Genomic DNA, 66,935 nt, shown 5'->3' with positions numbered 1-66,935 from the left:
TAAATTAACTGAGAACTCTGCAAAATCAATTCTATTCTCCATTCGTTCATGCCATCTGGTCTTCCCTATACACATACTCTTCACTTGTACATATTCTTCACACTTTGATTCTTTTATATATATATATAATATCTTTAATCTCTTATTTTGATAGATTCATTAATATCTTCTTAACGTGTGTTTGCTTGCAGATAACCACATCCATGAAAACCTTTAATTCGCACTCGATTAGCCGCAACAAAGGCTTTACGTTTACCACCTCACAGGTTTAATTTAAGCTTGATATTCAGTATTACTCAAATCAACTATTAGTAATTATATTTACAGGTAGAGTAATTATATATACATTATGTAAGTAATTATGTAATTTCATTTCACAGGTGATTGATGAGCTAAAGGAGCTCATGTCGATGGCGATTCCAATAACCGCAATGAACTGTCTCGTGTTTCTTCGAGCAGTTATTTCGGTTTTGTTTCTCGGTCGGCTTGGTAGCTTGGAGTTAGCCGGTGGTTCATTGTCGTTAGGGTTTACTAACATCACCGGCTACTCGGTTCTAGTGGGACTAGCGTCCGGACTAGAACCGGTGTGCAGCCAGGCGTACGGAAGCAACGGGAGTAATGGTGTTCATTTTACTGATGGCGATTATACCTATTGGTGTATTGTGGATTAATTTGGAGCCTATTATGTTAGTAATGGGACAGGATGCAGCGATCACGTCAATGGCTGCGACTTACTGTGTTTACTCGTTACCGGATTTGGTAACAAACTGTTTGTTACAGCCGTTACGGGTTTATCTACGGTCACAGGGGGTGACGAAACCGATGATGTAGCTTGATAGCGGTTGCGTTTCACGTGCCGTTGAATTACGTGATGGTGGTGGTGATGGGGTGGGGGGTGGGTGGTGTTGCGGTGGCTTCGGTGGTTACGAATTGGAATATGATGGTGTTGATGATTGGGTATGTGTGGGTGTACGGGAGGTGGAGGTGGAGGTGGAGGTGGGTGGGTGGTGGGATGTGGGGATTGGTGAAGGTGTCTGTGACGAGTTGTATGGGAATATGTTTGGAGTGGTGGTGGTATGAGATCGTGACCGTGCTTGCGGGATATCTCGAGAATCCACGGTTGGCAGTGGCGGGTACTGGGATATTGTTTCAGACTACGAGTGTGATGTACACGGTTCCCATGGCCTTGGCTGGCTGTGTCTCTGCACGAGTAAGTTTCTTTCTATTGTTTGACTTTCTTTTCTAACTTTTTTATCTTTTACCAAGACATGTAGACAACTCATATTTATAAAAGTATAAAACGAATAATAAGTTTTACGATCATGTTAAATAAGTTACTAGTCGTCGTTCAGGAAGGTGATAGAAGACCTGGAGGTCCCAGGTTCGACTCTTGATTCCGACCCGGTTTTACCGACTGTCGAGGCTGTGGGGCCATTTTGGCCGGCTAAGGAGACGGGTTTCTCCGGTTGGGGGTGTGGCTTCGTCACCATACGGAGTTCAAGATGTGGGCCCGGTTCAGACAACACATCTTGGCCGGTTGTGGGTTGTTGTAAGTCGTCGTTCAAAAAAAAAAAAATAAGTTACTAGTCGATGACATTACACTAGGGCTGGCATATCATGTATACCCGTACACGATAAGACACGAACACGAAATGTGTATACATGTACACGACACGAAAACTTATCGTGAACCTGTATCCCAAACACAAACACGGACCTGTTACTACCTGGTATACACGATAAAACACGATAAGAGCTATTTAGAAACACATATTTGACAACTTGTTTAGTGAAACAAAAGCCGGAGAGGGAATGTTCGTGAATGGTGACGGTTGAGAAACAGAGAGTGAGTGAGAATGGTTTAGGATAACTTATATATATATATATATATATGTATAAGAGTTCAAATAAAAAAAACAAGTGTTTGTGAGAAGTGTGAGAAGAGCTTTAAAATAAAACAAACCATCTAAATATAACACTATACAATGTAAATATGAAACAATACAATTATTTAGAAACTACCAATCTCAACCATTAGATCATAAATCCAACGGCTTAGATTTATTCTTATTCTTCTCACAAAAATATTGTTTTTTACATTAACCCTACCCTATATATATATATATATATATATATATATATATATATATATATTTAATTGTAAAAATCTAACCATGTACCTAACATGTACTTAACAGGTAAATTTCGTGTCTACCTGTTTAGTACACGAAACCTGTTAAGGCATTACCTGTTAAAGTCGTGTAGGTACGTGTCGTGTATTCGTGTCTCGTGTATAAATTGTCAGTCCTACATTACACGTTTACAACTCGATTATTACACATTTGCAACTCGATTATCAAAACGATAGTTTCAAAACCTTATTAAATGTTATATAATGATTAAATATGAGTTATATAATGTTTGGAAACTTTTATTTTATTTGTGTTGTGTGTGTTATGTTGGTAAGCATGTTTAGTAAATCATGTTAAACGTGACATGTGATTCATGTTATTAGACTTCTTATTATAAGGATCGCGATATATATGGACGATCGATCTCAACATGTATTATCTAGATATCATTGATATCTATACAACTAGTATATAATTTTTTAAAGTATATAATACGACCTCAACATGTATTTTAGTTATCATTTTTAAAACCTTTTTTAAGTTATTGTTTTAAATAAAACCAAACAACCAAGCGAATATCATCATCATCATCATCGTACTCAGTATATCCCACCAATAGCAATGCTATGGTAGGGTCTGAGGAGGGTAAAATGTAGAAAGCCTTACCTCTATCCCATAGGGATAGAGAGGCTGCTTCCGGTGAGACCCCCGGCTCGATAGTAGTTTTGCATCAAGCCTTGGACATAAGGCACATAGCACTCAATCATCGGGACACCGGCTGATCGGTGCATGTGCCCTTGTCTTTCGGCTATCAACGCCACCACATGATGCCTGATTAACCTTCCGCCACTTTTAACGTTATTTTCACGAGATTAGTAAAATAACGTCAAAATTAGTGCAATTTTACTTTTGCCCACCCGAGGGTTCACACATATATACATTATATGCGCGCACCGCAAGCAGGGCGTAAGTTCACACATATTCACACATATATACATTATATGGAGTGCACTATTCACACACAACCAAGCGAATATGTACGAGCATACATTTTTTTATCTTTTTGATATACGTAGTATTGGTGTAAGTTCACAACAGGAAGCTTTCTTTTGATTCAATCGATGTTGAACTCCGTTGCGTTTTTATGACGGTCAAATCTTGAAAAAGAGTTAAGAAGTTTATGAGTGGTTGGTCGGTGACTATGTTGTTGTTTTTATTATTATTATTATTATTATTATTATTATTATTATTTATTTGGTTGATGATAATATGAAATTTGATCTTGAACCTATTTAGTTGGTGAAAGATGAGACTTTTACTACTTAAGAGTTAAGACCTGTATTCGCTCATTAGTTTTGATTTAATAAAATAATAATTATACAAGATGTATCAAATTTGATAATAAGAAGTTATGAGATATACAAGTTGTATAAGCTTATGTTACCTGTATAAGTCATACTACTCATCTATACTTATGCAACTCGTATAAGTGACATGCTCTTCATGCTTACTTGGAAATGTGGAATTGATACAAGTTGTATAGGCTTATACGACTAGTATCAGTGACAACTACCTGGTGTCTAGCTTTGGAGGCGGTGTCCAAATAACAAACTCCTTGTTTTAATCGTGTTAAACATGTCGTGTTGTGTTGTTTGTGTTATTGAATTGGAAATATCCGTGTCTGTTAAACATGTCGTGTAACCCGATTATTAAACATGTTTGTCTTAGTGTTTAAGAAATGACACATTTAGTTAACTTCTTATAAATCTTAAATTTAACCATACATAAAGACAATGACTTATTGCATTAATTTTTATATATCAGAGACTTAAAAAATATATATATATACGTCATTTTTACATCTTGATGGGAAAGGAACTACGTATAATTTATTTAGTATATAAATGCTCGAATCCCTTAGTTTCTTTGTGATTGATTGAGCATCTAAATTTTATTGTCATTAAGAAATTATTAGATAAAGGATAAGACGAAAAGATTCGTATTATTGACTTAGTATATTCTGCAAATAATAAAATATATTATTTAATATAGTTTCTACCATAACTATATATTAATTCTAATCGTATAGATAGTGATAATCTAATACTAAAATACATAATGGGTTTATTAACGATTACTTGTAATATATAACAAACTCATTTACTAGTAATAAATATTTTATGCTAATACATGTACATGTTTTCGATTTTTAGGTGGGTAACGAGCTCGGAGCCAAGAGACCAGACAAGGCAAAAATCGCAGCTCTCGTGGCTTTGGGGTGTGCTTTCATAGTCGGTTTCATTAATGTGATTTGGACCATCGTCTTTAGGGACAAATGGAGTGCACTATTCACACACGACCGCATGCTCCAGTCGCTTGTTTCATCCGTCATGCCCATCATGGGTCTATGTGAGCTTGGCAACTGCCCCCAAACCACCGGTTGTGGGATCCTTCGTGGGACCGCTAGATCTGCAGTTGGTGCACGTATCAACCTCGGGTCCTTTTACTTTGTGGGCACTCCAGTGGCCATGGGCTTAGCCTTTTATTACAAAGTTGGGTTTAGTGGTTTGTGGTTCGGTCTTTTGTCGGCTCAGTTTGCGTGTGTGGTTTCAATCTTGTATTCGGTACTAGTGCAAACAGATTGGGAAGGCGAGGCTTTGAATGCGGAGAAGCTGGCGAATTCGACTAGCACGTTGGAGATGGTCAATGAATGTAATGATGCAGACGGTGACGATGAAAACGCGTTTTTGATATAAATTCATGATTTTACAAGTTATCATGTCATTGGAATTTGGAATGCAAGAAGAGATTGACAACATGAAATTGATCATGTGATTTGATTTTGATTTTGATTTTGATTTTGATTTTATTTGTTTAGTTAAAATAGGTTTATCAGACTAAATCTTGATTATTTCTTATTGAAAAGTTTGGTAAAGGAATATTGTTTAATGCTTTGAACCTAATAACTTCGAACCACTAGACAATATTTTGGACCATTAGTAGATCCCGACAAGACAATTTGTACTACTACGACTACATAGTGGATTAGAGAATCATACGCATGTAATATGTTCCAATATATTCTCTAGTATAACGAGATAGGGGCAATAGTGGCTTCACAATCACTCCACATTTTTATATAATAATATTTATTCTCCTTATTGTGACAAGAATGAGTCATGTAATCTAAGCGACATGTAAAATTTGTTAAATATTTAACTTAAAAAAAAGGCTAGATTAGATACATCAACAAAAAGGTATTGAAAAGGTTGTTTTATAAATTTGTATAGAGTTGAGGGACAACGTAGGTGTATTACGTGGAAAGGGTTAATGGGTCTAATAAATATCATGCAGCATTAAGATATAGGCCAAAGATTTTCTTTTTTGGTACTGTCTAGATTTGTTGTTGTAGATAATGTCCAAATGCTAATACTACTATAGCTTCCACTACTTTCTTTTCTTTTGTTTTTTACTTGTAGTATCACTTCCCCATTACACTTAATTTTTTGGTTTTCTTTTCTATTGAAACAAATATAACTTGTGTTAATAAAAATACACCACTACAAAGATATATCAAATTTTCGACCATGATATTAAATAAACGAACATGAACAAAGAGCAAGAGCAAAACATGATAGTAAAACAATTCTTAGCGAGGCAAAGATTACCAAATCGACATTTCATTACTTTAAAGAAAATCTCAAATGGTCGCAATTTCCGACTTGTATAAAATATAATGAGTGAAGAATCTAACTTTCAAGAAAAAAAAACTATAAGAAGAGGAAAAAAAATACAAGGCAGGGGAATGGGGAGTATAGAAAATAAAACACAAACAGAACCGAAAATGGCCTTCTTTCTATGAACATCTTCATGGATTTTGAAATTATCAACCTCATTATTCTAATGTCTGGTCCGTAGAAAATTGCCCGAAAATATCAGGACACGAATCCCACTTAGCTTGTTCTCTAGCCTCCCAATATCCCCCGGTATAAACAAAAGTATCACTTGCTTTATCCTTTGCAAACCATTGCGGCTTCCACCCTCTCTCTTGCATTTTCCTAGCCTGAATTATACCGTGCTCAGTTAAGATGCAATATTAAAGGATTTTTTTACAGTTATTGAACTATGTATAAACAAACATGTACCTGCCGTTGGCGTTGCTCTAATCTTAGCTTCTCTGCATTTGCCCTTTCATACTCGCCGTTTTCTAAACATCTTTGATCCGGCCTTAGCCTTGAATCCGTTGGTGGAAGCTTCTCCTGAAACACATATAAACCACAAATTATTAAATTAATATATAGAAAAAAAAGTTGAATTCAAGTATAGAAAATAAAGCACCTTTAGTCCGGGGGTGAGCTCGTTTAAAGTAATAGCAAAGCGAGTTAGGTTATATCTCGTGGGAAATTTTGGAGGTTTGCTTCTTCTCCAGAGCAAATGGGCATCCGAAAAGGGATCACCTTTTCCTTTGCCAGAACAGTCTCCGTTAACAAAATGCATACTTTCGTCCCATTTGCCGATTAAAGTTGCTGCGGTTTTTCCACTCCTATCTTGAACAACGCCTTGTACCTGCATCAAGATCAGGTTTTAAGTCAAAGTTGGTGATGAGACGACATGATGTGAATCATGTTTCTACGCATGGATTTTTAATTATAGAATAACATGAACATGTTAAATAACCAAACATAATTTTTAACTGACATCATGGTAGGACAATCTTAAACTACAAAACACAGATAACAAACTCATCCAATCAACCCCCACACATCTCTATTCCATCAAATAGGTGTGGTCTTTTAGAACAGTAAATACCGGATCATTAAAGAAAAGTTTTGAAGATTGCAGCTCCTATCAATCAAACTCATAATATATAGACAGGAGAGGGGGTACTAAGCTATGGGTCGATATGAACTTCTAATTTAAGGTCATGGGTTATTTTGGGCTAAAAGTAAAGTTACAGAATGGGTCACACTAAGCCAAAGAAATAGAAAGAATGGATCAGGTAGCGGACAGTTCAGGTTTACTCTCACGCGCTCTTCACACTACCCACGACTACACTCACACCTCTTGTCTCTGTGTTGGTTGGGTGTTTCACCCATTCCGACTAACCAAATTGACCAATTTTAAAACGACCCGTTTGGACTCGTACCCAATTTTATCATAACCCATTTCTGACCCGAACCGAAAGGACCAATTTTTAAAATGGCCCATTCTAAAACGCCCAACCCAGCCCACCACTTTGCCAGGCTTAATAGACAGTATTTGTAGCAGGTCCACAAACCAAAAATTAAGTAACCCTAATGCTAACTACCAAACCAATGTATCCTATTTCCGTAATTATTGAAACAGAATCTAACAGGAGACAGGGCAGATAATACCTGCATCATAACTGATACAGGCGAACTCTGAATACAAGTATGACCTTATAAATCTATCTGCTATTATTACCTATTGCAATTTTAGATAACGTTAAAAACTGATAATTGTCTTTCGAGTTGACTGCATAAAAAAGAAACAGAAACACACCATTATGATAGTGTTATTAACTTGCTGTGGCACGACATGTTTGTAACTAACAAATACATCAGAACTGAAACTTCAGAGAAAGCAGAAAGGGAGAAACCTGATGTGGGTTCCGCTCTATGATAGACTGCTCCTTGAACTTCAGCTTGCATGAATAATTTTGGTTCCCTTGGATACGCATCATGCCATAATGGTCACAATAAAGTTTCCCCAATATAAGATTGTATATGGATGTCGTAACCTGAAACAAGATCCAAGTATCCAAGATTAGATCAACCTTACAAAGTAGGGGTGTGCAAGAAACCCGAAAAACTGATCTGAAACTGAAAACACTGAAAAATCCAAACCGAAAAAACCGAACCAATATAAAAACCGACGGTTTGGTTTTATGTTTTTTGTAAAAACCACACTAACGGTTCGGTTTTGGTTTTGCATGTAAAAAACAAACCGAACGGACTTCCTAAATTTTTGTTTTTTTATATTTTATATTAAGTAACTTATAAGAATTTAATAAATATGTAACTCTAATATTTTTGATCAAATGTATAATAGTCTATTATTTTACAAATAACAAAATTATTTATACCTACATTGATTGTTTTTTGCCAACTGTTTTTTCGGTCTAAAATTTCCAAGCTCAAATGACAAAAACCGAAAAAGCCTAAACCGAACCGAAACCAAAACGAAAACCGAAAAAACTGAAACCGAAGGGGTTCAAAAACTCCAAAAACCGAAGTTTTGGTTTTTGGTTTGGTTTTAGCCAAAAACCACACCAAATCGCACCACGCACACACCTATTATAAAGAATACAAGACTGCCAATAAACAATTATTCAGTACCTTATTCCACTGAAAAGTTTCACCATCATCAAATTTCAAAGTCAAAACCCCAACAGGGTCAAGCTGAATTGATCGACCCCAAAACTTGCTTTTCAAGTTGCTATCTCCCCAAAATTTCCATCCTTTACCCTCACAGTGACATGCTACAATCATTGGGTGATGACTCACCTGTCGCAAAATTAAAACAAGGATTTAACAGAGCATTTTACTTTAAAAAGATGACGATAATTGTTCACAGTCTTAGTAAAGAATAAACCTTTTCAGAAAAGAAACGAAGGCCTTTATCTGGATAATCAGCCTCATAAGTCTCCCCGAGCAAAGGATTAAAAGGTTTGCAGCTTCTTTCTTCAGTAGATGCGTATCCAGATACTGCAAATGCAGCCACATTCAAAATCCGCATAAGGCTGTTACCCTAAAACACATTTCATAACAAATTGATGAGACACAAGTGTTACAAGATAACGTAACTTCATAATAATCGAACAAACTCACCCTTTTGCCCCATTCATACGCGCGATCAAGAAGATAAGAGTACTCCAAATCTTCAAAGCATTTTTGCAAAGAAGAAATAGGTTCGTTGAAGTACACAGGAAGACACACTTTAGTTAGATCTTTCCCAATATTATCTTTGATCATCGACCAAAGACTTACACCCTTTTCTTTCTCAACAGGATCTGGCAACTTCTTCCGTCTCTTAACACGAGGGAAACTAGTGCCAACTGATCTAATCGAAGCATCAATTTCTGGTTCATTGATTAGAGAATCTTCATCATCAGACGTGAAAGAAGATGACCTCATGTCGGACCCGCTACTTCTAAAAGAGCCTGATGATAAAAAGTCCCGTGTGTCAAAGAATGCATTATCTTCATCATCTGACTCTTCTTCTGCAGCATCACCCCTATCGTTATCATCCTCCGATTCACTCGGGCTTGCATCTAACAATGAACAAAAGTTGTAAACTTACAAAAAATATTGGAGAAAAATTAGGCTCAAATAGAACAATTTCACACGCATACCACTGTATTTCTCCTGCCTTAATCTTGAAGTTGCCCCAACTTCTTTTGACAGTCTTTGACTCTCGTCTACTACTGTGTTCTCAAGGTCAACTTTTTCTGTCTACAAGACACACAAAACATATTAGAAGTGGTATAGATCAGGGCTGCAAACAAACCGAACCGAACAAGGCCTTGTTCATGTTCGCCCCTTAAGCTTTTATTGAACAAGCGAAAAGTTCACGAACATAAACAATGTCTTATTTGATTTGGCTAACCGAGAATGGTCAGTGTCAACGGTTCGGTCTGGCAACCAAATTTGTGTTGGTGTTTCCTTAAACATTTATATTCATATGTCAATTTACATATAAATTAATCACGTAATACACACATACATTTTGGTTTTGTAGTTAATAATTTTGCATTAATCTATATGATAGCATTAGAAAAGTCTTTAAAAGTACAAAAAACCTCTTATGAACAAAAATTAACTAACATAAACGGACGTACACAAACACATTATCGAACGAACATGGCCTCCGTTCATGTTCTCCATGTTCATATCCATTCATTTATCAATTTATCAAACGTTCGATTTGTTTACAGCCCTAGACTACAGATAGATTAATATAATATGTAACATTGCATGTACCTCTAACATACGCAGCGTATCCATGAGAAGCAAATGCTTCTGTTTAAGAAGCACCAACTGATCCTGCATTGCAGCAAACTCAGTAGTCATAATCGTCTCACTATCCTGAATCGCCGATTCACTCACACCTTCTTCCACCAACCGTTTCCTCAACTTCTCCGTCGAGAGCGTAATGCCGCCAATCGGCGCCATCAACTCACTGTTCGACATTCTCGGAAACATCCCCTTCACAGCCTGCAACGCCTCCACCCACGCAATCCGATCGTCCCTCGTCTCCGCCCGCAAATGCAACCGTTTCGTCCCCGTAAATATCGAAAACCTCCTGTCATCCGACCTGCTCTCTCGAACTGACGACACCTATGTTGACCAAAAAAGTCAAAATTATTCAGATTAATCAAAATTGTTAAAAATTAAACAAATTTAAGATAAATTAATAATGGGTTACCTTCAAATGGACTTCACCGACGGGTTTCCGGTGGGAATTAATAATATTAATACCGGAATGATTCCGGTGACGAGATAAGCGACGGAAAGACTCGTCGCCGATAACCCTAGCGCCTTTCTCTGTGTCTTTAGTGACGACAATTTTATCAGGGCCGTGAATCTTGTAATAGGAAAGAACACCATCTTGTAAAACAAACCATCTGGGTCTCCAGCCTTTGCCGTAATTAACCCACTTATTCAAAATCCCTGAAATCCCGTTGCCGACGATGTCATTGATCTTGACATCCCGTTGATCTCCGGTGGTGAGCCTCAAATTGTGATGATTGTTGTTGAGGTGATTGTGATTGGTTTGATCGGAGGAAGGAGTGGTCGGCATGGAAGTGTTGTTTTGATCGGCGGGGACGCAGCAGAAGGGATGCATATGATGATGATGTGGCGGTGGCGGTGGTGGTGGTGGTGAGTTAATTAAGGAGGCGTGAATAACGGGGGTGACCGGAGGGAATATACGACGGCCGGTGGTGGCGACCAACCATTTAGAGAGATTTGAGATTAAAATAGACGGAAGCAAACGCCTTTTTGGACCAACTCACATGCTTTTATTCGATTCTTTTATATTTACCCCTTAACATTACCCTTCCTTCAACAACTTTACAACTTTCTTTCTTTCTTTCTTTCTTTCGGCTCTTCCCATTTTTCATTTTTGTATTATCTTGCATTACCTCTGTAACGTAAACGAGTTAAGTTTGAGCTTAATCAAGTTTAAGTTCTGCTCGAGCTTGATTCGTAAGTCATTTTCTAATCGGTCTCGGATTATTTGTTATTTATTAATTAATTTATATGTTTGTTTTTTTATTATTTGTGTATGCATTGAGAAACACTTAAATGAGGTCGGGCTCTTATAGTATCTTCAACAAGCTAAAGCTCAGCTCGAGCTCAGTTAGTGGTGAAGCTTGGACGGAAACGTCAGAGGGCGGACTCAAATTATTTGTAAATGAGTCGAGTTTGAGCTTGATCAAGTTTGAGTTTGAGTTCGGGTCATTTTGACGTACAGAAGCTCGAGCGTCTTTTTAATAGCTTGAACTCGGCTTGTAAGTCGATTTTTCAAGCTCGAGCTCGGCTTAATTTTTATTTATTAGTTAATTATATATACGTTTTTAATTGTTTGTATATATTTTGAGAAATACTTAAACGAGTCTGAGGTTGTATAGTATCTTAAGCGAGCTAAAGCTTGGCTGGAGCTCATCTATGTAGAGTGAAATTAAAAAAATAGAAATTTAAAGGAGGTAAAAATTACAAACACACAAGGCTCGATGAGCCTACACGAGCTTCTCATAAAAGGCTTGAGTTCAGGCTCGATAACTAAAGGAGTTGTGTTTGAGGCTCAAGATCGGATCGTAAAAGTGTGACTCGCTTTAAGTTTTTTTATTGATTTAATTTCGAGTAGCGAGTAAATAGCTCGGCTCATTTTACCCGTATGGCATAGGGTGTTTGGGATTGGGATGTTAAACAATCACATGATTTATGACATACTTATTTTTTTAATAATATGTAGGTTATTATTTAACTCTTTAAACATGTGGTTTCACATCTAGTCAAAACACTTAAAGGATGTTTAAGATCGTGTGTCCAGGGAGATGTTTTTTGCAACATGAGTAGTTTTAGGAAGTGGTGGTTGGAAAATCATTTTAGGAAAAGATCTTTTTTTATGTTTTTTTTATTTTTAATATTTATTTTTTGTATTTTTGAAGTCACATTCAATAAAGTTGAGGTGTCACATGGAAATTAAATACAGACATACATACCACATAAGAGGATTACTATCAACTCACGTGTCATAGTTGAATAAAAATCTAGGTGTTAAATACAATCATTAAAGCAAATAATACAATTATGCAAACTATTTTCTTGTTTGTGATCATGGATGTTAAGAATCGTCTACTAAATAATTGAAAACTTAATCACAAGAATAAGAATGGATGTTGACCAGGTCAAAATCCTTAATCCATATGGTTCTCTACATACAATTCAATATTGTGTTGCCTTGTTAGAGACATTATGCTAGTTACATACTTATTGTGAATACGAAACCTAGCTACCTAAACTATCTTGTTTAATAAGATTTTTTGTATGAGTTGACGATCGTAATATTGACATAAATGTCGTTGCTAATTTCATTTCTTTTTCAAAATGTTTATGGTTACCACTTGTATTTTTTTTAAATTTGATGTATTTTGTAGAAAACAAAAGAGTTGTGAAGTATAAAGTATTGTAAATGTAGACCATTCTTTAATCTTTATATGTTATCTACGAAATCTTGGAATGGAAAAGTTGGTTCAAATTTTCATATAAAAAGGTTTACAAATATTAATGTTGCAAATCCTTTCAAATAAAAGTTTTTTAGTTGCCAACAACCACAATGTGTGCACAATGACATTGCAATATCAAATCTGTTTAGGAAACTAAAATTCTACTGTATTTAAATCATTAAATCTAAACCTGTTAATACTTAAATCATTTTATTAAAAAAAATATATCATTGTTATAGTTAATTCAATTAGGACATAACTATGGTTGGTTGAAAGAATCAAATGAAGTATGGAACTTTCAAATCTGGTTGCTTCAACAAATAATAAATAACTAATTTATGATGATATTTTATTTCCACACGTCAATATATATATGGTAGCAGTTTTTTTTTCTTTCTTTTCTTTTTGTTTTCTATGGACTTTTGTTGACTTGTTAGGTCGAAATGTGCTATGGTCTTAGGTTATAAGAATATAACTAGAATAGGTGAGAAGAATATCCGGTTCAACAAATTCTAAACGTTCTTGTTTTAATCAGATTTGGTTTATATTTATTGGAAAGTAAAGACATATTGTGGAACAAACATGCTTCGACACAAATGATCATGTGTTTCTCTAATTTAATCATAACTTTTACGGGTTTATTTTATCATTCATATTTCGTCACTGGAAGCTCTTAGAGCATCCACAATGGGGTTCATTGATTCACAAAGCCGATGCGGAGAATAGAAAACTCAGGTGAAAGAGATGTTGATAAACGTTGTTGGTTCCTGATGCGAAAGTTCATATTCAAGTACGTCCGTGTACGACAACTGTGAGATACGAGAGAGAAAAGGAAAGGTCTTTAGACTTGTGAGGTTTTTGACGGTAAAAGTTGACATAAAAGTATTTAATTCTCCTACGCTTTGCAAAAGCACTCACAGATATAGAGCGGAGAGGTTTTAGAATTAACTTGTATCGTTATAGACTCAGTTTTTGATTAAATATATAATTGACTAGTTTTTATCCCCCGTATTAGAGGGGTTGTTTTATATTGTTTGTACTAATATTTATTTATTTTTTGAATTTATATTTTTTTATTGTATGAAAGTTAATAATGTACTTATGGTTTGATAATAAATTGTTTCACAAATAAATGTGATATTATAACCCGGTTTAAAAGCTATATGGTTTTGATGAGACCCAAGACCCGTTTATTTTTTTTACTATAAAATTGATTTTTTAATTATAAATAATATTTATGAAAGTTAATAATATACATATGGTTTGATGAGACCCAAGACCCGTTTATTTTTTTTACTATCAAATTGGTTTTCTAATTTAAATAATATATATATATATATATATCTTTTTTAAAATAAATAAGATATTAATTTTTATTATATCCTATTTTATAGGATTTTTACATCAATAATTTGGTGAGAATACTTTTTAATTTAATGAGATGTTATAACCGATGTTTTAAAAACCGGTTCAAACCGGCCGGTTAAACCGGATTTTGCACAACAAGCCGGTATTTTGAGTCCGGTATTTTTCACCGGTTTACTTAAACATCGTACCGGCGGTTTTTGTCTAAAATAACGGTTTTTACCGGTAAACCGGTTTTAAGTCCGAGAAATTTTAGATTTTTGTGACCCATATTTTTTCAAAATTACTTTTAACCCAACAATTAACATTCAAATGTGTAAACTTTATGACTATTTTTTTTTTTAAAATTGAGTGCTTTTGCATTATTTTTTTAATATGGATTAACTTTTGGATTATTTTTTGTTATGTAATCATATAGTTTTGGGTTATTTTTGAATTTAAGTTACATTTATAGAAAATTATAAGGTAAAATATTCAACCGGTTGAACCTCTCGGCATAACCCGGTTCAACCGGTTGTACCATTTTTAGTCTAATCCGGTACAAGTAAAATACCGGTTTTTAAAACATTGGTTATAACCCGTTTAAGGAATATTTGGGTTTGGTAAGACCCATAACTATGAATTAGAGTCAAATGCATGAGAAGCCTCCATTTAAAAATCAAGCAAATCTGGTGACTCCAAAAAAAAGGGAAGCGACCACATCGCGACATGTAGGATTTTTATGTCTTCGTTTATATATATTATAGATATAGAGAAACATGACATAAATAGATAGCTTCAAATTCCATCAACTTGAAAAGGCAAAGATGAATTTTATTTACATTCATTAATGGTTTGGTATTCAGCCATTCCCACTCTAGTATGTGGTAAAGTGGTTAAGGTAATATAAATAGTTGGATTTTCAACTATACCCAAAACTATAATGTAAATCATGGCTATGATACCCCAAAACTTAGATGAAAAGTGTAACCAAGCTAAGATGGTTCAAGCTCATATCGTTTAATTTAAAATACATTGAGCTTGGTAATGACTGGGTTCGTTTTTTATTTATCAAATATTGAGTTAACTTATTTTTATATACACTAGTGGACAGAGGTGATCATTGGAGATTTATGAAGAACGATCAACCACATTAGAGAGTGCCATGTAAAATGTATGGAGTTGTTAGAGATTTATTAGGGGTGTACGGAGATTCAATGATTTATGGAGGAACTTTCTTCTTCTTCTTCATTTTTTAATATAAAACTAAATGTATATATTTTAAAACGCAAATATAAAAATTAAAGGCAATGTTGGCTAAGAATGGCTTTAATCAGCTCGTCGATTCACCTTATGGCTAAGAAGAGCCCACTTTCATATTTAATTCAGGTTTTTCATTAGCTCCTTTAGTTTTAGGATGGGATTGACTCTTTTAGCTCGTCGGGTCATATTCATTAAAAAGGCCATTAAGTCTATTAACTTACTTTCTCAAGCATGTCCCTTGCTAGATGGATTTCTAACCGGCTTAGATTATTCCTTGAGAAAGTGATTGTTGCATACTGGTCGGCATGCACAACTCCAATTTAAGCTTTTATGAAATCAAGCTACCTTATTTATTGAACCCTAAACTAGGAATGGGCTAATAGCAGTAGCAAAATAAAGTTTAAGGCGGCGAGACAAGGTAAAGTAAATCAACAATAGTGCCTTATATAATTAATGACAGAAGGGGGGGCTAGTCTGAAACTGGTATCGTACTAGATTCAATGAAATGGGCGAGAAGGTTGACAAGTGGGAGTTCTCTTTCAAGGCGGGCCACATGACTCATTCTAAGTGAGAGCCAATGACACGCGCCTTTGTGAGCTTGCTTGGCTAGAAAGAGAAAGTCTTCAGCCTAGTTCGACCGAAAGGAAAGGAAGCGCCTAGAAGAAAGCCTTTTTCGATCTTGATTATAGGTCGTAGTACCTACCTGCTTTCACATGCTTTTGATAAATTTCATTAAAAATATACATAAATAATTAAACAATGCTTATTCATTAAAAAAGAGACATAACTAATAAAACAGGTTTCGGCACAAGAAGGATCAGTTCGGATTGGATATCAGTACCACACGAGTTTCCGCGCGGGACTAGTTTTGGTACAAAATTGGTTTATGATCGGAAGAGGTTTGAATCAGATAAGTTTTTAGATGGTCAGGTATAAATCAATAAATCATGTATATTATTGTTTTATTTGTATAATACTATAATTTATAAAAAGTTTTGGTTTATTGGATTTTAATAACCCCTATTGACTTTTATGGTTCGATAATAATCCTATTCATTTCACCACTGACGGTCCCAAATTTCAAAAGTTGGCACTCAATGGTCCTCTATTAAAGATGACTTAACGGCGTTATACTTTTTTCCGAAATTCAAACTAATGTTTTAGGGCCTTTGATCGAAAGGAGGATACAAGTTGATTGATGTAAAACTTATCTCGAAAAGGTGATTTTATCGACTTAATTTTAGTTAATTGGAAGTTCAAACACCCGAATTGAAGCATTGTTTTGTTGTTTTGGATGACCGTTTCGAATTAAGTTCTACATCAGTTGACTCGTATCCTCATTCCGATCAAAAGCCCTAAAACATTAGTTTTACAAATTGAAGATTTTAAAATAAAGAAATTAAGACGTGTAATCTAAAGTTGGTCAAAGTTAAATGAGACTCTCGAAGAGGCCCCGAATATACTTGGGAGCTAGAATCCGAAATGAAGAAAAAGTACCTCCACTTATTCTAGAAAGCGAATCTCCTGAACGAGATTCATTCCAAGGTGGGGAGGATGTAACATCATGAAAATTTCGGACAAAAAATATCAAGTATTCAAAGTACAAGGACCAATTTTGAAAATCTATTTTATTGACTCATCGCGATACGCGATGGATCAGAAAACAATCCATCATGTATAGCGAAGGGTATGTCACAGAAACTCAAAATGGATGGTGTCGCGATACGCGATGCCCTAAAGCCAACTCGTCATCGCGTATCGCGATGACGAGGCCTGACAACAATGGCACGTGCCGTGCCACATGTCTCCACGTGGCACACATGGCAAAGCTAGTGGTAACGCGACATAGCTTGTAGTGATACGCGATGACCTCCGAATAGTCCATCGCGTATCGCGATTCAATAAAATATTAATTAAATCTGCCGCCGACCCATCGCGTATCGTGATGGGTCAGCTTGATCAACCCTATAAACAGGGGCTCAAGCCCTTCATTCTTGTTCACAACTCAAGTCTCTCTCTCACTACCTCGATAAGTGTGCCCCGATCGTACCTCGAAATCTGTGCCAAAAACCCGAATCTTCCTCGAAGTGTGTGCCATCAATCGACGTTACCTCGAAGTACGTGCCACCATGAGACGAGCCAACACCCAGTCTCGAAGTGCGTGCTGACGAAGATCGACGACCGACGTGCCTTGATTTGCGTGCAAGAAAGTGTTGATCAAGATTCTCGAGAAACGTGAAAGCGTTGAGATGCTGCCCGAAAGTCTAGAAAATATAAGTCAATCAAGGTAGGGGTAATGCCCGAATAAAATATTAATATAATATTAAAAAGGCTTAGACCCTAGTCGAGGGTATACTCGATACCCCGAGAATAAACAAAGAAAATATAACAAAGAAAACATAAATAAGATATATGAATGATATAATAATTCTTGTTAATAATGAAAACATTATTTAAGTTTCTTGAATAATAAGTAAAGAAATAAAGTATATTTTTATTCAAGAAGAATAAACGTAGTGTTTAAAAAAGTAAACAAGTCAAACTAAAGGTTTAAACTTGTTAAATAAAGAAAAGATATTTTGAACTAAAAGTTCAAATAGAATATATAATCGAGGTAAAGATTATACAAAATAGAACAAAGGTCTAAAGCTAGATTATTGATCTAGTAATAACGAAATGTTATACTCGTGCTATAGGTCCGAGATAGCAAAGACAACTCGATCAGTGAAGTGAAGCTGATCCTTTCAAATGTGAATACGCCCTAAACTTTTATAACTTATTAAATCGAGTCAAATTAAATTGATTACATGAGATTACGTATCTCTACAACATTATGAACAAAAGTAATCGCTGGCCCTCAGGATGTTATGTACGTTTGTTTGGATCCTTACATATGTGGTTAGACGGTGGGCACACCGCGCCACACCCGGTTATATGCCTCCACCATGACGGGCCGGACCTAAGTTATGTCCGAGGGAGGGTAATCATGTGTATACTGATGGTAGCTAAGTAATCTCGAACGCTGGGGTGTTTGCTAAGCGGTTTCGAGTTGATCTTAAGTTTGTAATTGTGTTTCAAGTTTTTTTAACTTGATTATTCTTAAGCTACGATGGGCCGAGACATAAGTTATGTCTTGAGGGATAATTAAGTAAATAAAATATTTTTACGTTAACTTATTCACCAGCATTTGTTGCTGACATATTTTCAAACTGTTTTACAGGTAACGAAGGATAGACGCTTGAAGAATCGAAGTCTTCACTAGGCGATCTGATGGCTCAGATCATTTTGTTAAATATTAAACTTGAATGGTGGTTTTATACAAATAATTAATCTTTTGTAAACATTAAACCGGTATTTTATAATCCCTTGTTTTGATATGTAAATATTAATATTTTAATTCACGCAAATATTTCCGCATTAATCCGTAACTCTGATTTATTTATAAAAACGGTACCAATTGTTGGTCACACGCCTAGACCTAAGATAGGGGTGTGACACTTTTCTAATTTGATCTGTATCGGATCTCAGTGTTATTAGTTAAGCTACTTTTGTTGTTAGCGTTGATGTTTTACAGCATATAAACACTACTTTTATTGTGCACTTGTTGGTGTTTGTAACATTATTGACGTGAAAAAAAAAAGAATTTTAGTAGTTGTTAATGAATAAATTTTGTTATTAATGTTTTTGACTTGTTATTTTTTTTTCTCTGGTATCATGAAAACAATTGTAAAAATTGTTTGTTAGTGTTTTTGTCATCCATGCTTGCTACTAGTTGTTGCTCATAGTTGACCACCTAAGAACCGTGTTTGAACTTTTGATCCACTAACTGTTTTGTTCTGTTATCCATCTTAAAAAAACCCAAGACCCTTAGGGATGAGTATTCAGGTATGAGATCGGGTAATAAAAAACAAAAATTTTCAGGTTCAGGTAAGGGATTCTGTGATACCAGGTGATTACATGAAACCTTATGCCTGTTTGCATGAACGATATACCCAAACCTAGTTTGTACGAAATGGAAAAAATGATATTTTGTTTTGTACTTTGTTAGCACCTCCAAATATGTAATGCACCTATTTGTATGAAATGGATTTCATCTATTTGGAGGCATGTTGCATAGTTTTATATCAATTTTGTATATGTATACTAGTAACTAGTTTAACATGTAGTCACATGGACTGAGATCCATGGTCTGTCAAATGACAAAACTGCCCCTGAGAGTTCACATTTATTCGCATAGGAAGAAATAACATCACATGTTGTAGCAATTCGGTTTCCATCACGTGAGAAGATTCACATGCCCCTTGCAACAATTCAGATTTCTATCAAATGTGCAACAATTCGGCTTCCGCCATTTGCATAGTTTGGACCTGTGTGGTGAATCGTTTCGTTTATGTTGTTATATTTGACCGGTCTCACTTTATATTGCTATATTTTGGTCCGTTTCATTTTATATTGTTATGTTTTGACCCGTTTCAATTTATATTGCTATGTTTTGACCTGTATAAGTTATATTGCCATTAACATATCAAAACTACCGTAAGAAAAGATCTAAAAACTACAAAAACAAGTTTAATTGTATATTTATTATGGCCAAATATGATTTTAGTCATCCAAGCTATGACACAAAATAAATCATATTCGTAATTTAAATAGTGACTATCACAATTTTCACTTACGTTATTGAGAGGAACCCCAGTCACATGATCATAGATTTCACTTTCGTTTCATCAAAAAAACAGTTCATCCTATATAACTAGCCGCTATACCCATAATAAACAAAATATGTATTAAATAAAATTTATATTTGTATGGTTAATGTAAACAACTTATGTAAACCTGTAACGTCCTAAATATTTTAGTATTATAATAAAGGAAGATTTCGTTTAGTTGTCGAGTGTTAAATAATAATAGCTAGTGTGTAATAAAGAAAAGATCACGACCTTGGATTAATTAAGATGGATTAAAGGGTAATGGGCCTTAGGTCCAGGGCTTTAAGGGATATAAATACCCCCTTAAACAATCCTAAAACCCTAATCCTCATTCCATCTTTCCATATTTGCCTACACACTAAAAAACACACACATATTCACTATATGCATGCGGCCGAGAGAGAGAGAAAGGTGAAATCCGAGCCAAGCGATCGTGATTCAAGATAGATACAAGATTCAAAGTTCATAATCTAGCTAACTGTGACCAAAATGAAAACGTAAAGGTACGATTTCGATCTTAAAAAGTTCATGTTTTTAAAGAGGGTTAGCCATGAAACTTGAAACTATAATAGATCGGGTCTAAATGGAACGTAAAGTAACGAACTTGATGTTGGAATGAACCTAATGAACCCATAAACATGTACGGTTCATTCAAAGAAAACCTTAGATCTAGTGTTGAACGTTTTTAAGCTTAAAGGTCCAAACTTTATGCGTTTTTGGGCCGAGTCTTATCCAAAAATGACAATGGGAATGTTCACGGGAATGGTAAACATCATATCGAAGGGTTATAGGTTGAACAGAGATGTTATGGGATTAAAAATCAAAACCCGTCGCTACTGTAGATAACTTCGCTGAATACGTTCGTGTGTATCTAAGTTCGTTTAATACTAACTTCGCTTAAAGCTAAGTTCGTTCAATACTAATTTCGCTTAATGCTAAGTTCGTTTAATACTAACTTCGCTTAATACTAAGTTCGCTTGATACTAAGTAAAAGTAATCTGATACAATAGTTAGCAGATCTCAACTAAAGAAATGATTAACTATTAACGGAGAGAGAAACATAATCTAGGTGAGTTTCTAGCCCCACTTCCTTGTTATGTTTTCGGGCTGTGTGCATACTCGATGTGATAGTTAATACCCTTACCTTAAGTGGTAAGTGTATGCCTTGTATGATTTATGTATGATGATTGTTTGACGATGCATGAACGATCTTCGGATATTGCATGTACCGTCAAGTGATAGTTAAAGACTTGATTGATGTGTATATATGATATATGTATGTTATGATGATAGTGCATGAACGATATTCAGATATTGCATGTGCTGCCAGGTGATAGTCAAAGATATGACTATATATTTATACATATGATATATAATGATGTATGTATGCTATGATGATGATACGTGAACGATCTTCGGATATTGCACGTAATATTAAGAAAGGTATGTAAAGACAGGTATGGTACAATGTACTAAATATAAGAAACCGACCCTAAGAATGTCGGCGAATGCAGGGAACCGACCCTAACAATATCAGCGAATGCTGGGAACCGACCCTAACAATATCGACGAATGCAGGGAACCGAACCCTAACAATATCGGCGAATGCAGGGAACCGACCCTAACAATATCGGCGAAGGGGTAGGGCGGAAGGCCCTTAATATAGTAAGGATAAATATGTATGTAACGTAAAGTATGAATAATGTATACACCTTCGGGCATGTGTGCAAGTATGTAAACTGACTGTATGTTGTATGATTAACTAGACCTCACTTAGCGTAGCTAACTTTTAGTATGCACGCAGGTGAGTAGGATGAGACAGCTGGCTTGAAGGGAGACACATGGTAGATGAATAAAGAAGCTGGCATGTGAAGATTTATTTGTTAATGCTTGAACTAAAAAACATGTTTCAAATTATGTTTTAAGACAAGTTATGAACTATTGTGTAACATTTATAAAAGTTTTATATTCCGTGTAAAGTTTTAATTAACTTTGATATTTAGAACTGTGTTTATGAGTAAATCCAACGTCCAAAGTAGGGTACCGGTAACGGGGCCTTACAAAACCATAAGACCATGTCTATTTATGTGTGATCGTGGAGAGGTATGTGGTCACGTAGGGCTCACAACCATGACACACTGCACTTGTTGTCGGTGGTGTGGGACTGTGAGTGTGTCTAGCACCTTACGAGCAATGAAAACCATTATCCTCATTGAGTGTTAGAAAAAAAGTATGATAGAGGAATAGTGATGTTAATATGGTAATAAAATCCATGTGACTAGGCCTGTAAACGAATGGAACGCTCATGAACAGTTCACGGGGAAGTTCATTTATGCTCGTTTATGTTTGAATAAATACAAAAGTAGTTTTATTTGTATAAATATAAACATAAAAGGAGTTCAATTAATTTATACAAACACATTTACTTGGTTATTTTTAATTGAAGTAAATTAATCACTGTGATCATCCACTAGAGTTTGGATGAATTTGGATATATTACACTTGTTTGTTTGTGTTCATTAATGCTAACTTATGTTCGTTTAAGTTTGCCCAATTATGTTCATTTGTGGTTGTTAAATTATGTTTCTTTTTTTTTGAATTTTGTTTGTGTTCGTTTACGTACATGAATTGTTCGTTTTGGCTTGAAACTAATGAACATGAACACACACACACACTCGTTTTCTCCTTAACTTATATTATTTTGTTTTTTTATTATCCATCACCTTGTATTATGTTGACAGCTTTACGTTTTGCAACATCATAATATCCAATATTGATTGAGCAATAGATTTGTTCTTGGAAGAAAATGCCTATCTTGATCATGCAATCATAATACTTAAATGAGCTAAGTGCCATTTTAATACCCGTGGCTTGGCTAACTACGCAACTTTAGTACCTATTCTTTGTTTTGTGCAAATGGCTACCTTAGTTTAAAAAAAACTTGTATTTTTAGTACCTTTTTTAACCCCGTTAATATTCATTCGTTAAGTCCGGGGTATTTGCGTAATATCATTATTTAAATGAGGGGTATTTGGGCAATTTCTCTATTATATTTTTCTTTTACTTTCCTCTCTCCCCATCTTTAAACCCCTCTCCCCAATTCAATATCTTATGAACCCTAAAATCTCACACAGATCCTCTCAATTTCACATAGTAACTGTGTGTTTTATGTATTGATTTGTATAAGAAATCAGAGGTCTGGGTTTGTTTCAATTTGGTTTGTTTAATTTCACCAACAAAAAACTCAATTATACAGAGGTTTGAATATGGATATTCGAAAAGAAACCGATTTTTTTATTCGTGAATCAATAGATTATTCGCTTGGGCTTCCGATATCGACACACACACTGGAGTTAAAGCTTTTTATCTTCTGAAGAAACATAGAGACAACTTCGGGAATCGTACTTGTATTTTAAATCCAAATTGCAAGAGAAAGATGAAGTCGTCGACCACGTTAGGGTTTGCATTTTCTGTTTGATAATACCGTACAGTTTTTTATTGTAATTGTTGTTTTTTACTTTTCGTACACAACTTGTATGTATCAGATATGCTATAATTATTGGTGTGGTTGTGTTTGAATATGGAGATGAGGATGAATCTGGATGAGTATGAGGATGATGATGATATGTAAATGGTGATTATTATTATTACTATTATTATTATTATAATTTTTTTCAATATAAAAAGGGGAGAGAACAAATAAAAGTAAAAAGCAAATAATAATGAAATTACGCAAATACCCCGGACTTAACGAATGAAAATTAACGGGGTTAAAACGGTACTAAAAATGCAAGTTTTTTAAACTGAGGTAGTCATTTGCACAAAATAAAGAATATGTACTAAAGTTGCGTATTTAGTCAAACCACAGGTACTAAAATGACACTTAACTCTACTTAAATTTATGTCCCATTTATACATGTTTTTTATGAATCTTATTACGTTTTATGTTATTAATTTTATGATTAAACACCACACGGTAAATAGGGGAGAGAATAAATAAAAGTAAAAAGCAAATAATAATGAAATTACGCAAATACCCCGGACTTAATGAATGAAAATTAACGGGGTTAAAAAAGGTACTAAAAATGTAAGTTTTTTTTTTTTAAACTGAGGTAGTCATTTGCAAAAAATAAAGAATATGTACTAAAGTTGCGTAGTTAGTCAAACCACAAGTACTAAAATGACACTTAACTCTACTTAAATTTACGTCCCATTTATACATGTTTTTTATGAATCTTATTACGTTTTATGTTATGCTCGTTTATGTTTGAATAAATACAAAAGTACTTTTATTTGTATAAATATAAACATAAGAGGAGTTCAATTAATTTATGCACACACATTTACTTGGTTATTTTTAATTGAAGCAAATTAATCACTGTGATCATCCACTAGAGTTTAGATGAATTTGGATATATTACACTTGTTTGTTTGTGTTCATTAATGCTAACATATGTTCGTTTAAATTTGCCCAATTATGTTCATTTATGGTAGTAAAATTACGTGTGTGTTTTTTTTGAATTTTGTTTGTGCTCGTTTACGTTCATGAATTGTTCGTTTTGGCTTGAAACTATGAACATGAACATGAACACACACACTCGTTTTCTCCTTAACTTATATTATTTTGTTTCTTTAATTATCCATCACCTTGTATTATGTTGACAGCTTTACGTTTTGAAACATCATAATATCCAATATTGATTGAGCAATAGATTTGTTCTTGGATGAAAATGACTATCTTGATCATGCAATCATAATACTTAAATGATTTAAGTGCCATTTTAATACCTGTGGCTTGGCTAACTACGCAACTTTAGTACCTATTCTTTGTTTTGTGCAAATGGCTACCTCAGTTTAAAAAAACTTGCATTTTTAGTACATTTTTAACCCCGTTAATTTTCATTCGTTAAGTCCGGGGTATTTGCGTAATATCATTATTTAAATGAGGGGTATTTGGGTAGTTTCTCTATTATAATTTTCTTTTACTTTCCTCTCTCCTCGTCTTTAAACCCCTCTCCCCCAATTAAATATCTTATGAACCCTAAAATCTCATACAAATCCTCTCAATTTCACATAGTAACTGTGTGTTTTATGTATCGATTTGTATAAGAAATCAGATATCTGGGTTTGTTTCAATTTGGTTTAATTTCAACAACAAAAAACTCAATTATACAGAGGTTTGAATATGGATATTCGAATAAGAAACCGATGATTTTATTCGTGAATCGATAGATTATTCGCTTGGGCTTCCGATATCGACACACACACTGGAGTTAAAGCTTTTTATCTTCAGAAGAAACACAAAGGCAACTTCGGGAATCGTACTTGTATTTTAAATCCAAATTGCAAGAGAAAGATGAAGTCGTCGAGCACGTTACGGTTTGTATTTTCTGTTTGATAATACCGTACAGTTTTTTATTGTAATTGTTGATTTTTTACTTTTCGTACACAACTTGTATGTATATATGCTATAATTATTGGTGTGATTGTGTTTGAATATGGAGATGAGGATGAATCTGGATGAGGATGATGATGATATGTAGATGGTGATTATTATTATTATTATTATTATTATTATTATTATTTTCTCAATATAAAAAGGGGAGAGAACAAATAAAGGTAAAAAGCAAATAATAATGAAATTACGCAAATACCCCGGACTTAACGAACGAAAATTAACGGGGTTAAAAAAGGTACTAAAATTGCAAGTTTTTTTAAATTGAGATAGTCATTTGCACAAAATAAATAATATGTACTAAAGTTGCGTAGTTAGTCAAACCACAAGTACTAAAATGACACTTAACTCTGCTTAAATTTATGTCTCATGTATACATGTTTTTTTATGAATCTTATTACGTTTTATGTTATTAATTTTATGATTAAACACCGCACGGTAAATATAAATGTGCTTAATCATGTACACAGTTCAATGAGATAAATAATTATATCAGTTCAACATATCATTATGTAGTTAAAAGATCGTAATATATACAACACATACTCATATTAAAAATCATGTCCCTACATAACCATTAAATACTTATACACAAACATTAAATAATATATTTCTACACAACCAACATATACCTTTTATAAAGTCTACCCAGTATATACATATTTTGAGAACCATATTAAAATATACCTAAACAAACTTTTAACAACCTACATAATGTATATATATTTAGAGAACCAAATTAACATATACCTACATAATCTTTTAACAACCTACACAATGTATATATATATTTGGAGAACCAAATTAACATATACCTATACAAATTTTGAACAACCTACACAATGTATATTTATATTTGGAGAACCAAATTAACATATACCTATACAAATTTTGAACAACCTACACAATGTATATTTATATTTGGAGAACCAAATTAACATACACCTACAAAAAATTTGAACAACCTACACAATGTGTATATACTTGGAGAACTAAATTAAAATATACCTACACAAATAACAATCTACGCTCTTTAATATTTTGAAGAAACAAATTAACATATACCTACAAAAAATTTGAACAACCTACACATTATTACAAAAATTGAGCATATTACCCCATTTTTACATTTTAGGAGTTTGGGCCTTACTGTTTAAGCAATCCATATTATGAATCATTAAAAATTGTGACCTAAGCAATTGGATCGACAATGGTGTATCATTTTGTTAGTGTTGATGATTTTAATAATTTTAGAATAATTAATGTTAAGAGATTAAGGTGGCTAAAAGTTTAAATATTAATTATGATAAGAGGGGTTTCAAATCTTTCTATTATACAAAAGACTAACATAGTAACATATCCTTTTATCTTAATATATATAGCGGGAGGTTAACGTACAAATGAAGTTAACGTGCTAAACATGAGAATCAAGTAGATTAATTATATATACAAGTAGAGTAATTATCATAGAGTAATTATATAATTACTCTATGATACTTACTCTACTTGTATACATAATTACTCTACTTGATTCTCACGTTTAGCACGTTAATTTCATTTGTATTTGATCCAAACCCAATATATATATATATATGATTGATTTATTTTGATAATCGCTTTGAGTTTGAAGAACTCGAAAGAACTCAACGTAACTTTAAAAAAAAAATATTTTTACACATGTGTAATACGTACGTGTAAGTAATGTACAAAAAATTACCGTAATTTTTTACACACCGAATCGACTTTTTACACATGTGTAACTAAAGTTTAAACTTGTGTAATCAACAAAAATCTTTATTCTCTCTCCTGATTCATTTTTTAAACAAATTTAATCCCAGCCACATATTCTAACTTATTTAATTAAATGTGTGATCCAAAATTGAGTTCTTAAAGTTTTTACAACTCATGAAGTTCTCAAAATATCCCCCCTATATATATATGTGTGTGTGTGTGTGTGTGTTTAGTTTGTTAGGTAAAATACTCGAAACCCGATTAACCTTTACTTATAAAACCGGACCCGAGAAACCCAAAAGTACAACCCGAAGAAATATCCCAATCCGAAATATCGAAAACCTAAGGGTGTGTTTGAAATTCCTTATTTTCATCAACTTATCGTTTATAAACTTTTCAAAAAGTTAATAATGTGTATAAGATATTTGACAGCTTGTAAATTCAATTGAAGTAATGAATCTGCATATGCGTGAAAACCTAAGTTAAGGAGAGGGATAATTTGTGTAGTAATATAGCTCTTTAAGGGTATTTGAAAAAATAAAACTCCACTCCTGGACCAAGATATATATATAAAGTATGTATGTATGTATGTATGAAAGCAGTCAGTCAGTGACTATTAAGCAAGCAGTAGCTGTAGTCAGTCAGTCATCCAAATCGGTAATCAAATCCAAAATTCAAATCAATTACTTCAATAACCATATATACATACATATCTTCATATATATCTTCACAATCGATTGTGTAATATGAATTTGTGCATTTCATTCTGTTGAGTAACAGTTGTTGAGCATGCACCTGAAACTGTTAGGATCTAATTACTGACTTTTGTGATTTGATTTAATTTGATTGTGAAGAAGTAAATAATGTGGAAACTGAAGATCGCAGAGGGAGGTAGTCCATGGCTCCGTACAACAAACGATCACGTCGGCCGGCAGTTTTGGGAGTTCGATCCCACGCGAGGCTCGCTCGAGGAACTCGCTGACATCGAGAAGGTCCGGCAGACGTTCCGCGACAATCGCTTCGAGAAGAAGCACAGTTCAGATCTACTGATGCGCAGTCAGGTACATTTTAATTAACTAATGCATCTGGTAGTTGTAATTTGTATGCTAGGAGTTTGTTTACGATGCGATTTAAATGAAATGTGAATGATCCGCAATTTTGTATGAGGAACTACTGAACTCAATCACTTGTTTCCGTTACTCAAATTGGACCGTGATCGATTTCTAGGTTTCGTTGTAAACCTAATTGGTTACTTCCAGTTATGTAAATCAATTTGCAGTAGGTCTTTCGATTTTAGATATGGCATGCCTGCAAGTTGTGTTTCACGGGAGGTGAATTGGAATTAGTTAATCGAACACGAACTAAACTCGGAGAATATTTGGCACAACTCACCAATTTTATTAATCAAGAAAATAACTCAAAACTTGATCAGTTCTCCGTTCACCCTAACATGAATTCTTTGGGGTTATGTAAAGTTAGATACGACACAAACTCCTATTTATCTCATCATAATCGTACTCAGTAAATCCTACCAACAACAAAAGATGTAGACAGCCTTACCTCTACCCCGTTGGAATAGAGAGGCTGCTTCCGGTGAGACCCCCGGCTCAAACAAACTCCTACTTATCTATTAAATAAAATTCCGTCTCTATCTAATAAATATAATAGATGAATCTCTAATTGCATTAATTAACTAATTAATGAGATCGATCCATTAGTTCGAACCGCCCCACCTTCCCGACCCCATAACTCGGGTTCGGAATTAACTCCAACAATGCTGGTACTTTTTTAAGGTTAGAGAATGTTAGGTATGATGTCCTGTTTGCATGTAATTAGGTAATTGCATTTTGGTATTTTGCCCTACCAACAAAACCAGATGTAGACCTAAGAGTCGAAAATCGACTTGTTTGTTTGTATAACGGATAGATTTACAAGCCAGCTTTCGGTTTTAATTATTGGTGGTCAAGTTTTTTTTAGTACTTTGATATGAAAAGTAAAGAAGTGGAATTGATGGTTTGTGTAATTTCCATGCTGAAGTTTCATTGTCAATGGTCCCTAAGCTATGCATTAAAGGATAGAAGTCTTATTGCTAAAATTAGGCTGAGTTGCATGATTGATATTTCCAGCACAGAACCAGATATGTTCAAATGATGAATGATACCAAGTACAAGTGCCATGGCTGAATTGGATAACCAAGTAATAAATAACATGGGCCTATCTCAATGTCATGTCCATTATCTGTCTTATCTTGGTGTGGACCTATACCTTGAATGTGCCTAGCTGGTTTTAGTTTGCTCTGCACAAGTATGTTTTTAATAACACAAAAAAGATGAATTTGTATTCCAAAGGTATAGTTATTATTAAGTTCTGGATTAGCTAACAAGATAACATGGTTTAATGATGAACCATAAAGATGAAAGACCTTTTTTCTTTTTGGTTAACTGGATTAGTAACTATACAATAGTTAGGTCTGCTGGGATCACAAACATTCCTCACATAAATTGTTATTTATATAATGTGTTACAAGTAATCATAGTTCCATCAGACCGTCTCTCTCCCTTAAGTTATATATGCATTTGAATTTGAAGGATATGAATTCCTTCATTATTTTGTGGATTTTCAAGAAAAATAGTTTCACTGTATTTTCAAATATTGTAGTTTGCAAAGGAGAGATCACTCTCTGCTTTCCCACCAAAAGTCAATATAAAAGATGCCGAGGATATCACTGAGGATAAAGTAACAAATGTATTAAGAAGAGCTATCGGTTTCCATTCAACGCTTCAAGCGGATGATGGACATTGGCCGGGAGACTACGGAGGACCTATGTTTCTATTGCCTGGTTTGGTTAGTCTTGTCTTGTCTTCTCATTTACAGTTTTTTTAGCTTTTTTTACTACAGTTTCAAGTTTAAAAGAATTATTATATCTATGTAATATTGACAGTGCAAGTTAATCTTATGAATCAGGTTATCACTCTAACTGTTACTGGCGCACTGAATGCAATCTTATCTAAAGAGCATAAACGGGAGATGTGTCGCTATTTATACAATCATCAGGCATGCATAGCTTAGTGTTTTCCTTGTTATGTATATGTCTTATGTTTTCAAGAGTCGTTAAGAGAATAATAGAATGTTATAACTACAGAATATAGATGGTGGGTGGGGCCTACACATTGAGGGTCATAGCACCATGTTTGGTAGTGCCTTAAACTATGTTACTTTGAGATTGCTTGGTGAAGGGGCTAATGATGGAGAAGGGGCAATGGAGAAAGGGCGTAAATGGATTTTGGACCATGGTGGTGCCACTTACATAACATCATGGGGAAAGTTCTGGCTTTCAGTATAGCTACTTTTCCTTAATCTTATTCATTTGATTTTACATTTTATACAGTCTTTTTTTCTAATATATGTTGTTAAAAATAGGTACTTGGTGTATTTGAGTGGTCTGGAAATAATCCAATGCCTCCTGAGATGTGGCTCCTTCCTTATTTCCTTCCTGTGCATCCAGGTGAGTGCCTCTTCTTCATCATTATTATGCAAACATATTATAACTTTTAGTAAAACCTTTTAGGTAGGATGTGGTGTCACTGTCGAATGGTCTACCTGCCTATGTCATACTTATATGGGAGGAGGTTTGTGGGACCCATCACATCCACAGTTCTAGCCTTGAGAAAGGAACTTTTTACTGTTCCCTATCATGACATAGATTGGAATCATGCACGAAACCTTTGTGCAAAGGTTTGTGTCCATTGTTTACATTTATTTATATCTTGTTCAAGACTTTAATAAGGAGGATAAGTTTCTTTCACCTGTTTTCATTTATGCTATTTTAAATAATTTATCTTATTATCGCAGGAAGATCTTTACTACCCACACCCACTCATACAAGACATACTTTGGGCAACACTTCACAAGTTTGTGGAGCCTGTGCTCATGACATGGCCCGGGAAGAAGTTAAGAGAGAAGGCTCTTAAAACTGCAATGGAACATGTTCATTATGAGGATGAAAATACTCGTTATATATGCATAGGGCCAGTTAACAAGGTAAATATGTTTTATATTTGATTTTTTTTATTACATTATCATCTATGTACTGAGTTGCGACAGAAGACCCAAACTCATATTATTATATTGAAAGATGTTTTTTTTAGAACCTAAATCTTTATTTCAGGTGTTAAATATGCTCTGCTGCTGGGCAGAAGACCCAAACTCAGAGGCTTTCAAGTTGCACCTCCCAAGAATAGCTGATTATCTGTGGATCGCTGAAGACGGCATGAAAATGCAGGTCTGCAGATGTGGCACATTGCCATGTTACGTTTTTTATTAACTTTTTTATTGTTACTATAAGGGGAACACAAATAAATGTAATTCATGTAATGCAGGGTTATAATGGTAGTCAGTTATGGGATACTGCATTCGCCACTCAAGCAATTATTGCGACAAACCTCATTGAAGACTTTGCTCCAACATTGAAAAAAGGACACATGTATATAAAGAAGTCACAGGTAATCTTTTGCTTCTTTCAAATGTAGTTATTTTTGCTTCTTTCTAATTCCTTTTTTTGGCTCTAAAGGTGTTAGAAAACTGCTATGGTGATCTTGATTATTGGTACCGTCACATTTCAAAAGGCGCTTGGCCATTTTCAACCGCAGACCACGGTTGGCCCATTTCAGATTGTACTGCAGAAGGGCTAAAGGTAAATATTTCATTATCATATTCATTATTCAAGTTGTCAATTTGTTAACTGTTAACACACTTTATTTGCTTTCTATTAGGCTGCACTTTTGCTTTCAAAATTGCCATCAGAACTTGTTGACGAGCCATTGGATGCAAACCGGTTCTATGATGCAGTCAATGTTATTCTATCTTTACAGGTAATTCTGGTGTTAGTAATTCTTCTTTCACATTTGTAATATCATTGTAACATAATACTGTTTCTGGCTTTATAAATATCATTTCAGAACTCTGATGGTAGTTTTGCAACATATGAACTCACAAGATCCTACAGCTGGTTAGAGGTATGCAAGCAATATAATTTTCCCAATCTATATTAATTATCATTAAACATGTTATCTGACACACTTTCAGTTGGTAAATCCTGCTGAAACTTTTGGTGACATTGTTATCGACTACCCGTAAGATATCAAGACCTCTTTTCTAATATTTCTTTATTTAAAATTTGTGATTGTTTACCGACTGGGTATGATGTTTCAGATACGTGGAGTGTACCTCTGCTGCAATTCAAGCTCTGGTGCTATTTAAAAAATTGTACCCTGATCATAGGAAAGAAGAAGTACAACGTTGCATTAATAAAGCTGCTGCTTTTATTGAATCAATCCAAGCACCAGATGGTTCTTGGTTCGTTTCACACTTTATTATTTAATGAAATTATTCAATATGTGTACAGAATTTGATCAGAAGTCAGAACACTTTGCAATATGTTCATTAGGTACGGATCGTGGGCAGTTTGCTTTACGTATGGCACATGGTTTGGGATCAAAGGGTTAGCGGCTGCTGGAAAGAACTTCTCTAACTGCTCTAGCATCCGCAAGGCCTGTAACTTTTTGTTGTCCAAACAACTTGCTTCGGGCGGTTGGGGAGAGAGCTACCTCTCGTGTCAGAACAAGGTCAAAATTGAGATTGCAGTCAACCTTTAACTTATTTATTTCAAATTTGCTGATTGGTATCTTCTATACAGGTGTATACCAATCTAGAGGGAAATCGGTCTCATGTGGTAAATACAGGGTGGGCTATGTTAGCTCTCATTGATGCTGAGCAGGTATGCGTCCAAAGTCAAAGTCAAAGTCCGTTATTAGCTTTCATATCCTAACATTTTTTTTAAATACTTTTCAGGCCAAAAGAGATCCAAAGCCATTGCACTCTGCGGCCCGAGTATTGATAAATTCTCAGATGGAAAATGGAGATTTCCCACAAGAGGTGTTTTCGCGTCTTTATAGTTTTCGGTTTTGACATAATATTAAGATATTAATTATGTAATTTGCATTCAAAATATGCAGGAGATTATGGGGGTGTTTAACAGGAACTGCATGATCACGTATGCTGCGTACAGAAACATTTTCCCTATTTGGGCGTTGGGAGAGTTTCGGTGCCGAGTACTTCAGGCACAATCTTGAATTTACCTTAGATTACATTGCAATGTTAGTCATCCATCCATTCATTTTAATCTTTCAGGATGAGGTTTTAAATGCTACCATTTAGTGAAGTTTTTGAACACCACTGTTTTGAGCAACTGAACTGGTAGGTCCATAAAGATGTGATATATTTTATGCATCAGACATATGTTTTTGTATCATTGCCATCTTGTTTTTGGTGGTGTATTTTTTAATGGAAATATTCATGAGTTTAATGTGTGCGGAAAGAGGGTTGTTTATTTCAGAACCTTAAATATGTTGATACGACGATAACTGCATGAGTTTTTGTTATGTTGATGGTGATGTAATGAAGAAACATGTGAACGTGAGCAATCTCTAAAGAATTAACCCTTTATTATTAAATGAAAAGGTAGCTTTAAAAATTTCAAGGTTGCTCACGAAACCAGTTCTAAATAAGCACTAGATGTGCATAAACAGGTTTCAAAGTGAAAAATCGGTTTGGATTGGTCAACAAAAGGTCAAAAACGGGTTGAGTATATAAATCGTACGATTAGAAACCAGTTTCTTGACTGGGTAGTGATCGATCTCTTGACTGGTTTTGACTGGGTAGTGACTGGTCTCTTGACTGGTTTTGATCTAATTTTGGCCAGTTACTTGGCTGGTTGGGTTTAACCAATTTGGAACCGGTTTCAATGGTGATCATAGTTATTAAAGGCGTTTGGCGCACTCAAAGCCTATAGTTCTTATCTGGGTAGGCGCAAAGAAAAAAAACCCACCAGGGCTTGAAAGAAAGAAAATTAATTATATTATGTATTCCAATATTTGAGTAAGGGGCTGTTTGGTTCATTCAGTTCTGAATTAAACTCTGTCCTATTCAACAACAATAACAAGTCTGAATGATTCAGACCTAATTTTAACCATTAAGATGTTTTATTCTGTTTGGAACCAAACAGTCTGAAGTCTGAATGAATCAGATTTTCATATCATATCTGAATGGTTCCATTCAGATGTAAATAAACAGACCCTAGCATAATTCAAATACTAATCCATATCAAAATGTTCAAAACTTAAAACTAAAAGTTTAAAAATAATGAATATAAAAAACTAACTTTTAAACTCCTTTATCCATCGGCTTGGTGGGGAAACCAAGACTTCTTTTAATACTCTCACTTCTCTATTCTGCTCTCTCTCTGAAGCTCACCGAAATCTCGTCAGGATCCTGCCAGAAGCTCGCCTAAACGCCTTGATGGGGGCTAGGCGGTTTAGTTGCGCTGGTCTAGCTTGCCGAAAGCTCACCTGAACACCTAGATGGTGGCTTGGCGGTTTAGCTGTGTTGGCCTCGCCTGAACGCCTAGGCTAGCGTCTTTTGTGCTTTTAGATAACTATGATGGCGATAATTATAAACCAGGCCCAAACCAATGGTTTCCTGTTTTTGTGTACACCTCTAATAAGCACCTAAAGGTCAGGTAGGTACATAAAGCAGTTAGAGAACAGCATTATCCGCTTGCTTGCTTTCTCTAATGTTTCCGAAAAACATCAAAAGGTTTGTTATGAAACTATTTTTTTTCTGGCATGTAAAATTGTAAGTAATGATCAACATGACAAATAATAATGCCAAGTAACTAAAAACCAGATAGCTTTCTTAATAAGAGGCATGCATATGGTAATATAATTTTCTTGTATATCTTGTACCGTATAAATTCTAGGCTTAATCTATATATTGTGTTGACTTACCAGCATAATATGTACACTAAAATAAATTTACAAAAAAATGGTAAAAAGATTCTAATTAAAATCAGAGTGCCTTCTGATCTAGTCTTTCATTCCAATTCAGGCATCGAATCAAGCTGCGAAACCAATCACCCTTTTGGTCAAACTTGTTGACTGTTGGGAGTGGATGCTGACACATGCATATACGCACCGAATCTCCTCTCGATAGCTGTTGCCTTCTCTTCCCATCAAATGACACCCAAGCGTTACTCCGTGCATCTTCTGGTATCTGCCATTAAAGCAAACACGTTTCAGTTATCTTCCAACTTTTACAAGAATGATCTGACCAACAGCCAAAAAGTCCCACTGAATCTGTATTTATGTATAATGCTTGCCTTCAATTCAAGACGCGCAGAATCAGGAAGTATAACAGGTCTAAACGAGAGGGAATGTGGAGAGATTGGAGTAAAAAGCATGCATGGAACATTTGGATGTACCTGCATTCATAATATACTCTTAAAAATATAACCCTACCAGAATATTATATTATCTTTATTTTATTTTATATTATTTTATTTTAACATACCATAGAACCGCCTGCGGCTGTAGAGTAAGCTGTACTTCCTGTAGGTGTTGCCACTATAACACCATCACCTTGCACCTATTAGATATAATAAATGTCAGTGTCATTATTACATTTGCCTTCAAAGAACTATGAGTCTACTAACTCAATAACTAACCTTGGTAATAAGACGGTCATGTTCATAGCACTCAACTTTGGAAAGATAAGGGTTAGAACCCCGGTCAACTACAACCTCATTCAAAACATCAAAAACCTTTCCCGGCATGGCTTTCCCATTTCTGAATATCTCACAACGAAGACGCATTCTAAGAGTTATATAAACACCTTCCAGTGTGTTGTTTCCATGAATGACCCGTTTCAAATCCTGCCTGTAGTCTTCAAACTGTACCACAGAAATTTACCACCGAATCATTTTTATTAATAAAAATGCCATGATTTAAATTTTAATCACACTAAGAGTAAGATGCTTACAACATGTGAAGTGAGAAAACCGAGAGACCCAAGATTGAATGATACAACAGGGGGGGCCGCACCTCTAAACAGGTTTGATGCATGCAGAATAACCCCATCTCCCCCCAAACACGCAATCAGATCTACCCTCTCATGAAGATCACTATATGAGCGTGAAAAAAGCGTGGGTCAGATTAAGAATGTAAAAGAGCCGAGCCAGGTTAGGTTCGGCTTGTTTATTTTAAGAAGCTGAAAAGTCGACCTTGATCCAGCTCGTGGCTCGTTCATTTTTTTAGTATCTTTTAACATATATTGATATATAGAAGGCAATTTTCTTATAACATATAATACAAAATTTATAAACTACAGAATTTATAACATTGTATGTATTATATTATAAACTACAAAGATTGCCTTTTTTACAGATCAATAAGCATCCTATATGTAATTTAGTTCAATATTTTTATATTTTAGTTATTATTATCATATTTATTAAAAAAAAATGGGGTTTATTTAAACGAGCCAACCCTAGCTCTGGCTTAGCTCGTTTACGAACTGAACAGGCTTGGCTTGGCTCATTTAGAAACAGGTTCTTTCGAGCGAGCCACGAGCTTTTTGAACAACCCTACGTCAGAATGTCAGATACCAGGTTTTATTAAAAACGGGTTAATTTATATGCGGATCAAGTCGGGTTTGGTTGAACCAGGATCCTTTTGTCCAAAATTTCGCGTTTTCTAATAAATACTTGAATATGATTACAAAATTGTACTGGTTTTAATAATAATCTAATACCTTGTATCTCAATCGAAGTTTTATATAATTTACTATAAAACGATTACAATAAAGTGGCAGGCAAACAGGCAACAAGCTGCGCCGCAACCCCCTTTTGAACAGCAAAGCCAATCCTGCTAAAAACGAAGCTTTGGGACCTAGAAGCTGAAGAGGTTCCGTGTACGACGCGCTGAACCCTACTCAAAAATTTCACAGCCTCTGGAGCCAGAAAACCAAATGTATCAAAGGCAAATGGTAGAAAGACATGTTGATTATCTAAACAAGCTTTCTCGTGTTTAACAACTTTGCCCGATTCAGCCTTCAACGCAGCCTGACCCACAACAAACCCACGGTCCCTGAGCCCAACAAGAGGAGACACTCATCCACACAGGCGTGTTTCCCCCCTTGTATCTTGACTGTAGAAAGTCTGTATAAACCCAAACCCAGGTATTCTTGCAAAAACATCGTGAACCTCAGGTTCTACAAGAACATTCATATATTCTTGGTGAAACAAGAAAGACGCAACCTGTGTTTCAAGCAGAAAAAACACCAATTTTAAACAAAATAATAAGTGACAAGAATATTATTGTGATGGAAGTACCTCTTTAGCTTGTTCCATTAATTCTTGGCCGAGTTTCTTCAAAAGTAACACAGTTTTGGGTGATGATTTCCACATCAGCATCTGCTGTTGGGTGCTGGGATGAGTAAAAGCTAATGAAGATTCTGTTACTTTTTCCCGAGTGCAAGAAACGCCATCTGTTCTAACTAGAAACATCACTGCTTTCTTTCTTGATTAGATTCTCACAACACCAGTTGTTGAAGCACACATATTCGCCTCAATCATTTCCACATCTTCATTGCTTAATTCCTCATTATCTATTCGTGTGACGCGTGTCACTTTCCTATCCGCATCATTAAATTCTTTTAAACTGGAACGCGAATTATCTTGATTCTGAAGAACATTGTTCCCATTTGTTGAATCAAGATTGCTGATGCTTAAAACCGACCCGTTATTATTAGGTTTCTTACTTGGTTTTGTTTGTTTCTCCAATCTTTTGTGTTCAAAAGTGAAATAAGTCGAAGGGGAAAAAGTTTTATTTTTTAAAAACTTGGACATCTCTTTTCTGGAGAAAACATTGGTAGGAGGTAACTGGGATTCAATAGGATTTACACACAAATGAACAACACCCTCATTTCGATCATCATCAATTTAGACACAATCTTCAGCATGTTCATAATCTTCATCATCGTCAATGGTAAATTCTTTTGGTGTTTTGTTTCTGGTCATAACATCTTAAAAAAACACGTAGAAAACATAGGTTCGATTCGGTTTTTTTAAATGGATAACCGAACCTAAACCCAAAAATAAGTTTTTCTAAAAACTAAAAAAATTAACCGTCGGTTAATGCTTCGGTTCAGTTTTTTCGGTTTGATTTTTTCGGTTATTCAGTTTGATTTTTTCGGTTAATTCGGTTTTCTGCTCACCCCTAATGTTGATACGAGTTAAGTATGTTTGATACCATTCGTCAGCGCAGGAGACAGTAGCGGCACATGTATAGTTTATAATAAAATATTTAGCATATTAATAAAAACATATATACGACTAATGATCAAAGCGACACAAATTCGGTTGGTATCAGTGAGCTTCATTACGGACTTACAATACTAGCGCTATACCCAAAAGTTATATTAGTTAACGCCCAAAGTATTTGTACAACTTATAACACGCAAAAAAATAGTAACATTTAAAACAACATTTATTCGGTTTGTAAAACATGGGCTTTGTGACGGCAAATTGACATGAATTGAATCAGGGTACATTTGTTGTGGTGTTGAAAGTTGAAACTAAAACATAAATTACAATTAAAAAAAAGCCGCCACGTGGATCAATGACAGTCTTGTGACACCAACCTATTGATTTTTATCTTATATATAATTACACTATCATGTCTTTATATTTAAAATATGTGACATATTTTGTCCTTTTGATAGTCGAACGTTATTTTAAATATAGGCCATATATGTTTGTTAGATACTTTTTAACAACGAAAACTACTCAAAATGTCAAACATCCTTTCGTCTAAGCACACTTAACTCTTGAGTCATTCAATTCGCCGTATTCAATGTCACACTCAACAAGAATATAAAACGATATAGAATTTGTATAGGAAATCACAATGAAAGGAGCTTCACTAGTCTACCTTGGTTGATGTGTCACAACCAACTATGATGTATTTTTCAGTATGATATCTTGAACAACTTTGTAAATCGTGTAGTCGTTTTCAGATTAAAATATATCGCTTATACACGATAATCATAGTCAGATAAAATAAAAAAATCTTCAAAGAACGAGAATTTCCGATATGTGAAAATTTGAGTGTTAATTTGATGTGTTTTGTTCAAACCAAATGATTCCTTTATATACAGGTTGAAGCATCATAATGAACCGTTGCAATTCTTCACGAAAAGGCATGACATGTTATAGTTATAAGCGCTACAAATACACCAACCACCGAATGTCCCTTCAGGACGTAAAGAACCATCTGATCGTCTGGTTACAACTGATCAGATGTGGCCGCTATTTATCAGCTGTTACTACCAATGGTCAGTTGTTAATTAGACTAATCAGTGGTCCAGTAAATTAAATTTGTCCAATATTCGAAAATAGTAACATGGTGACACCAAAAATTACTAGAACCCACTTTTTAATCAAGAGTTGTGATAATATTATTTATTACCCACAAGGTTTTTGTTATTAATGGAAACATTTTGTTACTCTAGGTAGTGGCTGCCTTTACAGAATAATATTATTCCAGAATAGATATAACAAAAAAAGCATTTGGCAAACATATCCTGCAGAAGATATATGCAATGGCTTCCTCCAAATTTTATATGCTTCTTGTTCTTGTGTTCATATCTTCAGCGGCTAAATCAGACATCGATATTCCATACTTCGGTAAACCCTTCCTCGAAATATTGATGAAACTGATAGCATCTTATGTTTGTGTCTGTTTTTGTTCATGAACAGATAATCTTTGCGATGAAGTCATATGTGGAAGAGGAAACTGCTCAATTGATCTTGCTAAACCATTTAACTTCGTTTGCAAGTGCGAGCCTGGACGGCGAAGAACTCTAGTTTCGGACTTGGAAGATGATCTTCCGTTCCTTCCTTGCGTCATGCCCGACATCACATTTAACCTTGTAAACAAACTAGCTATATAAGTATATATGCATTTGTTACATCTACTTTACACTGTTGTTTTCTTAGGTACCATCGACTACTCGTGCATGCCACCACCTCCTAAGATTCCTGCCATCCCTGAAATATATCTGTCTTCGATCGTAAATATCATATACTAGTTTTATTGAACTTTAGCATAATATTTTATTGTTAGTTTATTAAGGTGTTGTAATTATTATTCAGCTTGTTACTGGACATACTGTGGAGAAGGTACATGCAATAACAAGGATGCAACGTATATGCATACGTGCGACTGCAAGCCTGGATATACGAATCTCCTAAACATCTCCCATTTTCCATGCTTTAGCGACTGTACGGTTAATCATCGATTCTTGACTCGATATAAATCATAGCTGGATCTTTGCATAAAAAGTTTGGATTTTGAAACAGGTGCTATTGGAACTGATTGCAGCAGACTTGGCATATGGTCACCAGACACGACAAAGACGACTCCTCCGGGTGATGGCAGTCAAAATGATAGCAGTCAAGGTGAGACAGCACCTTCAGCAACCAGTCAAGGTTTGACTGATTAAATTTATTCAACCAGAAAAGGATTTCATGTGAACTGTAAAGTGTAAACTATAGATTATAAAAGGTCAACCTGTTTTTGTTGACTTTGATTTTTGATTTTTGATTTTTGTAGGTATCAGGTTTGTTTCTGGAGGCTTACATTGTATTGGGGTCATAGTGATTTTTTTAGCCATGGCTGTATGGAAATAGGAAACATGAAACATGTTTGGGTTGTTCATTATTTTGTTTTGAGAGCTATTCATGATGTTTTGGTTGATATACATACACAGACACCATGTTAGTTATTGATGATTGTTTTGTGTATAAAAATAAGATATATTGCATGTTAAAATAAGGTCTTATATCAAAAGTGTACACCAGCTTGCATGTCACATCATATGACCGTATATTTTTTGTCATATTATACGAGTCATTCGATGTCATATGGCTCGTATGACTGGTGAAAAACGTCATAGGGCCAATAAGACTTTTCCGTGAATGGTCATATTTCTTTGTTGGCCAAAATATACAACCCGTATAGGTTGGCCCTTGTATGATTGGTATGACATTTTTCGTGATATCATGAGCCATATGACCTTTATGTTTTCTCTTATGGTAGCGGCCACGAGACAGATGGAACATATTGATTGGATGAATAATTGGAATTAAAATATATTTATTTAAAATGTGATGACTTTAGAAGTTGTAGCAGGTTTACTTCTAAGGGTCCAAACAAATGCCTACATAGCCTTCATTCTTTTTCTTTAGCATTGATTGCAATATAATAAGAACCACACGAGTCACATTATCAAGAAATACAATTAATAAACATGGTATAAACTAACTAGACTACTTTCCATAAAGTACAATATTATATAAAAAAACATGATATTATAGTTTATTTAAAAACAAATGTGTGACTTTTTAAAGGAGAGAGCATCATGCTTAAAAGGTAAAACAGGTGATGCTAAGAAATACTCCCTTATATAAATCCTCAATAATTTACTTATCACCTGTACAATGGTACACACATATAATCTTTCCTAATTGTTTGATCATCCTGCATATACTTCTTGGGACTCCTCGGGAGTTGACCAGTGGCTCAAAAGTGATTCCACAGTCAACCTTCGTGTTGCACTAAGCATCGATATGAAAAACCGACAACCATCAATTTTGTATTCTTCCAATGGGTCCCTATGCCCAAAACTCCTCACATTCACCTACATCAAATTAACCATTTATCTGTTAAAAACTTCCTAGTCAATCGCAAAACTGAAATAATACAGAAGTACAATGTTCAAAGTCTATTTAAGCATGTGCATAGCTTATTTTTAAGCTAAGTGACAGGCATGATGTTTCAAGATCACATTTTTTCTCAAATGATTATAATGAGGAAAAATAAGTAATCAAACATGAAACTTTTTGGAATCTAATTTATGATAATGTGCATACCGCTGAATTTAGTCTGTTCATGTTGACAAGATGATCCCTCCAGAAACTATCTAGGGATTGCACAAGAACCGTTCTCTGTATTCAATACTGAAAATTTAATATATTATTAAAAGAATAAAGAAATAAAAATCAAATATTGTTAGCATTAGATTTATATTACCTCGACTTCTTTCACGTATTCTTCAGTATAACCAGACTCTTGAACAGCATTCATATACGAAGTAATTAACAAATCACCAAGGTACTTGCGCAGAAGATTAACAGTAACTCGATATCTTCCATCTCTACAGTTAACAACCCAAGTAAATAGGTCAAATTTGCCTGCTAATTCATATTATTATAATAAAAAATTGAAACCAAATTCATAAAAAACATTTATTGTACACACTTGAGTGAATCATCAGAGCATATGGCCAGCCAGCGTTTCAGTGAAGAAGCCTTCTTACGGATACCTCTAAAAGCGTTTGGAGGTTGAGGTAAATTGGAAAACTTGAAGTCGTTAATATGTACATCACTCGTTTCATGAGCATTAACAAGTGAACGCAATAAAGATTCCACTGTAATTCCTGTACATGATTCTGAAGAAACCACATATATGATTTAGTCCAAAACTTTAATAAAGAGTAAATCCTAATCAAAACTGAAAATATAACTCACCATCTAAAATCTTCCAAGAAATTGCAAAAAAGTCCTTTAAGAGTATGTTTAAGTTCCAATTGTTTGGATGCTAATGAATGTCACATTATGGAGATCAGAAATATCCAGGTGACTAGAACTTGAATATAGGGTAAAGATAATTTAGTTAATAATACCTTTAATGGATTAACATTTGCCAAAACAATTTCATCTACAACTGCTTGCATGTACCTAATATCCATGCATAAAATATTTAAATTGCAAAAGTAACACAACAAAAATCACAGGATTTTATGGAATATGATATACTAGTTGTTTTAACGTCTACTTTTTTGCATTAACAATTTTCAGGGAAATAAGGTGAATAAGGTGAAGAAAACACTCACTGGAATATGTGATGTGAACAACTCTCGGGATCACCAGTTATAATTAATTGACGAAGATCATAAACATGCTTCCTTTGAACCTGGAACCAGAATATTATATATTCAGTAATGCAACTCCAATGGCCATTCAAACATAACTAGAGTCTAGACATATTATTTTAACTGGGAAAACATAAAATATAATAATTAAAAATCATCACCAAATCCCTGGTTTAATAGATGACTAAAAATAAGAACAAACTACATGTACGCGATGGCATATACTATAGAATATGTGTGTACCTCTAACACTTCATCAAACTCTACAAGGCTCTTTCTTATATTGAAGAAATACTTTTCTGCAGAAACTTGGAGAGACAGAAGCTGAAATTTGAAATAAATTGAATTAACAGTTAATGTTAAAACGAATAAACATCAAGCAAGTTAACAATTAGAGGAATATAATACACAAATTAACATAATAAAATTATCATATAATGAATTAAATCACACCTGTCTAACAATTGCATCACCTTCAATTGGCACATCCTCATCATTTGTGATCCTTGATATCAGATTCACAGCCCACTCAGTGTCGAAGTTGAACTTTTGAAACATTTCATCCTGCAAACTGTAACATTGATAAATGAAAATCAAAAAGCAAAAGAAAGATGAAAAACACATTGTACAGAAATTAACAATGAAGAATCAAGTCAACTATTTGACTTGAAGCTTACCTAACCATGAACCGTGTTGATCCAGGATCTCCCTGTCTTCCTGCTCTGCCACGAAGCTTTATAAAGCACAAAAATACATATAAAGTGGTTATTGATTTTCTAATCAATATGTAAGGATAAAAATCACAAGTCCTGAAAAGGTCAAAGTTTAGTTAACTTACCTGATTGTCAATTCTCCGAGACTCGTGTAAAGATGTGCCAACCACGTGGAGCCCACCAAGTCTTTTGACTTCCAATCCTTCATTGTAACAGTGAACTTCACAGTCTTTTAAAACTGACACATAAGCAAGTGCAATGCAAGGACCAAGAGGGTACATCTCTGACTGTTCCTCTACAAGTCTTTTCAGCTCATCTAAACCCACTGATTGGCTCATCTCAATCGATTCTGAAATTACAGATTTAGCCTTCTCATATGTCCAACTCTTGTTCTCACTTTTGGACACATATTTAGCTGCATTAATAAAAGCAGTACCGAGAACATTAACATGTGTATTCACAAGATATTTCTAGATTAACAAATGAAGTCAAAGGTCAAAGCTACTAACCCATTAGAGCAGTCTTAGCTAGCAAAGCTAATGATGACGGTCCGATTTTCATATTTGATAATACGTTTTGTGACATTGTGTCTGCAGAGTCTATATCTGGAGTTTCATGACTCAGATGTGAAAGTATGCTGTCCTCTATAACTTCTTTTGCAAGCATCTAAAATAAACATAAATCGCATGTTGTTCAGAGTCTATTTACTTGGAACACAAGTAACGTACATAAGAGACTGAAAAAGTCAACACACCTTTGGATTGCCTCCCAATATAATGTCCGTACCCCTACCAGCCATATTTGTAGATATGGTGATGGCATATTTTCGTCCTGCTTGGGCCACAGTTTGGGCCTCTCTTGCAGCATACTGAAAGAAAAATATAAAATCAAATATAAATTTTAAGAATGTAAATCAGTCCAACAAAAGTAAGAATTTTATGAACCTTTGGTCGCGCATTGAGAACATTGTGAGGGATCCTGCTTTCCCTTAATAGATAAGACAAATACTCTGAATTCTCAACACTACATTCACAAAAAGAAGCATCTTTTAAATGAATAAACCAAAAAAAATACACAAATGAAGGATGAAATTATGAGATAATATCGTAAGTACCTAGTCGTTCCAACTAAAACAGGGCGACCAGCTCTAAACATATTTATAATTTCTTCACGAACATATTCCCATTTACCACGAGCAGTCTATGTAATCAAAACAATTAAAAGATGGATAACGACTTTTAATAAGAAGTATTTAATAGCGAGAAAAAAAATAGTGTCTTACTGCAAAAGCTTGAATTGGTAAATCATTACGAATATTTGGCATATTTGTGGGGACTTCAATAACAGGTGTCTGGAACATTTTCAAGAACTCCTTTTCCTGTAACAAAGTAAATGAATAAGGCATCTAACAGTATATTGATATTAATGATCAAATGTAAATTCATAAAATGTCAAATACTTCAGTTTTTGCAGTCCCAGTCATCCCCGAGAGCTTTGGATACAGCTTAAACAGCGACTGGTATGTAATTTGCGCAACTATAACCGAATCTGCCTAAAAAGCACAAAAGAATAAAGCTAGCAAGAAGAATGATGAAGTGGCACACACACAGGACAATTGATAAACATCACTATATACCTGGATTGGTAGACCTTCTTTGGCCTCCACAGCCTGATGAATCCCTTCTGACCATCTCCGTTTTTCTTCCACTCTCCCTGTCAACTTCAAAAGAAAAAAAGAAATATTTAAAATAAAGAAACTCACTAAAAGTAACTTAATGCGAATCAAAGAAAGCTAAGAGAAAGTAATGACATAAAAATTGTGTTTTGTACCTCGTTTATTATGAGAGCCTTCCCGTTTTTAACAATGTATTGGACATCTTGTCGGTAAAACTCCTTGGCTTTCAAAGCATTCATGACAAATCTATAATGTATAACAAGAGGTTGAAATTGAATGATTAACTTAATGGTTGCTACATGAGAAAAAAAAATATGAAATAATGTAAGTTACCTAGCCCAGGGATCATTCTCATCCCAAAGATCATTTGTTTCCAGAGCCATCTCAGATAGGGCAATTCCTTCTTCAGTCAACTCCACTGAATTATCTTTAAGCTCTATTTTGTAATGCTGTGCAGTGAAATAAACAATGAAGCACAATGGATATTAATAGCCGAAAACAAAAAAAAATGAAAGAAATAGAAATAAGAAACTAGATTACAAGGCCACGCGTGAGAAGCTCAGCTACTTTGGCCGCAACCGGATAACGTGAAGCGTCCTTACTGGCCTGAGATGCAGATCAAAGTTATATAAATAAATAGTAATACTAATAACAGTAATAATAAGTTACTACAACTTTAAAAGTTGGAACCAAAAGATACCTCGCCACTTATCAGCAACGGGTTTCTCCCCTCATCAATTAGGACAGAATCAACTTCATCGACTATTGCAAAATGAAACGGATTTGGCCTGATAAACAATGTGCTATTAGTCCTGGAGAAACTTAAATCAAATATGCTCTATGAAGAAATATAGCAATACCATCTCATAACCAGTTGTCCACTGCTACCAGCAAGATTGTCTCTCAGATAGTCAAAACCAAGTTCCTAAATAATTAAATTTACATCCATCAGAAGGTACAAGTGACAAATATTGCAGTAAAAACGACATAGAGAGACTTACAGAATTATTGGTGTATGTAATATCACATCTATAATTAGACCTCCTTTCCTCAGATTTCATCCCTCTCTATCATGTAGAAATATCAAAGCAAAGATAAAGCTTTTAGTAGTTTATGCCTTTATGAATGTTATTAAGTATGGGCATCTGGCTTAATAACTTACTTGAATAAGACCAACAGAAAGACCTAGAAAGCGATGAACACGACCCATCCACTCAGCATCACGTTGAGCAAGATAATCATTAACAGTAACCACTGTAAATCAATAGATTATGGCGATCATACTACAGAAAATTTAGAGTACAAGAAAAACAAATATTATACGCATACCATGAACACCCTCGCCAGTCAAGGCATTAAGATATGCAGCCAATGTTGAAACTAATGTTTTTCCCTCTCCAGTTTTCATCTCAGCAATAGACCCGTCATGAAGCACCGCCCCACCAATAATCTAACAATTGCAAGACCAAACTCCAATCAAATTCATAAACCCAAATAAGCATTCCATTACATATATAAAGTCATTGAACTTTATCTAAAGTTAATAGCAGAGAGAGACCTGCACGTCAAAATGACGCATACCAAGCTTCCTCTTGGCAGCTTCACGAACAACAGCAAATGCCTCTGTCGCATAATTAAGTAAAGTAAATACATATATTCAATCAATACATAGGAAATAGAAACAAGCTTTAATGCCCTAAACATAAAAGAAGCCATTTAACAACCTGCTTGGATATCCGCAAGTGTCTCTCCTTTTGCCAAGCGCAGTCGGAACTCAGCAGTTTTTGCAGTTAGCTAATTCACCATTAAAAAAAAGTTAAATACTTGACATAACAAAAAAAAACATAATACAATGGAAAACAATGAAAACAGTCGAACCTGTTCATCAGAAAGCTTCTGAATTTGCGGCTCAAAGGAATTAACCAACCCCACAAGCCGATAATAATCCCGAACAACCCAGTAATTCAAACTCGTGAAATCGGCCCATGTTTTCGTAACCCGGCCAACATTTTCCTTCAAAAAAAATCAAGCAGCATTTCATCAAACAGTTGGTGGGCATATGGGCATTTAACCAATTTCAAACCAGAAAACATAGAATACAAAGAGGGGTAGTAACGCCGTGAGTGTACGTACCTTAAGAGATGCAGTGATTGTAGAATTAAACCGATGGCGTCGTGTACGGAAGGAAAGAAGTGGAAAAGAAGTGGTGGGCAGTGTACAGAAGAAGTTAACAGGTGAACATGAGCGTTGATGGTTTGTGTTTAGGGTGAAGATAGATGGGTTTGAGAATGTAGTAGAGAAAGCCGCCATGTTGCAGTCGTGGCCGGAGTTCTGTTAAGAAACTGAGCGCCGAGTATCACCTATATTACATTATAATATATATAGTTATAATATATAAGCAAATTTTCATATTCCATACTTTCTCATGAGACGCTATTAAATTTAATGTTCATTAACCCTCTAGTCCGATCTCCATTTCCAGACGCATTGAAGGCATCGCCAGTTATATATTATCTATGGCGGACCGCCTTAATTATTGCAATCAATGGCTAATTGTGTTGAATATGAATATGCAAATGAAGAGTGGAAGGTTTAGGGTATTAATTTCTTATTCAATGTTGTTATTGATTTCTTCTTGTTGATAAAGGTCGACGCTCTGTATTTATCCCTACCATACCTAATTCTTTGCCTCATCCCCATCGCTCTAAACCCCTAACCCCTAGCAGCATATGGGAATCAGTAGCCGGATTTCAATCACATTTTCTATTCACATTTTATAACATCATAGCAAAATCTTCAGATGCCAGCCTCATCCAATCCTGCCATGCACCCCCCTCAAGTTAAGTGCCTCATTCTACTCACCTGCGTGCATACTAAAAGTCAGCTACACTGAGTGAGCTCTAGTTAATACAATCAACTTACAATACATCCTTATATTACATACTTGTCATTCTTTACTTTCTTTCATACATCATACTTTATCTTTCTTTACATACATACTTTACATTTTAAAGAACCTTTCGCCCTATAACCTCACAGATATTATTAGGGTCCGCCACCTTAAAGAGTCTTTTGCCCTCACTTATTGTAATAATAATATAAAATGTGAATAGAAAATGTGACTGAAATCCGGCTACTGGTTTCCATAGGCTGCTAGGGGTTAGGGGTTTAGAGCGATGGAGATGAGGCAAAGAATTAGGTACGGTAGGGATAAATACAGAGCGTAATTCGACCTTTATCAACAAGAAGAAATCAATAACAACATTAAATAAGAAATTAATACCCTAAACCTTCCATCTCTTCATTTGCATATTCATATTCAACACAATTAGCCATTGATTGCAACAATTAAGGCGGTCCGCCATAGATAATATATAACTGGCGATGCCTTCAATGCGTCGGAGATGGAGATCGGACTTGAGAGTTGCAGGAGGGTTAATGAACGTTAAATTTAATAGCGTCTCATGAGAGAGAGAATGGAATATGAAAAGTTGTGTATATATATATTATATAATGAAATATAGATTATTACGATAAGTGCTTAAATTTTCCTACAATACTATCCTCCGGTGACGTTCACACTGCTCTGCCATTGAAGGCCCCAACTTCAATCGTCAATGGAAAACCGACAATCAATTGATGGTCCTATTGAATCAAATGTTGGCGGTCGTTGGTAGATATGAAGTCGTGATGAGTGCCTACATTTATTTCATAATCTGGCGCCTTGGCATGGGGATTAATCCGAGCCTCAATCTCTGGTATGTGTTAATCTGCAACCTCTACTTCAACCATGGGGGTTTCATACTTTTTTCTTCAGGTACGTTGGTTTAGTCGTTAGATGCAAAATTGTTGGCACTTATATAGTTTTCTAATTCGAAACGACTTTTATGTACATTGTTGCTATCTTTCTTCACATTACAGGCCTTCAAGGTTTCTAATGGTTGAATTCTTTACACGATTTACGGCTTATATTTGTCTGCAATTTGGATTTGAAACCTAAATAAATTTATTATGAGTGTAAGGTTTGCAGGTACTTGATTATTTATGGTACTGACTTAGCAATTTGTTATTTTCTTGTTAGCTTAAGAGGCTATATATCAATTAGCAATGAAGCATTAGCTCACTATTTATTATCTGGAATTAATGTTTACCAGTTGAGAAGAGAAGACAGGCATGAGGTAGGAAAGCATTCTTTTGGCAGGTTACTCTAAAACTTTGAATGATTTAGATCCTCATATATTATCAATTATGTTTATTCCAAAAGGCTGATGATATTTTCTTTAATTCCTGTATTCACAAACAGTATTCTCGAGTTAAAAATGCATATTTTATTTTCTTTGGTCTAATTAGTCCCGCTTCATTGGCTCACGAATAGAGGCAGCAAAAGGAGCAGGTTGGATGACGGGTCACCACCATTCACCAACTAATATAATTTATCTTTTTTTTTCTTAAAATTTATAAGTGAACCAAATGAACACGAACGGAACATGTCCGTGTGCTTTCATGTGCATAACAGATAATCGAACACTAACAATTAAACAAAAAGAATAAAAGTTATAAAACCATTTATCTTTTTTTTTTCTTCAAAATTTTAAACTAACTGAATGAACACGAACGGGGCATGTTTGTGTTCGTTCGTTTAACTTCAGCCGAACAGATAACCCAACACAAACGATTAAGGAAATGGAGTTCTTTTGTTCGTGTTAGGAAATTGAACATGTTCACACGTGCATTAGTTCATGTTCATTTATGTTCGTTTGTTAACGGCATAAACAGACGGTTCATGAACATGAACAAACTAATATAAGTGAACAAACATAACGAAGCTAAAACCATTTAAAACTAATGTAAAGAAGAATGTGTTGGGCCTAAAATGTTATTGAAACTATACTAGGCATTGCTGACGGGCCAAAGAATTACAAATGAATATATCAATGAACTTAAACAAATGAAAACTATCAAACGTAAACACAATGTAAACTAACAAACATAAACGAACATGCTTAAACAAATGTAAAATAACAAACATAAACGCACGAACTTAAACAAACATAACCAAAACAAGCATGAGTGAATAAATTAAACAAATGTAAACAAACAAAAATTAATGAATGCTAACTAATGAATAAAAGAAACAAATGAACAAACACTTTGTAACATCCCGAAATTTCTAAAGTAATATTTAATATATTATTTTGTCGGGTGAAATAAACGAGTTAGTGGAACGATAATAATAACAGCAAAATATGAAGACTTAGTAGGATAATTAGATGGGATTAGATAGGGACCAAAAGGAAATATGGGCCTTCGGTCCATGGGCTTAAGGGAGTATAAATACCCCCTTAAACCCCAATCTTTTCCATTCCATCCATTTATCCATCCTAATCTCTACACACCCCAAAATACACACACGACCCGAACCAAGATCCAAAGGCGAGGACCCGAGCTTGTCGGTGCTAGATCGTCGTGACGAACCAAAGCAACAAGACCAGCTCGTGTTCGTAGTTCGACTCATTTACGGTACGTTTATATCGAGAACTTGTTCGTTTAGGTTGGGATTAGTATAGAAATGATAGATCTGTGTTTGTATGGTAAAAACGAATCCAACAAAGCTAAACTTACTGAAAATGGTTATGATTTGATGGGTTAATCGATTGATAAAAGAACCCGTAACCTATATGCCTAAATCGCACCCTTTAAACATCAATGTTAGGTCGATTTGATGGTTGGGGTTTGTAGGCGCTGGTCAGACGATTCCATGAATACCTAAATCAAGTTATTTGGTTAAGAAACGAAGATGATTAAGGGATTTAAGCACGAACAGTAGCTGCAGCCGACAACTTCGCCTGCAAGCTAAGTTCGCCTGATGAACTTCGCCTGCAAAGCTAAGTTCGCCTGATGACAACTTCGCCTAAAGCTAAGTTCGCCTGATGACAACTTCGCCTAAAGCTAAGTTCGCTTAAGGTTCAACTTCGCCTAAAGCTAAGTTCGCCTAAGGTTTAACTTCGCCTAAAGCTAAGTTCGCCTAAGGTTTAACTTCGCCTAAAGCTAAGTTCGCCTAAGGTTTAACTTTGCCTAAAGTCGAGTTCGATTAGAAAATAAATTAAAAACCTAATGAAAAATGTGCTAAGACAGTTAATGTAAATAAAATTTGGTGCGTGAACGATCTTATACGAGGTAGCTACTATATAATACTTGTTGGTGCGTGAACGATCTTCGGATATTGCACGCATCGCCAAGGATAGTGATTGCCAAGTGGTTATTAGTGTGTATGAATGCTATGATGTGACTTGCTTATTATGTAAATGATATGAAGCATGTTGTAGACAAGTAGAGGTAGAGCGTGTTAGAAGTGGCAAGAGTGTAGTAAGAGTGTTAGTGGCATGACGATAGTACATGGTAGGGTAAGCCTATACGTGACTACGTCATTAAAGTGGCAAAGTGGCAAAGTGGCATAACGTTATACGTTATTAAAGTGGCAAAGTGGCAAGGTGGTAGGTGTAAATAAGAGGCTAAGTGGTAAGGTAAGCAGGTTAGATAGTGGACTACGTGTCTTCGGATACGTGTATGATGCAAGTAGTGGTTGTATGATAAGTTGCTTGATTAACTAGAACTCACTCAGCGTAGCTGACTTTTAGTATGCACGCAGGTGATCAGACCAAAGAACTAGCATGAGGATGACACATGGCATGGATTGAACGGCTGGCATCTTAAAATGGAATAAAAGATGTTTTAAATATAATGATTTGTTTTATAGTATCAAAGAAGAGATTGAATGTTTTGTAACGAATGCTTCAAGTAAACGTTTCCGCGAAAGTTTTAATTAACTCTGATTGCAAGAACTGTGTTTATGAGTAAATCCGACGCTAAAGTAGGGCTACCGGTTCGGGGCCTTACACACTTATTAACATGAATGAGCGATCAACACATGTTTTCATGTTCGTTTTTTACCCTAAATGAATTTTTTTTTCGTATGTTCGTTCAACATAAACAAATTTCCAGCCAATCGGTACAGACTGTTACTAATTGTTGGGCTTGATTACAGGCCTGCAAATAATAATTTGTTTATAACTTAGAACTCAATTATTTCATATTTTGGAAATTGTAGCTTTTGGACAAAATGATGGTGAAGCTAAAAGAGCAAGGACAGAGAATTTTAATATACACCCTGGTGAAGCTAAAAAAGAAAGGACATAGAGTTTTAATATACACACAATTTCGGCACATGATGGAATTGTTGGCAGAATAAACCAATTACAAGATACCAACAGGTAACAAGTTTGACTTTTGTTGTTGACTTCGATGTGAATACGTGGTCTTTAAATGCTATTCAAAGATGCCTATATGAACGCATAGATGGGAAAGTTTGCGGTGGTGAAAGACAAGTTCAGATTGACAAGTTCAACTCGGTCAAACACAAATTCAGCGTGATAGGTTCAACATGGTCGAGTCAGTTGTCCCATTTTACCCATTGCTTTAATTTCTGCCGTTTACCTTGAATCTAGAACCTATTTAAGTTGAAACTAATTTCACAACTTGTAACAGTCAACCTTTTGACGTACTTTTGAATCCATTTAGTCAAATAAAGGTAATTAATCACTACAAGTTATGTTTAGAATAAGTTGAATTGTATTTAAATAGAGATTACACTATTAACAGCTTCTTAACCGCTAAAAATATTAGTTGCACAAATTTTGCAGGTTCAAGCCTTTGGCGGTCAATGACTTTAACAAACTCTTAGTATTAACTATTTGAATTCTTGGCTCATCCATCCATAAGACAAATGTAAATATATCAATGCCACCTAATAATGGGTCAAAATCGGTTGGGCTAGGTTGACGTGAAGCAGTGTATACCCTTTTCTTAAAAAACCTTATAACGTATGTAGTTTAAAGACGCTGGTCGCATCATTTAAAATCATTATGACAGCCTACTATTGACCCGTTTTTTCTTATTTGACCTGATTTTGGCTAACTATTTTTTGACTTATCATGTTTGACCTGTTATCGATAGTAAACGGGTCGAAATTGTCACAATTTTTGTATTTGACCGGTGAATGTTAGATGAAACAGGTTATGTTGACTCGTAAATATGAAGAGCTTCGATTGCCTGAAGTTTTCTTACAAAAATTTAACAAGGTTTTTTAAGTTATAAGTCTAGAAGGTAAATAATAAAAGCGTAAATTGTACTTTTTTAGAGTTATTTTAAGTATACGGAGGTTTTAAATTTTTGGATCATTACCTTCAAATATTCGAAAGTTATTTTAAACTCCTACAGATGGTTGTTTTGGCTTTTTTTTGACGGTTGCCTTAAAGTATTTCACGCACTACATGCAATACGTTTAACGTCTGCAACACACAACGATGCACTTACATATTATTTGTAACGAAAAAACATGAAGAATCATGAGCTCTCGATTTTGGAAATTACATATCCGCCTATATAACTTTTGTTTTTGCTCATCCTGATATTTTGAATCTTTATTAATACATAAAGTCAGCTTTCATAGGCTAATTATTAAATTTGTTTACATGGCCATATTTTTTTAGATAATACGATACTAATGGATCATGTGCCTTTACACATACAACATCAATACAAATTCCAAATACTGACTGGATCAACTAATCCTATCATTTTTTCTCAAAACCAAAACCAAATGATGGAAACAACGAGTCTGATGGGTCTTCAGCAGAAGCAGCAAAGAATTCTTGGAAAAACGAGCAAAGGGATCACTCGTGAGTCATGAATTGATTCATTCAGCAGGTTGAAGATATAATGAAGGTTAGTTGTGTTTGCTTAAATTAAATGTCGGTTGATACTTCATATTAGAGGTTTACTTGTGGCCTGTGTATTCTGTTATCGAAGCAGGAAACAGAGAAATCATAAGTTTTCCACTAATATATAGTTTTTCTTTGTTTTGTCAGATTGCTGATTCTTTGTAATGATATTTATAATAGAATTTTCATATTAGAAATCCAGTCTAACTACTCACCAATTAACGCACATTCAATCCTTTATGCTGATTATAAATCATAAAACCCACAAAACTATATGCATAGTCAATATATAAGTGTGCAAACCCGCACAAAAAACAAAATCCAACAAATCATATACACATGCAGCAACGCGCTCACATTGATAACCCATTTCACACCACACCAACCACTACAAACCAATATGAGGGGATAATTTACGCGAACCCGCAGCAACGCGCGGGTACTTCTGCTAGTTATTATTATTATTATTATTATTATTACATGATTCTATATCGGCGACGTTGGGTGAATGAGGGTGACGGTCGGGTCGGCGTATGTGTTGTTTACTTGTTTACAAGATTATTAAGATTCAATTTGTTAGTTGTTACGGTCATGGTGCGTAATATTAATGTCAATTTGTTCGGTTTTGGACTCGTACCAAATTAAAATGCAAATTTTGGTTTTAGTATTATATGGGTGTTACCAAAATCGAAAAGTAATATTCTTTTAATTCCTTTAAAATTTAGGTTCGATTTTGACCGGCACTCCCGCTACACAAAAAAAAAATCGAAAAATTAAAGAGATTAAACTATCATGATTTGCCGATTTAGTGGAAAAATTAACGATTAAATGGTAAGGATTTTATGGAGAAGTAGGAGGAATCGGATCTATGTGGAGAACTTAAAATCCGTGGATAGATTGGGTTGACGGTGGTGGGTACGGTGGTGGAGATTGGTGTTGACTTGGGTAAAAGAGTGGAGTGGAAACGGTGGTGATGGATGGTGACGGAGATGGTAATGCGGCGGTGACAGAGATAGTTGTACGACGGTGGTGCTCGGGTGGATTTTGGAGATAAATGGATGGGGCTTGGGTATTTAAGGGGCAGTTGATGTGAGGAAGAAATGTAAATGATTAGGAAGATGAATGAAGAAGACGGAGAAGAAGAAGAATGTGTGAGGAAGAAGACGAAAAATTGTGAAGCAAAGGGGTATAAAATGTCCACTAAGAAAGTACTCTGGTGTTTTAACCCGAATACCAGAAGAAGATAATTATATTAGCCGTGTTTAATTACAAAAAGACGAAAATACCCTGAAGAAACACTAAGTGACCCCGACAGATTACGGATAATCTTAGGGTTAAGTAGATGTTTCCCACGAGGGTTAGCTCCGGTAAAGATGGTTATTCTTAACCTGCAAAACAGACACCGTGAGCTTGTCACTAAGAAGGGGGGGGGTTCCTCCTTGTGACCACCCTCCGGCGTGAGAATCAGACTAAGTTGCTCTGAATATAAGTGTATATTAAGAGAAATAGCTAGAGAAGATAAGATAATGATACCGTTCCAAGGTGTTGGAGTATTTATAGCCGAAGGTAGGTTTCCAAGCAGGTACGGCCAGCTGTATAATATTCCTTTTCCACCAACTACGGGCTATGTACGTGCCACGATGGGAGTTGGTGGGTAGGCAGCGGCTGATAGTGACATGGCCGGCTGTATACTATTCCTTTTCCACCAACTACGGGCTATGTACGTGCCACGATGGGAGTTGGTGGGTAGGCAGCGGCTGATAGTGACGTTTTGTACTAGAGCGTGCTCCTTCTCGTACTATTGTCGGTGAGCTGTCACCCTGTGATTGGTTCATGGGCTGCTTTGGTCAGATCTTGTCTATTTTGTCCATACCTTGGCAGGTATAGTACAAAAGATCTTCCAGAAGCGTACGGACTGGCTCTTTTGGGCGGGAATATTCCCGCCTTGCTCATTCCTTCAAGTGACATTGCTGAAGTATAAGAGTTAGTGCCTTATGCGTGTAGCCTTACCGTTAGTGCGGGTAGCCTTCCTTCTTGGCTTGTACCCATAGCTGCGGGAACAGGCAGGGTACTATACCAAGGGAGGCTTTCCTGCGGGAACAGCTGGCTTATTGCGTGTAAGGTATTCTCTCTGAGCATGGTGGGTCCTGCGGGGCCAGTTAGTCTTTGCGCAGACGTACCTCTTCAAGGTGTGTCTTGCGGGTCCAACTGGGCTTTGCGGGGACCTACCTCTTCAAGTCCCCCCAGTCCATTGTTCTTCTCATGAATTATTAATAAGTGAGGTGAACTTTTGGACTTTAAGCAAGGGGTTTTAAAGAGGTTTTTGGTTTTTAAGGTTTTCCGTGAGGATTCTTCCCGCGGTTTTCCTAATGTCACTTGCAGAAATTCCCGACTTTTCTGCCTGATCTTTGGTTATGATGCGGGTAGTTGTTTAACCTCTTCGCAAGTCGGGAGTGTTGAATTTCACTTGTATAGACTCTTCACGAGGTTTTGGTAGTTTTGGACATAGTGATCAGTTATGTTAAACTACCAATTCCACCTTGAAGTTTCAAACAATCTAGTTCTCAACTCTCCCGCCATGCGGAGGTTTTATTTCCCTTTCCGCAAGCATGGCCCATAGGGTCCTTCTTGGCTTCAATTCCCTGCAAGTGCTAAGTATGTGAAGGGTTTCGCCTTGACACTGTACCTGCATTTGTCTTATGGTTTTTTGCTTCCCAAGGTAAGGGGGTATATTCCCTTTTATTTTTGAATCTTTTTGAATCTTTTTGCAATTCGAAGAGTTGGTGAAAGGATAAGAACAGTCCAAACAGTTGAAGTGACGTTGGCGTCTCTTGATGGTTTCTTCTGACGGTTTCAGGACGTGCAGTAAGTTATGGCGACGTGACAGTATATGGTCATTCCAGACGCTTTTTCAGGCATGTGGGCGCGAGTTTTCGGGCGCGTGGGCGCGAATTTTACGGCACGCGTCCTTTCGACAGCTATTGCCAGTTTGCGCTTTCCACGTGTCGCCATTTCATTGCACCTGCGCTCACTCTCTCCTCCGAATTAAATTCATCGCATTCATTGCGATGAGTATATAAAGGGGGGAGAGGGTGCATTTCAATTCACACCTTCACTTCACTCTTCTTCTTCTAAGCGATTTCCGGCGAATACTCTTAACTTCTCTGTCGAGCATTCTTCTGAAATCGTTCTCTTTCCTACCTTAAAACATGTCATCCGTTCATGATCCTGAGGTTACTGCCGAAGAGTCCGACGTATACCCTGAGAACCCGATGTCCACGTCTGACAAGGATGACAAGAGTACTGCTGGCGAGTGCCAGTGTGCTCTTTCTGTCGATTTGTATCACTACATCGTCAAGAAGTTCATGCTCGAGACCTACGAGCCTGAGTTTCCAGAGCCTCACCAGACGGTGTATGATGCCCCCAAGGGCAAGATAGGGGTTTATGCCTCATTCTTCATGTATGGGAATCTCAGATTCCTATTAACGAAGTTTGTATACCGTGTTTTGGAGAAACACGGTGTACACTTGACGGAAGTACACCCAATGGCGATCGCTAAGGTCCGCCATTTTGAATGGGTGTGCCACATTCTGGGCATTGAGCCTCGTGTCGACCGCCTGATGACCTTCTACTCCTGGAGGTGCATCCAGGGCTGGTATACCTTGGTCACCTGGATCAAGGGTTTGAAGATCTGCGCTACCGAGCGCAGTCTTCTGTCTTGGAAACGGGAGTTCTTCTACATCTCTGCCCGCGTCGCCCCCATTACGATGGCTTTTCAAGAACGAGAGAGCACTCCCCAACCTTCACGCCTCCAACTATCAGGAGACGGAATGATTTACCAAGATCTCCCAGATCCAGACTCCGGTTTACCGCTTTGCGGAGTCTGGGATGGTGATGCTCGGGATGAGGCGGGTATGGAAGGATGCCGGTTCTGGGACGCCGCAAGTACCTATCATCCTCGAATACGGTTTGAATTCTACTCCCTACGGTATGCTCCGTCTTTTGTGCTGATTTAGGGTTTTTCTTCTAACTGTTTTTCTTTTTATTTTCAGAGGGAAACAACTTACAATCGCTTCTGCAACCGCAGGAGACTGGTGGTCCCGCTCGACTGGGTACTCGTGATCTCGACGAGAACGAGTTGCTCATTTTGGAGCAGACGGCGGATAGGTTCGTGGAGGTCTATCCGCCGGGCCACGAGATTTTGAGCGCCATACGGCCAGGTAAGGGATTCTTTAATCCTCGCCCTCTGCAGGCTCAAACTTCTGCTGGAGTTCCTCTAATTTTGTCATCTTCTGATGAGGAATCCGCAGATGGGCCTGTCTTCGTGAGGAAGAAGAAAGCTGCCGCCGTGAAGGGCAAGGCGAAGGTTACCTCCGCCGTCGACCTAGGAGATCAGTCTGACTCCGAGACTGAAAGCGAGGGGGCGGCGGGGAACCCTGGTGGTGGTGAGACAATTGTCTCGGAGGTTGGGACAGCTGTCACCTCCGAGCAGCCAAGCGTTACGACGGTGACTGGAATGAAGAGGCCAGTTCCATCGGGTTCGTCCCCGCCCGTCAGAACCTTCAAGATTATGAAAACCCGTAAGTGTACTTTTCATTTATCTTTCCCGCATTCCTCTCCGCCATTGTTTTTAATATTTTGTTAATCTTCATGCAGGCGTGGATGCAACCGCATTCCAAAGTGGTGCGGGAAGGAGCGGTTCTGGACCCACGACGGTAGGTTTGGTCCACCTACCCGAGACGATGACCCAGGCGGCTGCGCCTGTTTGCAGTATTGGTTCAGTTGCTCATCCCGTTGAGGCAACTGTTCCAATTGTGACGTCATCTCCGCCGGCTGTCAGTGCCATCTTCACCGCATCCTTCACTGAGCCGGCGGTGATTTTTTCTGCGGGCTCTTCCGCAGCAGCGGCCACGGTTGTGAGTTCACCTCCAGTGAGTTCACCTCCGATGGTCTCTACCACGGCGGCTTCAACCGTGCCTCCGGCACCGGCGACTACCTCGTCCCCGGCCGGTTCATCAGGTATGTTCAGAGTTGGGGCTTCTAGCCAATCTCTGCCTCCTTCCCATCTCCCTGACCTCTTGGATGGATATCCCTTAGGTTCGGGTGATGGGTTTGGCGGCTACCGGCCTGTTGTCGACCCTACAGGTGCGTAGGGTTATTTTGGCCTTTTTTTTATCATTTTTTTCCTAACTGTTTTTTGTTTTTGCAGTTTCAGATTCCAATGAGGTGTATGTTCCACGGTGGAACATCCGCCGGGGAACAACCCTTCGAACGGCTGTGGATTGCGTCGAATGGGAGCGCCACGCCGCCCCGAGCGGTGCGCTGGGGGAGGCAATGGCTAGCTACCAGGAGGGTAAGCTAACCAATGAGCTTCGAATTCTCCTTGCTCGAATGCAGCCGCGCGTCGAGTTGCTTTGTCGTGAAAACGACAATTTAAAGACGGCGCGTAGCCTAGAAGTGGCTCAGGCACGTGCATTGCGGGAGGAGAACAAAAGGCTTGCCATGATTGCTGCGGAGAAGGAGAAGGCCTTCAAGGACCTTGAGGTCGAGGTATAGGCCAGGCATGAGGCCCGTTCCAAGGCTACCCAAGCTGTTAACGAACAGCTTAGGTTGGCTAAGGAAACTGCGCAGAACGCGACCGAGAGGGCCACCAAAGCTGAAGCCATTGCTGAGCCTCTGCGCGCCGAGAATGAAGAGCTTAAAGCCAAACTAGAGAGGCTTCAGCAGGCTCATGATGCTTTGGCCTTAGAAGATGCCAAGAAACTCCAAGAGCTCCTGGACCAGAAGGGTATGCTTGACCGCACTGAGCATAAACTGAAGGGCGTTGAAGAGGCTGCTGCTAAGGATGTGTTGCTTGCCAACCTTAACAAAAATGAAGCCGAACGCGCCCGTGATCGCGCCCGTGATCAAGCTCAAGCTGCCCTCCAGGAAGCTCTGATCACCAAGGAATGGCTTCTACGAGAAGCGTTGTCGCAGGTATGCGTAATTCCGTAATTTCTTTACGCTTTTCTTCATACTTAGAAAAGTTTTTGATACATATATTTTTATTTTGTAGGTTGTGCATCGGATTTTCACGAACACATCATATGACGATGCTATGAGCGCAGCCCTCAACGCTTCTCATGAGGATGGGGAAAAGGCTGGTTTCCTGCTTGGTCTGGGGTTTGTTGAGAAGGGCATCCCGCCTTCCAACTTCCCTCTTTATGACGTGGACACTGAAGCTGCTTACGACCAAGCAGTGAACCAGTATGCTGCCTTCCCGCATCCGGTGGTGGAGAAGGTGAACGAGATTGCTGCTGCTGATGATGGGCTAACTATTCTCAAGGCTTTCCTTGAACCGCCACAGCCAACTGATGGTGCGGGTTCAAGTGGGTTTGGAGGGAGTGGTCCTGAAGTTTGAACCTTGAGATCCCTTCCCATCATTAGGATAGATTTATATATTTGTAGGCGGGTAGATACCCAGCCATTCTTGTAATGTTTGAATTTTTATGGAATATAAATGTTTTGTTAATGCCTTGCCTTGTAAACCTTATATGTTGTGCTCATGCATATTTTAGTTTAACTTAGCAATTTTCTAAGTGTTTAGGATAAGTTAACCTGTCAACGTGGTAGATAATAAGTTCAAGTTTTGCTTCCTCTATCATGATAGTGCGGGTAAGACCGTCACTTTCACTTAGTAGGATGGCCAAACTTTACCTATATCTGACCTGCATGAAGGTTTTCCTCATCTTTTCCTTAGAAATTTTTACCGTTTTTATGTTTACGCGGGTTTTGCCGCCTTCTACACGCAACGACTTACTTCTTTCCACATTTATGCGGTGAATACCGGCATATCAGTCTGGAAAGTTCATAAGTATAAAGGTAAGGCTATCAACACAATGTGATAGAGGAGAATCATTTCCATTAGAAGTGGCTCTAGGCCTTTTCTTTACAAGTTTGGAATTGATCTACATGTAACATTTGAGTAATTGAGCTCCATTCCATGTTATTGGGATGGGGGTGCCATCGAGCCTTTCAAGCCGGTATGTGCCTTTTCCCTAAATTTCTTTGATAATGTATGGCCCTTCCCAGACCGGGGCCAGCTTTACTGGGCGCTCTTGGTTTGAAGCCTCGTTGTTACGCAGTATGTAGTCTTCGATTTTGAAGTTGCAGAGTTTTACCCGCGTGTTGTAGTATTTTTGCATTTGTCGCTTGTAATTCTCTTCACGCGCTGCGGCTAAGTCTCTGCGTTCTTCGGTTAGCATGAGGTCTAACCGTCTTTCCGCATCATTGTCTTCTGGTTGAGTCAAGACCCTTGGTGAGGGTAGACCAATTTCGACCGGGACCATGGCTTCAGTGCCATAGGTGAGGCTGAACGGGGTTTCTCCCGTACTTGCCTTTTTTAGCGTTCTGTTTGCCCAAAGGACGTGTGGAACTTCGTCCAACCAGCCGGATCTATGTTCCAAGAGTCTTTTCTTTATGCCGTCGACGATGCTCTTATTTGCTCTTTCCACCTCACCATTACCCTGCGGGTGCGCCACTGAGGTAAAGGTGTGGGTGATTTGAAGTTCTTTCAGCCACTTTTGTAGCTTCTTGTCAGCAAAGTTGGTGCCGTTATCGCTCACCAAATTCTGTGGAAGTCCAAAACGACAAATAATAAATTCCCAAATAAATTTTTTGATATGTTTTGCGGTTGTTTGGGCTAAGGGTTTTGCTTCTATCCACTTGGTGAAGTAATCGATAGCTACCACTAGGAACTGAACGTTCCCTGCTGCTGTGGGAAATGGGCTTTTGATGGCCATGAAGAAGTGACTGGAACAAGTTCATTTTTCGGGCGATGCGTGTTGGGTGCGTAGAGTTGGCAAGACCTGCATTTTCTGATGTATGCCAGCGCATCCGTATGCATCTCCGGCCAAAAGTATCCCGCGTTGTTTAGCTTAGCTACAACTGCGCGTGGACCTGCGTGTACTCCGCAGATGCCTTCGTGTACTTCCCTTAGGAGGTAATCAGCATCTTGGTCGTCCACGCATCTTAGGAGTGGGCCAAGAAAATTACGCCTGTAAAGTATGTCATCCACGAGTTGATAGTTCAGTGCTTTACAGCGTATCTTTCTTGCCTGTGTTTTTGACTCTGGTAGTATACCCGCCGCAAGGTAATTTATAATTGGTGTCATCCACGTTTCCGTGCCGGTTTGGATGACACAAATTTCCTTGTGCGAGACTGATGGTGTTCCAAGGAGTTCAATGCGGATGTCCTTTCCCAAGTGGGTGAAGGCTAATGATGCAAGCTTGCTTAACGCATCCGCAGATTTGTTTTCGCTTCGCTTGACGTGTATGACTTTACAATCGTTGAAATCGCGCATAAGGGTTTTTGCTTGTGCGAGGTACAGGGCCATTGTGTCGTTCACAGCCGTGTACGTCCCGTTTATTTGGTTGGCTACTAACATGGAATCCACGTGGGCTTCCAAGTTTTTCACTCCCATCTTACGCGCAATTCTCAATCCGGCCAAGAATGCTTCGTACTCCGCTTCGTTATTCGTACTTGGAAAATTCAGTCGAATAGCGTAAGTGTACTCTTGGCCTGCTGGGTTAGTTAGTTTCAACCCTGCGCCTGAACCCTCGTTGTTGGCTGCTCCATCAGTATAGAGTCGCCAGACAACATCAATGTCTTGTGCTGGAGAGGGTTGAGCCTCTTTCTGGCACTCTTTTTCCCGCGAAACGGGGACTTCTGCAATAAAGTCGGCCAAGACCTGGCCTTTTATGGCTGGTCTTGGCTTGTACTTTATTGGGTATTCTCCCAATTCTATTGCCCATTTGGCTAAGCGTCCTGACAACTCGGGTTTGCCTAGAACGTTTGCAAGTTTGAAATTGGTGAGAATGGTGATTGGGTGACCTTGGGAATATCGTCTTAGCCTGCGTGAAGCCTGTACAAGCGCTAAGACTAATTTTTCCAGAGTAGAGTACCGGGTTTCTACGTCTGTTAAGACGCGGCTAACATAGTAGATTGGCATCTGGATGCCTTTCCGTTCTACTATTAGGACTGCCCCGGTTGCTCTGTCTGTGGCGGAGAGGTATAAGATTAACTCCTCCCCCGCTCCTGGTGCTGTGAGCGTTGGGAGTTCGATCAGGCGTGACCGAATCTCTTGAAAAGCTGCTTCCGCTTCTGGTGTCCAGCGGAAGTGCATTTTCTTTAAACAATTTCTCAATGTTGACACGAATGGGAACGACCTATCCGCATGATTCGCCAAAAAGCGGTTAAGTGCGACTAGTCGTCCATTCAGTGTCTGAGCTTGTTTGATGGTAGTAGGTGATTCCATTTTGATAATGGCTTCGACCTTTTCAGGGTTCATCTGAAGCCATCTTTGGTAAAGATGGCTCCTAAGAACTTCCATTCTTCCATTCCAAAGGAACACTTGCTCGGGTTGAGCTTCATGTTTATCTTTCTGAGCGTGTTGAAAGTTTCCTCGATGTCTTTCAACATCGCTTCTGGCTCAGGGCTTTTGATGACCAAGTCATCCATGTAAACTTCCAAGTTCCTCCCAATTTGGGCATGAAACTCTTTGTCCATCAGGCGTTGGTATGTGGACCCGGCATTCTTAAGTCCGAATGGCATCATTTGATAACAAAACGTGCCATCGGGCGTCCGAAATGCGGTTTTGTCCTGATCGTCAACGGCCATGTGGATTTGATGGGATCCCTTATACGCATTAAGGAAGCATTTAAGGCAAAACGGTGCTAACGAATCTACCTTAAGGTCAATTTCGGGTAACGGGTAACAATCTTTGGGGCATGCTTTGTTTAGGTCTTTGAAATCTATGCACATGCGCCATTGTTTGTTAGATTTCGGTACCATGACGGGATTTGCAACCCATGTTTGATATCTACTAACGCGTACGATGCCCACGTCTAGGAGTTCCTTGACTTGGGTTCTACACGCGTTAGCCTGTTCCGCCCCCATTACTCGACGCTTTTGTATGACCGGCGTAAAAGCCGGGTCACACTTGAGCTTATGCTCTGCCTTACTTCGAGGTACACCAGTAATGTCAGCTGGTGTCCACGCGAAGATGTCAGCGTTTTTCTGCAGTAAGCGTTTGAGTAAGGTGCGTGTGGGGTCGGTGATTGTTGGGCCAATGGTAACAGCCTGGTCAGGGTATTTGCCATTGAAGGCCCATTCTTCTGGTTCGGTAATGGTTGGTTTAGCCATCTTTGGTTTGGGTTTAGATGAGACAGATGCGATGCATACCTGGGGAATACCGGTGATCATCGCTACACCCTCAGCTGTTGGCCACCCCATCATGCCGTGGACTGAAGACACCACGGCATTGAATCTTGCCATCCCGTCTCTCCCGAAGAGAATGTCGTATGTGTGGTGTGGCTTCCTCATTACGACGCAGTCCACGTCTTCTGTGCGGGAGTGTTTCCCGTCCGTGAGAGTGACGGGGAAAGATAGGATACCCAGGGGGTGTTTGTGCTGCCATTGAACCCTTCCATTGAGGCGTAGACCGTTTCCAGGCGTTCTTTGTCTTCGTCGTCTAGCTTGTCGAAGAACTGCCTGTACATGACCGTTGACGAAGCGCCGTTATCAGCAAGAGTGCGGGAAGTGATGTAGTGCCCCGGCTGGCTTTTGATGACTATAGGGCCTTCTTTGTTGGGCCCTCCTGGCACTCGCGGGAAGCGCACTTCAGCTTCCTTCCACGCACATGGTTCTGTCGTTCGTCGTTTTCCTCCTCTGACGTTACCATGAACCATGTGGATGCTGATGTCGACGGGCTTTCGTCCGTTGCCCTTGTACCGATTATCATTTCTACCTCCATTCTTGATTGATGCCACAAGGTGTGTAAGTTTTCCATCTTTGACGAATGTTTCGACAATATCCTTCAAAGATGTACACTCCTCAGTGGTGTGGCCCTTTGTCCCGTGGAAGTCACAGGATTTGCTCTGATCAGCGTTATGGCGCTGTCGGATCATTGGAGCTTTTGGCCATGGGAGTTTCTCGGTGGCAAATATCTCTGTGACGCTTTTGGTGAGTGGCGTCCATCTAGGGTTCCGGTTTGATGAGTGCGTGTTATCCCTTCCGCCTAATAGAGGGCGAGAGCTGGATGAGGTGTCAAAGTTTACCCTTGACTGCCAAATACCAAGCTTCCTCTTTTTATTTTGCCGGGCGGTACGGACGTTGTTTTCTCTGGTCCTCTGCGTGTAGAGGTTTGTACTCTGGGGAAGATTCCTACCCAGTTGCTTTTCCGTTTCGGCAAAGCGCTTGGCTGCCATCATGATGGCATCCCATGTGGATGGCATGCCGTCTTTACCCGTCAGCGTGCGGATAAGCTCTGGGTATTCGGTGTCCTGGATGAAAGCGGCGCGAACAAGATCTTCACTTATGGTGCCCAGACTCAGCTTCTTTGAGTTAAAGCGAGTGATGAAGTTTAGCAAAGATTCATCCTCCTCTCTAACGCAATTGAGGATCGTCCACTGCTCTTCAGTATATTTTCTCTGTTGACTGAAGTGTTGGCTGAACTTGTGCTGGAAGTCCGCCCAATCGTAGATGTGGTGGACCGGCAGACGATCGAACCACGCCCTGACCGCTCCGACCAGCGTCATCTGGAACATATAACACCATGTGGGTTCCGTCCAGTTGCTAACGGTTGCCCCCGCTATGAATCTGTTCAAGTGATCGTCTGGGTCGGATATGCCATCATAAGTGCCGATGTTGGACATCTGTTTGGCACTTTTCGGGGCGATTGCTTCCGCAATGTCCCTTGCAAACTTGGACGTTCTCGCATTTGCAACAGTTGGCCTGAAGGTTTTGGAGAAGTCACGTGGGTTTCCCCCCGCGTTCCTTGGTTTAAAGGTTTCTCCAAAATTTCTTCTCGGCTGGAAGTCCGTTTCTTTACGCTTCCCTTTCGCCCTATGACGAGGGTTTGCGTCGCTGTCGGACTCCTCCCAATCATCGTCTAAGTACTCGCAATCGTTGCTCATGTTTAGCTGTTGTCGAGTGCTTCCGAATTCGTCATTAGCCTGTTGGAGTGAACGTAAACGTTCATCCAACTCAGCTTGGAATTCTTTCTGACGTGCTTCTGCCCACACTTTAACTTGATCAAGTGTTTGGCGGGGGAGCCTCGTCTGTTGTTTCTCCAACTGGGTATCAATGAATCCCAGGGGAGGATTGTTTACTGCACTTGCCCCGGCTTGGGTAACCGGGGTATTGTTCGTAAAAATTGTGTACTCGCCGGTGTTCCCCCCCCAGTAGCTGGGGTTGTGGTTACCGGAGTTTCTTGGTCACTCGTTGGCCTTGGCATCGGAGTAACCTTAACCATCTTTCCAGAGGTTTTGAAAAAACTGAGAAAAAGAATTAGTTCTAGCTTTTATGCACGGATGGCGCTAATGAAGAAACACTAAGTGACCCCGGCAGATTACGGATAATCTTAGGGTTAAGTAGATGTTTCCCACGAGGGTTAGGTCCGGTAAAGATGGTTATTCTTAACCTGCAAAACAGACACCGTGAGCTCGTCACTAA

The 66,935-nt window shown here is 37.2% G+C and overlaps 3 protein-coding genes, 2 long non-coding RNA genes and 2 pseudogenes across 6 annotated transcripts; 4 read left to right on the top strand and 3 right to left on the bottom strand.

Moving 5' to 3' along the window:
- Nucleotides 1-153: 153 nt before the first annotated feature.
- On the top strand, nt 154-4,888 carry LOC143558454 (protein DETOXIFICATION 54 pseudogene; annotated as a pseudogene).
- A 1,097-nt stretch (nt 4,889-5,985) lies between these two features.
- On the bottom strand, nt 5,986-11,047 carry LOC143558449 (oxysterol-binding protein-related protein 1C-like). The gene is made up of 10 exons (XM_077047288.1): nt 10,581-11,047; nt 10,136-10,492; nt 9,508-9,607; nt 8,984-9,426; nt 8,748-8,903; nt 8,492-8,659; nt 7,753-7,893; nt 6,471-6,698; nt 6,278-6,391; nt 5,986-6,195 (listed from the first exon to the last, which is right to left on the bottom strand). The coding sequence occupies exons 1-10, from the start codon at nt 10,998-11,000 to the stop codon at nt 6,028-6,030; spliced, it is 2,295 nt and encodes a 764-aa protein (XP_076903403.1). The 5' UTR covers nt 11,001-11,047; the 3' UTR covers nt 5,986-6,027.
- Nucleotides 11,048-27,990: 16,943 nt separating this feature from the next.
- Nucleotides 27,991-33,685, top strand: LOC143558448 (cycloartenol synthase-like). The gene is made up of 19 exons (XM_077047287.1): nt 27,991-28,044; nt 28,242-28,448; nt 30,046-30,231; nt 30,352-30,441; nt 30,530-30,724; nt 30,808-30,892; nt 30,956-31,122; nt 31,240-31,428; nt 31,556-31,669; nt 31,767-31,889; nt 31,958-32,080; nt 32,160-32,258; nt 32,346-32,402; nt 32,473-32,519; nt 32,599-32,742; nt 32,834-33,011; nt 33,083-33,163; nt 33,238-33,321; nt 33,402-33,685. Exons 2-19 carry the CDS (start codon nt 28,251-28,253, stop codon nt 33,516-33,518), a joined length of 2,277 nt encoding a protein of 758 aa, XP_076903402.1. The 5' UTR covers nt 27,991-28,044; nt 28,242-28,250; the 3' UTR covers nt 33,519-33,685.
- Nucleotides 33,686-35,075: 1,390 nt separating this feature from the next.
- On the bottom strand, nt 35,076-38,221 carry LOC143558453 (NAD kinase 2, chloroplastic-like; annotated as a pseudogene).
- A 2,149-nt stretch (nt 38,222-40,370) lies between these two features.
- Nucleotides 40,371-41,046, top strand: LOC143558443 (uncharacterized). Its single transcript, XR_013139743.1, has 3 exons — nt 40,371-40,564; nt 40,643-40,741; nt 40,896-41,046. It is a non-coding gene; the product is annotated as an uncharacterized LOC143558443 (long non-coding RNA).
- Nucleotides 41,047-41,772: 726 nt separating this feature from the next.
- LOC143558447 (protein translocase subunit SECA2, chloroplastic-like) lies at nt 41,773-47,989 on the bottom strand. Its single transcript, XM_077047286.1, has 30 exons — nt 47,797-47,989; nt 47,542-47,676; nt 47,388-47,457; nt 47,222-47,286; nt 46,993-47,113; nt 46,826-46,917; nt 46,665-46,730; nt 46,524-46,588; nt 46,364-46,451; nt 46,204-46,269; nt 45,997-46,112; nt 45,819-45,909; nt 45,625-45,708; nt 45,448-45,540; nt 45,271-45,366; nt 45,103-45,188; nt 44,933-45,011; nt 44,743-44,856; nt 44,498-44,654; nt 44,114-44,403; nt 43,953-44,008; nt 43,729-43,846; nt 43,519-43,599; nt 43,237-43,316; nt 43,027-43,081; nt 42,872-42,941; nt 42,603-42,792; nt 42,375-42,498; nt 42,215-42,289; nt 41,773-41,982 (listed from the first exon to the last, which is right to left on the bottom strand). Exons 1-30 carry the CDS (start codon nt 47,971-47,973, stop codon nt 41,818-41,820), a joined length of 3,165 nt encoding a protein of 1,054 aa, XP_076903401.1. The 5' UTR covers nt 47,974-47,989; the 3' UTR covers nt 41,773-41,817.
- Nucleotides 47,990-49,426: 1,437 nt separating this feature from the next.
- LOC143558442 (uncharacterized) lies at nt 49,427-53,192 on the top strand. 2 transcript variants are annotated; one of them, XR_013139742.1, is made up of 4 exons: nt 49,427-49,480; nt 49,585-49,693; nt 52,772-52,934; nt 53,020-53,192. It is a non-coding gene; the product is annotated as an uncharacterized LOC143558442 (long non-coding RNA). The 2 variants fall into 2 exon arrangements; XR_013139741.1 differs by lacking the exons at nt 49,427-49,480; nt 49,585-49,693 and adding an exon at nt 49,825-49,864.
- Nucleotides 53,193-66,935: the final 13,743 nt, after the last annotated feature.

Source organism: Bidens hawaiensis, unplaced genomic scaffold (genome assembly GCF_021521415.1).
Source record: "Bidens hawaiensis isolate Kalapana, Puna unplaced genomic scaffold, B.hawaiensis_p1.1 tig00019471_1, whole genome shotgun sequence".
Taxonomy (NCBI): domain Eukaryota; kingdom Viridiplantae; phylum Streptophyta; class Magnoliopsida; order Asterales; family Asteraceae; genus Bidens; species Bidens hawaiensis.
Note: the sequence above shows the minus strand (reverse complement) of the source record. Positions and strands in the feature narration are given on the sequence as shown.

Excerpts from the sequence above, each read along its gene's own strand:
- LOC143558449 (XM_077047288.1), bottom strand. The coding sequence starts at position 11,000 with ATGCATCCCTTCTGCTGCGTCCCCGCCGATCAAAACAACACTTCCATG. Across the intron at positions 7,894-8,491 it reads AAACTTTTCAGTGGAATAAG|GTTACGACATCCATATACAA; the intron begins GTACTGAATAAT and ends ATCTTGTTTCAG. Across the intron at positions 6,196-6,277 it reads TAGAGCAACGCCAACGGCAG|GCTAGGAAAATGCAAGAGAG; the intron begins GTACATGTTTGT and ends GGTATAATTCAG.
- LOC143558447 (XM_077047286.1), bottom strand. The coding sequence starts at position 47,973 with ATGGCGGCTTTCTCTACTACATTCTCAAACCCATCTATCTTCACCCTA. Across the intron at positions 46,918-46,992 it reads GACTGGCGAGGGTGTTCATG|TGGTTACTGTTAATGATTAT; the intron begins GTATGCGTATAA and ends ATTGATTTACAG. Across the intron at positions 45,189-45,270 it reads TACCAATTCAAGCTTTTGCA|ACTGCTCGTGGTAAATGGGA; the intron begins GTAAGACACTAT and ends TTGATTACATAG.
- LOC143558448 (XM_077047287.1), top strand. The coding sequence starts at position 28,251 with ATGTGGAAACTGAAGATCGCAGAGGGAGGTAGTCCATGGCTCCGTACA. Across the intron at positions 32,081-32,159 it reads GTACTGCAGAAGGGCTAAAG|GCTGCACTTTTGCTTTCAAA; the intron begins GTAAATATTTCA and ends GCTTTCTATTAG. Across the intron at positions 33,322-33,401 it reads ATGGAGATTTCCCACAAGAG|GAGATTATGGGGGTGTTTAA; the intron begins GTGTTTTCGCGT and ends CAAAATATGCAG.